Genomic DNA, 71,782 nt, shown 5'->3' on the forward strand with positions numbered 1-71,782 from the left:
GTTGTTAGGATGACAGGCGTGAGCCACTGGCCCCTCACTTCAAATCTGTCCTTTCAATCAGCACTCACCGATGATTTTTATGCATGTGTTCTGAAAAAACCAATCAAGCCCTGGCTTGAGAGCTCCCTGCAGACCTGCTGCAATTTGAAACCGTCTCTGTTCAGCTCTGGTTCAAGTCAGCCTGTTGAAACTGGACAGTTGTTGGTGAGACAGATGGAGTGGGTAGAGCTGGAAGTTCACTTTCCTTCTTCAGAACCAAATTCTCTCGGCTTGTCTGACAAACTTCTAGCTATCAATGCATTTTAATGACCGTGACATTGACCAAGGCCACATCTATCACCCTGGTGCTGCTCCAGGGGATGGAGCCTGTCTGCCCCTTCCCCACCCCCCACCCTCACCCCCCTAAACACCTGGCAGGGGCTGCGGTCCTCCATGGATTGTCACAGGAACCGCAGAAGCCCCCACGGTGGCTCCCTGGGCTTTGAAAGGAAGATACCCTCCCCCATCAGGGGAGGGGAGATCGCTAGTGTCCTGCTCTTCTAGAATGTTCCACACGCGCTGAGATCTCCTCTGTGTGTCTCTCATCTGCATTCAGTGAGCAGGGCCTTGGTAGGGACACAGCCCTACAGAAGCAAGCCCTCTAAGGCCTGGTCACTAAGGCTTAGCACTTAGTAGGATTCGAAAGGATGCATGTAGAAGGAGTAAATCACCACCACAGCGCGCAACATGAGAGGCAGGACCCAGTGCAAAATCATTACATCGCACCCAAGCTCACACGTCATTCGGCATCTCAAGAGAGCCACAGTAGCACAGTCACCTGGGGCAGGGCGGGTGTAGGTTGCTCATCCCTGAAGCCAGCCCTGGTCAGCTTGATGATCTGTGGATCCCAAGGCCCCCTGGGGCTGTTACGTAAGGACAGAAGAAATCATTGCCTCCAAGACAACTGAGTGGCTCAGATCCTGAGGGCTGAGGGCTCCGCACGCAGCCCAGTCCTGGGTCAGCCCTGGCCTCGCTCATACCTCTCACCAACAAATCACGAACCGGGCAGGGGGCTGTGTGCTTCCTGTGGTTAGAATCAGGTTGGGGTGTTGCGTAGGAATAAAGATGGCCGCTTAAAAGGAGCTGGACAAGGCCATGTTTACTTCTGCAGAGGGTGTGCCCCCAGCCCCAAATCTGGCAAACCAGCAGGCCAAGCAGGCAGGCTGCTCCCTTTTTATCCCTAACCCCAGCAGGCCCCGCCCCTCTGCTCTCATTGGCTGAACTCAGTTTCACCATCTGCCAAAGGATACAGCTTAATGAACAGGACCTAAATAAAATTCAAGGAGCTTCTAACAGGATGTCTTAATTACAGAGCTCAGGAAAAGGACAAGGGCCAAGCCTCCTGGCCAAAAGCGGGGATCCTTCAGAGAAACAATTCTCTCAAGACCAACAGAAAGGAAGCAAATGACTTTGCTAGGCAAAACACTTCTCCTCACGCTGTGTCCCGGGTGGCGAGACCCTCTCGGACAAAGGCAGACCTTTGATGTGTCCTCAGGATCCCAAGAGTTCATGGGACTTTCAGCACTTAAGCAACGAATGCTGAATGTCTCCAGGATCAACCAACACATTAACTTCACAGCGCAATCGTGGCTTCTTCTTCAAGTCTATCTTCTGTATCTACTTCCAGGAGAGTACAGGGGTATATTTTACAAGAAACGGAGGGCTGGGGATGAGGCTCAGCAGGAGAGAGTGTGGCCAGCTTGCACTGGGTCCCCAGAACCACATTGAACCCCAACAGCATTTTCAGAAGCTGTGTTTCCTGGTATATCCTGGTAGCGGTGGCAGCAGCAGCAGCAACAGCAAGACCTGGAGTGAGGGACCCCAGCCTCGCCCAGGCCTGATAGCCAGTGGCTAGGGGCCAGTGAGCTTCATCTTCAAGATCCTCTAGATAATTTCTATGTCCCCTGGGTCCTGAGAACAGCCGTGTGCCAAGGATGCCAGATAGAAAGCAGGGCCTAGGACATTCTTGTCCAGATGTGTTTGGATCTTGACACACATGGCTTGCTTGCAGCTGACGCCTTGAAAGTCTGCAAGAACCGAATGACATAGTGGAATTTCACAGAATGTGAATCGTGGCCCTACAGGCCTGGTTCTTGTAGTGGCCATAGGGTTGGCTCAACAGGAAAGGTGTTGGGGATGTGAATGGGAAAAGAAAGATGTGTGCTTCCATTAAGAGAAACTGTGCGTGCATGCCTCTGGGTGCAGGTGTGTTTGCACACACCGGTACCAGGGCTTGAACTCGGGGCCTTCTCAGCTTGAGATGGCAGTCTGCCGCTTGAGCATCCCTTCCAGCCTGGCTGTTAGGTGATTATTCTGAAGTTAGAGTCTCATCGACTTTTCTGCCCAGGCTGCCTTTAAACAGCCATCTTCCTGTCTCAGCCCATTGAGTAGGTAGGATTACAGGCATGAGCCACCAGCACCCAGCAAGTATAACTGTTTTTGTGTGCCTGTACTAGGGCTTGAACTTGGGGCCTTATAATCTCGCCTTGGCTTTTTTGCTCGAGTCTGGTCCTCTACCACTTGAGTTATATATAACTCCACTTCCAGCTTTTTGTTGGGAAACTGGAGATAAGAATCTCATAGATTTGTCTACCTGGTCTGGCTTCAAACCGTGATTCCTCCTCAGATCTCAGCTTCCTAACTAACTGGGATTACAGGTTTAAACTACCAGTGCCTAGTTGGGTTCCATCATTTCCTGGCTGAGTGAGACACACTAAGTGTAACTTTTTTATTTAACAAAAGGGAATTTGTTGTTATTGGGTAAGATGGTAGAAAGTGAGTTAAGGGAACTATAAGATAAAGTGATGTTGCACAAGCTAGTTTACCTTTTAAGCCTTAAAACACGGAGATAACACCAAGGGCTGCCATGAAAAGTTGCCCAGGTTCTGCAATGAGCAAGTGGGGTAAGCGAGAAGCGATTGAGAGCTAAAATCCAGCCAGGTTTTGTTCCCATGAGGAAGGGGTGATGCTATCTAATTGGCCTAGAGGCACCACAAGCCAGCTGATGCTCTGTCTCCTGCCGTAGTGGATGCCAGGGTAATGAATGAACAGCCAGAGAGGGTCATGGGTAGGTTAGACAAGCCCAGCCAATCAAGTCTCTCTCCTGTCCCTACCTCTTTTCCTCCTAGCCAGATGCTTTCCTGGAATCATATAACCTTTAGGACTGCTTGCAAAGCTGACATATTTGGTTCTCCCAGAGGTGACCTGGGCTTCCCACCGAGTATATAGAAAGAAAGGAGGCTTCATTGTGCATTATTTTGTCTTGCAAATCCTGGATCAATCTCTAGCCCCGCCCCGCCCCCACCGGGCCCCAGTGGTCCGTGGGAACAGCTCCCCAGAGAGCATTTCTGCACCAAGAGATAAGATGGCAGACTGCCAGAAGGACCACCGAATCTTCAAACGCCGCCTAATTAAGTTTCAGCCTGCAGTCTACCTCCGTGGGCCAAAGGCTCTGGGAAGATAAGACCCAAGACACCTACAGAGATGGAGGATGGCGCGTTACTCTAGTGATAAAAAATAAATCAAGAGCAGTCCATCCCATTTGCAAATGGAAATCATTCTACCCGGAGCCCCTTCGTCCTTTGCAAAGAGCAGGAAGAGACCCAGTGCAGGGAGGCCCTTGGCCTTTCTGCCCCTCCTGCAGGGGCTCTGATGGGGGCACAGTTGTCACATTCACTGGGATGGGAAGATAAGGTGGGGGTGTCATTAATAGAGGAGAGAGTGTGCTCTCCACGGCAGAAGCTACTGCTCAGCGACTCCCGGCTTCCCACAGAGACGTAGACTCCTTACCTGCACCTCACCGATTCCCAGGACCCAGGCTGTTTTCCTGCCTTAGGATTCTGATTGCTGTGGGGGGAGGGGGGGCTTCCTATTGCCAACATGGGCTGCTTTTCTGGCGAGTTGTACAGGGGGGGTCAGCAACCCTCCTTTTGCCCTTGGGATAAAGGAGTTTCTTAAGGTTCCGTTGTCCTTTTGGAATACGGATACTGGGTCTAATTGGTGCCGTCTTGGCTTCTTGGTAGATGGAGGTGAAATCCTACCTCCACCCCTAGGTGATGGCCTGAGTTTCTAAAAGCAAGGACAGAGACTTGGACAATAGGTTACTGGACCTGCCAGACCTGTACCATGAACTCTGGAGACCCTTTGAACTCTGGAGCTCTGGGTGACCCTGCCCCCGACCATGACCCTGTGTAGGCCCCGCCTCCCCAGAGGTCATTGCACCAAGCCTCCTGTCACCTGACTCCTTGGGTCACCATGGCGTCCCTCTTCAGCGCGCCACTGGAGTGGATCTGGTTTGTTGAGATGGCTCTTCTGCTCTTTCTTGACTCTCCTACCCTCATGACTCCGTTTCCTAACAGAATAAAAAAAAAAGTGCACACAAGGTTGCAAGATTTTGGGGGACATGTGTCCGCTTGCCGTCACTGCCTTTCTAGTGAAGTCTCCCAATTCAGCCTCCCCAAAAGCAGCTGCTCTATATCTCGCCATCAAATTCCTGTGTAACATTTGGGTTTATTTTGATAATTAAAAAAAAAAAATCTTACGCAGGCACCCGTGGCTCACATCTGTAACCCCAGCTACTCAGGAGGCTGCGATCAGAGGATGGTGGTGTGAGGCCAGCCTCGGCAGGAAAGGCTGTGAGATTCTCATCTCTCAATTAACCACCAAAAACAACCCAGAGGAACTATGGCTCAAGTGGCAGAGCGGCAGCCTTGAGCACACAAGCACTCGGACAGCACCCAGGCCCCGAGTTTAAGCCTTAGGACTGGCACCCCCCCCACCCCCCAAAAACAAGATCACCTTTTTAAAAAAAATTTTATTTCTTTTGTACAGAGCGGTTCTCATTTCATAAGACTTTTTTTTTTTTTTTTTTTGCCAGTCCTGGGGCTTGGACTCAGGGCCTGAGCACTGTCCCTGGCTTCTTTTTGCTCAAGGCTAGCACTCTGCCACTTGAGCCACAGCGCCACTTCTGGCCGTTTTCTATATATGTGGTGCTGGGGAATCGAACCCAGGGCTTCATGTATACGAGGCGAGCACTCTTGCCACTAGGCCATATCCCCAGCCCCACCTTTCCAGATTCTCTACTGTGCTGGGTATAAGTCACCCAGCTATCTAGGAACCACAGGGACCCCCATGGGCTGAAAACTGGAGTATATTTTCTGGGGTGGGTGAGATTCCTTCATGACCTCAAGTTAGGATGTATTCTGCACCAAAAAAAACCTCACTTTTAAATAAGAGCCCCAGCATTTATATAATGTATATTTATATAAATGATAAATTATGAATGAATATATATGAATTATACATGTATATTAAATAATATATAAAATCACAGCACTAGCCTCACATTCCTGTCTTATTTGGAGTTGTCTGAAAACAGACTGGCAAACATGGGTGTAGTCACAGCAGGTTAGTGTGCATGGTTGGCTAAGCCTCCCAACGTCAGAGGGTAACCCTCAGTCTCTCGGAGCATTGTTAGGCTGAAATAAGCCTTGAGTGGCTGGGAATATGGCCTAGTGGCAAGAGTGCTTGTCTCGTATACATGAAGCCCCAGCACCACATATATAGAAAATGGCCAGAGGTGGCGCTGTGGCTCAAGTGGCAGAGTGCTAGCCTTGAGCAAAAAGAAGCCAGGGACAGTGCTCAGGCCCTGAGTCCAAGGCCCAGGACTGGCAAAAAATAAAAGCCTTGAGTGGAATTACAGTGAGGTCACCGGGTGAGCCAGAACAGAAGGGAGAAATGTGAAGCCAAATAATCAGAGAGAGAGAGAGAGAGACAGACAGACAGACAGAATCAGAGACACAAATAAAAGACACAGAAACAGACAGAGAGAATAGAGAGAGACAGAGACACAGAGAAATGAAGACACAGAGGCAGAGAGACAGAGACAGAGAAACAGAGAACATAGAGACAGAGAGAGTCAGAGACAGAGACAAACAGAGGGAGCATAGAGACACCGTGACAGAGTCACAGAGAAAGACACGGAGGCAGAGGAAGAAAGAGACACATACACAGACACAGAGAGAGATGCGGGCAGAGCACTCGGGGGAGGGAGAGAGCGCAGGCACAGGACAGACGTGCCGTGATGGCCGGGGAGACTCCGGAGCAGGGACTAGGGCCAGCCTCGGATCCTTTCCCTGGTCCTCACAGAGAACCAACCCTGCCAACCCCTTTCTCCAGCCTGGCGCTGGTGGGTTACGAGCAGGTAAGCTGAGCACAATCTCTGCTCATAGCACATGGCTATGGTGGTCCCCAGAAGCTTGACTGGGGGGCGGGTAGGGAAGGGAAGGCAGCCGAGAAGGCGGGGATCACATGGGGGGGAGGACTCCCTGAGAACCACTGGGGCTTAGTCCCACCGGGGAACCATGGCCCAGGATAGGCTGAGGCTGAAGTGTCCAGCGGGGTGCCGTCTGTGTTTGCTGCGAGCAGTGGGTGGCCCATCCCGGAATGGTGGACGCTGACATCCTCGGTGCTGTGACAGTGGTCGCCACTCGCTCACCATTTAGAAAGCAGCCTTGTTCACAGGCTGGGTGCCCTGGTTCAAGTCCCAAGGTGGCCCTGGAGCTCCTCCAGCAGTCACGATGGCTGTGTTCATTGCCGAAGAACCTAACCCGAGGAGAGGAGAACGGTGGGAAATGGCTTGGTTTTAGACCTCACCCCATCTCCGGGGGTGATCCCCCTAGGTCCCCCCCACTACCACAGGCACCTCAGCCAGGAGGCCTAAAGGAAAGCATTTCTTTAGTGGTTCTAAAGCCGACAGCCCTGGAAGGCCGCATGGGCCCCATCACTCGGGGTGGGCCCCCAGTTTTCCAGCAATCTGGACGTTTGATTCTCCCTCTCTGTGCCTGTGGGAGGGCACCCCCCCCCTCCTGGTGTCCCTCACTTTTCTCTTTGGGTATCTATCCATGAGAGAAGGCGAGATCATAGCGAGAACCAGGGATCTTAAGCCACCACCCTTAGGGACTCAGAGGATGTTCTTAACCCGGGCCTCCAGCTCAAGGCCTCTTCTTCGGGGTGGGGACCAGGGCTCGTGCTTTCTGGACTGTGGGACTAGAGCCCTTGTTCTAACTAAAACGAGGCAAAATGATGCATGTGCATAACCGGGACATCTTCTGAGAGGTGGCAGGGCTCAGAGCTGTTCCCCTTAGCACTGGTATTTCTCAGGAGGAAATTGGCAAAACCAGAAATTACTGTGAGGGTTATTTGATGAATTCTACTAGGGTCCAGGGGCGCCTGGAATCGGGTGATCTTCGCCTAGAAACCAGAAAGCTGTCTAGGCCAGGAAGCCTCCTGCCGGCTGTTGTTCAAGCATCAGGTGGCTACCAAGAGATGCAGCTTCCTTGACCTCATCGCTACTATTTCAAATGCACTTGGGGGAAAAAAAAATGTAAGTGGAGTTTAATGAGCCCCCTCTGGCTCTCCGCTTGGGAAAAAAAAATGTTAAGATGGGATCCATTTCCAGCTTGAAGTGAAATCATAGGCAAAAGAACTTTGCCCAGTTTAACTCTTAATGGCCTCCCTTGGGAAAGCTTTATCGTTTTGTGCCTGCCTCCAATTTGTAAAGTCTCTCATGCAAAAAGGAGCCGCAGCAGGCTCTAGGAGATGTGGGACCGAGGGCGCTGTCGCCAGGTCTTCCCTCCACTCTCCGCCCTTCCCTACCCTTCCCACCACCGTCCCCCAGACCTCATGCTGGAGTCCTGCTGGATCCGAGAAAGAGGCTGTGACTTCAGGATGGGCGCCCACGGGAGCAGCCACGAGACAGGGTCATTGTCACAGCCAGTGCAGAAGCATGGGAACCGTCCAAACACCACATCTCCACATCACACGAACCCCGAGCACTAAGTGCAGCTGAAGCAGGGCAGGCTGCTCGGGCTTGGAAAGCAGAGTGAGGGAAGAGGAAGATCGGCTGCTGTACACCCCAGGTGAAACCCCAGGGTCGTCCATCCTACGGCATCCATCATATTACTAGTCCCTGAAAACGATGTGAGCAAGATTCAGACTTACTAATGAATCCATGCTGGGATGAGGGCTTAGTGTTTTGAGGGAGCGTATGGTCACAAAGGATGGAAACCAATGGAAAGCAATGGCAAGATCATGGCAAGTCTCTGGGCCCGCAGAGCTGCAAGTGGGCTGGATGCATTAGGCCAGGTGTGTTCTGAGAACAGAATTAAAAGAATCGAACTAGTCAATGGTCTGAAGGGAAAGAGAGAGAGAGACAAATTGACTGTTAGTTATAGACAGAGATGAAGGTAGCCACTAAGGGATTGCTCATAAACGCTTATGATAATGGAGGCTGAGAAGTCCTCAAAACCTGCAATTGATAAACCCAAAGACCCAGGAGAAAAGGTGGCAGAATTCTACTCCAAGTTCAAAGGCCTGGGAACCTGATGAACGTATGATGTAGAGTCTAGTCCTGACTCCAAATCCAAACCCAAGGGCAAAAAAAGGCTGATAGCCCATCCTGGAGGCACCACGCCAGGGCAGGAGAAGCTGAAGATTCATACACCCTGCAAAACATGATGAAGAAATAAGGCAGAACTCTGCATTACCACATTTTTCCACCAATATAATAAGGTGCTCAATTGTGCGTAACCGACAGGTACAGATTGGGTGCTGGAGGAAGACATCCGAGCAGGTGGATGGCTGAGGGAAGGTTGACCGGAAGGCAGAATCGATCTGGGTTGAAAGATGGGCAGAAGACACGCCTCAGCAGTAGGCAGATGAGGAGTGGGAGGGAGCAGGGAGTGACTTGACCGGATGAATGAATGCGGCAGAATTCTAGCCACCTTTCTTGGGAAGGCCACCCTGGGTTTGGCTCTCCATTATTCCACTGGGGACATGCACTCTTCGCTTTTATGCCTTGGAGTCCCATTCTCTTAAAGTAAATGCCTGCCTAACGGGGTAAGGGAAGGAATTCCTGCCTGGGTGGATGAGGCAAGCCAGGGAAAGAGCCTGCTGGGTTGTTGGTGCTCGGTATCTGGCCATAGTTACTGATCTTGTTCTCTTCCTTTTTACGCCTCCCTCCTTTATGTTCAATTGCATTAGCTGATGAATAGGAAAGACTTTAGAGCTTGCAAAAATAAATGAGACAGATGCATGTTTTGTCTCTCGTTACAATATTTCCTTTGTTTCAATGGTTTCCTCATTAGCTTTTGTTGTTATTTGTTTTTGTAACGCTGGGGATCAAACTCATGGCCTCTTAGGTGCAAGACAACAGCCTTACTTCTGAACTCAATGCCCTCAGATCTGGTGAGGTTTTTGTTTGTTTTATTTCTGTTTTGTTTTGCTTTTTTTGTGCCAGTACTGAGGCTTGAACTCAGGGCCTAGACAATGTTCCTTAGCTTGTTTTGGTCAAGGCTGGCACTCCATCATTTTAGCCACAGCTCCACTTCTGGCCTTTGGGTGTTTATTTGGAGATAAGAGTTTCGTGCAGGAAGTACCTGATTTATGTAACTGTAACCCCTCTGTATATCTGTATATCACAATTAAAAATTAAATAATTTTTTAAAGTTTCATGCACTTTCCTACCTGGGCTGACTTTAACGCAGTGATCCTCAGATCTCAGCCTCCTGAGTAGCTAGGATGACAGGTGTGAGCCACCGGCGCCTGACTTCAGATCTGTTGTTAGCATGTGCCTCTTGTTGGCCCCTGTCCCTGTGCTGTGCAAAGGTAATCGGTGTCCACCCTGTCTCACTGGCCAGCCTGCCCTGGTACATGTCCATCTCCGAACTTCTGATCTTGGAAGGACTTTCCCCAGAGCCCCTGGCAAGCTCAGGCATCGCTAACACATCTGGTCATGAGAGCTCATTCCATGCTCTCTTTTTTCAAATTTGGCTTTTCTTCGACCCAAGAGAATTCATTTGTCTAAGCATGGTCCAGGCTGAGCAACGAGAACAGTCAAAGAGCCCCCCACCCCGGTCCCAGGAATCAGTCCCAACGGACCTTTAGGGTTTGAACTTCAGGCTGTGCAGAGATCTGGGGGGCAGGGGGGGGGCAGTCAACTGGCCTGGGACTGAGGGATGATGTGGAGTGGCAAGTGGTAGGGCAGGCAGAGTGGCATAGGTGTGTGGGAAGGAATCGGATTTGAGTGAGCATGCTTAGCTGACAGAATAACCTGACAGCCTGGCCCTGGGCCCTCTCCTCGCATGTGCAGTTGCTCCAGCTAAGTTCCAATCAGCCCAAGTTCAGCAGGGGGAGAATGGAGCTTCAGGGGGACTCCCAGGAGTCTCAAGGAAAACCCTTCTTGATGCCTGTCGCCGAAGTCACAGACTTAAAGGCCTCCAGCGGCTAGACAACCAATGGACCAGGAGCGGATGCTTTTCGATTCCTGACCTTTTCTAAATGTGTGCCTCCTTTGGTCTGCTTTTAATTTCCCCCTCTTCAATGGAAACATGAATAGAAAGAAATATTTCTCTATTACGAGAGACTTGTTAAAAAGTGTTCCTCTAAAGCCACAGTATAAAAGTAATCATTGAGAGTGCAAATTTCCAATTACAGCTTAATTAAAAACAATAACGGCAACAACTACCACATGGCACGTACCAAATTTAGTCTTAAGAGTAAAAGTATTCGTCTGAGACATATGGTCTAGCACGGATGTCAAGCGTGTTCAACCATGTGCGTCCTGTACTCAAGGAATCTATCTACCACGAGCCCAGACCAGAGCAAAATAGGGAATGGGGTAAGGAAAGGAGAGAGGGGAGGCAAATGCCATAAAACTTCTATGACCATGCCCAACAAAGACATCCATTTTACAGCACACAATTTCAAGACAGTGTCTTAGTGAGGTGCTAGAATGTTCCATGTGCAATGAGCCCTTGCCTTTTACTGGATAATAGGGTGGAAGAAGACAAGAACTGGGGTATTTAGGGTTAATTTTCTTGCTGTGGAGCAGGGGACTGGGAAAGAGGCGTTAAGTTCCCCCTCACAGAATGAAAGCAGAGGGTGGGGTTTTTTTGTTTTTTTTTTTTTTTTTTGGTGGTTTCTGTTTGCTTGTTTCATTTTGCCTTGTTTCATTGAGTGTAATCCTTTTTTTAGGAAGTCATGGGAATCTAGAGAACACTAAAAAAAAAAACCTCCAATAGTTTTCTTCTAATGATGAAAAATCATCTAACACTTAGTTCATATTTTATATGCCATTTAGTATCTTCACCAACCGTACATCCGCTCCCATTGCCATAAAAATATCAAGTTCCAGTTCTCTGTGGAGGATATCCTCCCTGTTTCTTTCTCTCTTCCATAAGATTCCAACAAACTACAGACACTATTGGATGGTTTTCTGAATTCCCAAACTTTTCTGGAGCCTTCTGCCCTGTATCATTATCAAAGACAGTACATATGTATTCATCTGTCTAGCCCACCCAACAGATGCAGTCTTTCTTCTTTCTTCTAGTTAATGAGGAATCAGCCATTATCTCTTGACTGGATACATAAATGACTCCTACTAGCTGTGCAGCAAATACATAATTGAAGATGGCTCACCGACAAATAAATCACCTGTTCTACTTGGTCTTTTGGTATACAATAGAGTTCCATCTCCTCTGGATTGTGGAGATTCTGGCCATACTTGATCTTAGAAGAAACTAAAGAGGTGTGTATTCATTATCTGTTGCTTTATTGCCACAAAACTGGTTAGGACTGAGAAATGGGCCTCCCAGAAATAGCCATCCAAGAGGAAGAGAGACGCCAGGACAGAGACAAAGTACTCCAAAATGCTGCGTGGGAGGGAACAGCATGGGTATGGAGTGGGGGGTCCAGAGGTGCAGCCCCCCCCCGAGTCCTCGTGGAGGCTGTGTTTCACAAACAAGGGTACTTAGTGCTGTTGCCAGAGACTTCGGGGCCTCCTGCCTTGGAAAATTACCAAATTCTCTTTTTCACCCGGGATTGAGAAGGTTCACTTATTTCTGTGAACATGAACCATTATCTGGAAGAGTCAACAATTCCCTAAGTATATCTGACCTGTTCCATTCTATTCCATGAAAAGCCTCTAATAATAATCGCTCTTGTTTGCTCCAATCTCACAGGGACAGCTTAAGGTCTTTTTTTTTTAAAGTATAAGTATGCTTTAGAAATGAGCTAGTCACACAGATATGACAAGTTGCTCAAACCAATGGCCTTCTGGGTAAGGGACTAGGTGTCTGCAATGGTGGCTTTCTGTGAGCTCTCTTGTACCCAAATGCTGTTGAAGAAAGAGATTCATTTAGAATGAATCACAATAGATTGTTGAACAGATACAATTTCAACAAACACCAGTCCTCCCTGTTGATTGGGTGCCTGGGTGTTGCTTGGGTCCTAGGTCTTGTCTCTCAAGAGTCAAGTTAGAAATGAACATTGCCATAACTACCTTTAGGATCACAAGTGAGTTGAAACCACCTGGTGAGATCCAGGCGTGTGTTTCTGTAAATACAGGCCTTTGTTTCCTGGAGTTCCCCTGGGACCTCATCCGATTTCATGACAACTTCAAGTTTGTTTCAATCTTCCCAACAGCCTCTGGGGGTCTCTCTGACACTGCACCTGGCCGGGTGATTAGTAGGCATACAATCAATATTTATTTGATACGTTAATAAATGAATGAGGAAGCAATCCCCAAATCACATCTGATTCAAACATTAGACTCCGTTTGAGAAGGGTATTAAGTTGGCCAACTCTGAAAATTCCCAACTCAAGGAAGATGGTTGCTATGGCAACCCCACTAACTACACACACACACACACCCTGCCCCCCCTCACCCTTGGTCAAAGTGGGTGGCCTGGCTCTTGCTTCTCTGGCGATTGGACTCTCTGAGGCTTTGGCCCATTTCCTAAGCCTAAATCCAGAGAGAAACAGACACCCCTGGTATATGATCTCCCCCTTTCCCCCCGCCAGCGGGTTCCCCTGTAAACCTCCTCAATTCTGGTTCCCCAGTGACCCCAGGCCTCCTGCTGCCATGGGAATTAGTGTGTGCACGTGCAAGCTTGTGCTCACACAGGCTCGTGTATGAGTGTGCACAGACTGAGGTCTCTTGTACTCCTTGTTCTGCGTGTTATTCTGCCATGAGCCCCAGCTTGTTGGTTCATGTGAAGCAGACCTCGTGAGCAAGGGGCAGAAAGAAAATGTGAGCCAATCACCACACTGTCTCCCTCCTCACATTAACAGGGAGAAGATAAGGTTTAGATTAAGATGACACATCATTTTTTTTTCTTTTTTTGCCAGTCCTGGGCCATGGACTCAGGGCCTGAGCACTGTCCCTGGCTTCTTTTTGCTCAAGGCTAGCACTCTGCCACTTGAGCCACAGCGCCACCTCTGGCCGTTTTCTGTATATGTGGTACTGGGGAATCGAACCCAGGGCTTCATATATACAAGGCAAGCACTCTACCACTAGGCCATATTCCCAGCCCCATGTCATTTTGATCTCTTATACCAATCCCAGTCAATTGGTATTGGCTGCCGAGACAGCTGTGTCATGAAAGGCACAGAGGCTGGGTTCTAGCTCAGCGGGAAAGCATGCCACCATCGATTCGTAATGTCTGCTGTGGGCACGCATGGAAGGATGACCTGAGAAAGTCACCGGCCACACTAAACGACAGCAGGAGATGGTGGCCCAGCACCCTTTCAGCAGCAGAAGGACCAGGGATCCGGCTTCCAAGGACAGACAGGGGCGTTTGTCTACTGCAACACGAGCACACGCCTGAGTAGCACAGCACAGAACAGTAGAGCACATAGAACATAGCACAGCATAGAACAAGGTAGTATTTGTACTGGTAGGGAGGACAGGAAGGAAACAATGGCTTCCATTTCTGTATATCCTTCCTTTCTCCTTCCTTCCTTTTTCCTTACTTCCTTTCTCCTTCCTTCCTCCTTTCCTTCCTCTTTCCTTCCTTCCTCCTTTCCTTCCTTCCTTCTTCTTTCCTCCCTCCCTCCCACCCTCCCTCTTCCTTCTTCTCCCATGCATTCAGATGACCCCACAGAAACCAGAGTCACATGATTAATGAACACTCACCGAGTACGTACGGCCTTGAACACAGGAATAGCACATCCATTTTCTGTCTTTAAATTCAGGACTTTGTGCTCACCTGACTTGCTTCTTCAGGCTGGCGTTCTATCACTTGAGCCATGCCTCCCGCCCTGCTTTGTGCTGTTTATTTTAGAGATGAAATCTCACCAACTTTACTGAGGGAGCTGGTCCCAAACCTCCATCCTCCAAATCTCAGCTCTCCGCCACCCCCCCCCCCCGCCACCACTCCAAGTAGCTACAGTTCTAGGCATGAGCCACAGGTATCTGTTGCAAGTTAGGTTGTTGTTGGTTTTTTTCCTTGCCCATGGCCTCCAATCATTTGGTAGGAGTAGTTCTCAAAGTCCTGAATTTCTTAGTCTTGAAGGTTCTTAGCTGCTTGGCCCTGAGGCCCGTGAACTGGTAATGGGCGTCCTTGCGTTTGTGGAGTGGAAAGCAAGAGGAGCCTCCGCACTGGGAGACGCCATCTGACCAGGAGCTCAGGATACTTAGTCCTTCCTCTCTCGCTTTCCTACCCAAACCCCAGGATGGATGTTTGGGCCTTCCTGGCTCATGAGAGCACTGACACAGGAGCATCTTGATCTGTAAACAAGGGTTTGGGCATTGCTCTGGGGGCTGCACCCTGGCCTGCAGGTAGCCAATCAACTCTTACTCACTGAGGCCTGGAATGTTCCTCTCCCACCATCTCCTCCCTAATGTCCTTCCACACCCTGCCCAAGACACCTCCTTATCCCACAAGCCAAGACGTGGGAATAAGGTGCTAAGTTCCTTCCTCACCAAAATCCGCTCTGCAGAATACCCGACACAGGGCCATGGAAGGAGAACAGACACACACAGGGTGTGCTTGGATTGCTTGGGGCCTGTAGTGTTCTTCCTTCATTTATTCATTTGTTTATTGGATTATGGAATGTTTACAAGTGCATAATGTTGTAGAGCTGACTCCATCTTGATTGGGGAGACATGGTAGGAAATGGTGGGGGGAATAGAGCGGACTCTATCTTGATTATTAGGTCAGCCTGACCCCAAAATTCTGCTTCTGTAAAGGGCTTGCTTAACTTGTTTGTTGCTTGCTCTACCCACCCCCGCATCAACCCCCTACATCTGTGCTACGCTTTTACGCTTATAAACCCCAATTTGAGGACTGCTCCTAGGCACGGTGGCGGCTCTCGAGTCTGCGCTGTGTCCCTGGCGGGTCAGCCCGCTTTTCACAGTCGCAGTTTCAGCTCCCGAGTCTGCGCTGCGTCCCTGGCCGGTCAGTTCGCCTTCTGCTTCCCCAATAAATCCATCTGTTTGCTTGAGACTGTCTCTGAGTGGTGGACTCTTGGAGGGACGGGGACTCCCTCTCTCGAACCCTATAACATTTCTAACCCCATAACACATAATTAACGATCTTGAGAATGGGACCCATGTTCAACCATAAAATTGATGTTTTTCATAACTACTCTACACCAACAGGTGATTTTTATACAGCTTCATAATTTAATAATTTTGTGCATGAAACAGAGTTTCATGGAGTGGGATTTTCTTTCTACTCGTGGCCTTTCAGCTCTCAGGGAGCTCAGGACTTGGGAGCATTACAGACCTGGGATTGGGGAGTGGAGCTCAGTCACCTCTATCTCCTTTTCTCTACGGCATCTTCCTGGTGCACCAGGAACATTTTCCACTCACCCGATCTTGAGGAGGCACACAACATCCTTGCCTTTGGCCAGTGTGTGGTTGAGAATTTTCCAGAGACCATGCAGTGAGTCAAGGGCAGACCACGGGCCCAATGCCAGGACGGAACGCCGTGGTCTTCTTGTGATGATGGCGCTCAGGCAGCTCTGGGGCCTGGCAGAAGTGGCCGCTGCCATCTGTAAGGAAAGCCTGCGACCTCACTGCATCTGGAATCCAGCAAGAGAGTCTGCTGTCCCTTCTCCACGAGGAACGGAACATCACCACACATGACCCTACACCACTTCAGACAGCGAGGGGTGCTGAACAGCTGGGTAAAGTCGAGATACAAATGGGACTCGCCCTGATAGCTATCAGCCAGGGGTGCCCCCAAACCTCGGAAATACTGAGCTTTGGGTACCACTGTGCTCCCATGGTTCTGCCAAACACCAAGTGCCTCTTCTCTGTAAAGAGATAGACAGACAGACAGACAGACAGTCAGAGAAAGGAGGAGGGAGAAGGGGGGAAGAGAGAGAAGGAGGAGAGAGGGATGGAGAGGGAGAGAGAAGGAGGAAGAGGAGTGAAGAGGAAGGGAGGAGGGGGGAGGGGAGGGGAGGAAAGAGACTACAGCTACCATCAGTTCCCAAGGGACTGAGATGTGGTCCCCAGAATTCCTATCTGGAAGTAGCCCAGAGTTGTACACCCTACAACCCCCATACACATACATTGTATACACCACACCCACGTGTGCACACACATATACCATACACACACCATATACCACATCCACACACACGCACACACACTGAACTCTGTTTGCTCTTACTTCTGTGAAGGTGCTGATGGTTTGGGGCTCTGCCGAGTGCAGGTCCCACCCCCCGAGAGACACACCTGTATTCTGGCCTAGTTAGGTGATGTACAAGAATTCGTGCTGCTGCTTCAAGAGAAGGGAGATGAGCTCATGTCAACCAGATCGCACGTGTCAAGTCTGGAGAGACAGGCAAACTAAGCTGATTATTGGCTATGTCACCCCAATAAGTTCTGGTGGACAGGGTAGGGGGCACTTGAATTATGTGCCTCTCCATAAAAATGGGGCACAAATCCAATAACGGTGGATTAAGTTAAATTAAAATGATCAAAGTCCCACTGCCCTCCACGGAGCTCTGGCAGAGATTTCTCTCCAGCCCTGACTGGTGGTGACCCAGGCCTTCCCAGAGGTGTGTGAGCAGCAGCCCTGCTGGTTCTGGAAAATTCCTTCTGAGAGTCTGAGGAGGCCCTTGGGTGGTCTTGGTTTATATCAGTTGAATCTAAGAAATCCCAGGAGGATCACCAGTCTGAGAGGTCTTTGAGGGGACTCCAGGTGGCTTTGAGACATCAGCACAGGGCGGGACCTCAACACAGCCTGGTTCCTCCCTGCGCTGCCAGTCACCTGTGATGGACAGAGCTGAGTTCACAAACCAGAAGCTGTGAAGAAAGCACCGCCCACCCGTGCGGGGCACTTGGCTTATGGAAGCGTGCCGAAACAAATAAGGGTTTTACATGAACAACCCAACTGCTCTGAAAAAGTCTGGCAGTACGAGACATGGGTCCCCAGGGCAACGAAGTGGGCTTCCTCTCCAGACATGACAGATACGCTCTGATCTGCATAAATCCCAAATCATCCCCCTCCCCTCCCAGAGCAGTCATCTGTTCTCATTACCTGCCTGGGTGGCCCTGGCTGGCACGTGAGTCCTGGTAGAAAAGAAGTTTCCAGCACTTCCTTCTGTCCCGTCCAGATGAGCAAAGACGCCTGGCCTCCTTGGTTTTGTGTTTCGTTATTTAGCAAACTGTGCGCCGAACCCATGGCTTAAAATGCCGCCGCTGCTGTGTAAAAGCTTGTGGCCAGTGCGTCAAGCTATCAACCAGGCGTGAATGGCCGTATCTCTGTCTTCCGTGGCATCCGAAGAGGGCGTCAGAAGAGATGGTGGTGGACTGCTGAAGTGCCAGGAAAGGAGTTAACATGGCGGGCCCCAGGCAACTCCAGTCCAGTCTGGCACTTGGTGGGGATGGCTGGAGGGCTGGGCTCTGCTGGATTCTCACCCAGACCATCGGCACTGGCCTGGAAGGCACGAGGAGAACCGGTATGGTGGCTTCGGGTCCCCAGAACAAGCATTCCAGGATGCCAAGCTGAAGCCACGGGCTCTTGAGACCTCGTCTCAGAGAACTCAAGTGTTATTTCTGTCATTTTACTAGTCAAGTCACTAGGGCCAGCCTAGTCCTGGAGAAAGCAATGAGACTCAACAGAAGGAATGAGAAAGAATCTGTTTCGTCTGTAAGCGAACTGAAGTCTGTAATTCAAATTATCTCCTAAACTAGGAGATAAGAGATTAGTTCAAATAAGGAGTATCTAGTAGACTATAATAATAAAAATGATATCTCTGTCCCCCGGTTGGAAAGTCAGCTGTCTGAAGATGACCTTGTTGACATGCAGTGGCACATGGGATTCTTGGTATTCCAAAAAACTGAACATCAAGCTTTTATGAGAAATAAACAAATAAGGAATTACTGATTCCCACCAATAAAAGTAACTGTGCAGGCAAATATAAAAGACAGCATAAATGGAATTTTTGTACTTATTTTTTATCACCTATCTAATTTAAAAGACAACCACATAAAGCAATAATGATAAAACTATCAATGCCTTACGATATGTAAATATGTAATTTGTATTACAGTAATTGTACAGAGAAGGGAATGGTATTTTATTTGAAGCAGTGTTTCTGTTTACTATTAAGATTAAGCTAACATTTGTTTGACTTATATTGTCTTACATTAAGATGCTAATTGCAATCCCCATGACAACCACTAAGAAAATACCTTAAAATATGTTATTAGAGAAATAACAAGGGTAGAAAGATGGCAAACAGAAAACGTCCATTTAACATAAAAAGAATCAGAAACCAAGAAACAGAGACTATAAAAAACAGAAGAAATACTGATAATAAATCACAAAATGGCAGGTGTAAATCCTACTTTATTTACAGTAATTATGCTTATAACATTACATTAAATATAAATGTATTAAACACTCTAATCAAACAGCAGAGAGATGAACAGTGTGAGAGTTTTTTTTAATGACTTAACTGTGCACAGTCTATAAGTGAAACATTTTAGATTCATAGATGCAAACAGCTTAAAAAGTAGAAAAAGAAAGTCTTGGTTCGTGCACACAAAAAGCTGAAAGTTAGTTTTTATATGAACTTCAACTGGATCCGGGAGTTCAAAACCATCTCCCTCACCTACACTCTCTTCAGTGTTGGTTGCACACTCGCATGGTTCTGCCTCTCCTTGTGGCTCCTGGAAGCTTTAGGCTGAACAACTCTAATGGAAAACAAGCTGCTTTTCTCTACTGTACAAGCAAAGCTTCCTGAGTTGAGTCTCATTGGGCTCATGTTCACATTTGAGTCCGTTTCTATGTCCAGATAAAAGTCACATGTTCTGATACAGATTCTGAGGCAGTTTAGTTGATATTCCCCAGGCCTGACAGTGGGTAGGGAATTCTACAGTGAAGACTAGGGAATTGATAACCAGAGGCAAAAAAAAAAAAACAAGTGCCCATTACAGATGCATTGGTCAACTTCTATTGGAGAGATGTTTTCTGTGTGTATGTGGGGGTGGGGGAGCCAATTGCCGTTTGAAGCCAGTCCAGGCAGGAAAGTTTGTGAGATTCTTATCATCACTATCCACCAGAGGGGGGAAAAAAGCAAAACTAAATGAACTATGAAGAATTTGTATTTCTATTTAAGTTTGTGCCTTAATTATCTAAGACTTTTTGCAGTAATGTGTGTGTGTGTGTGTGTGTGTGTGTGTGTGTGTGTGTGTGTTTTAACACCCAGGATGCATAGAACATTCGTGAGTTGAGTTCTGGGAAATGGGGAGAGGGAAGATGCGATCTCCCATCCTGGAACATTGACCTGCCCAGTCTTCCTTCAGCGGTGAAACCCTATGAACCAGGAATGATGCTAAGCTTCTTGAAGTTGGAGAGACCGAGGCACAGGGGGATCAACTGCCCCTATTGCAAGCAGTAGCATCTGAATTCAAGAGTCCTTTGTTATGGCGCATGGCCCACGTGCTAGCTTGCAGTGTGCTATAGCCATGTGTCTGCCTAGTGTCCGTGCTTAAGTCAGAAGCCATGGCCCTGCCCAGCATGAAATTAGACTTCACTGCAAGTCGGGGCTAGTCCAGAAGATTGAAGAGTGAACTTGCCAAGTCCAGAGGCAGATGTCCTTAGCTTTAGCTTTACTGGAAAATGGTTTGTGCCTCAGAGTCCAGCTGTTAGTAGTTGGGACAATTTACAGGCCCCTCTGTGGCTGCTCAGGCCTCCCCAAGGGGCAGCACCGGGAGCAATTGGTGCTCTTATGGTGATGGCTCACGATGTTGCCTTTATTTGCCTTTGGAGTCCAGCTCGTGACACACCAAAATTCCAGGTGTTTGCTTCCATGGCTGACTTTCCCCTTGGTGATTGCTTGTCTTTGGCAGAAGATGATAACTAATGAAGAAAAGATAGTTCCCTTTTATCCAGATCTTTAGTTGAAACAAACAAACAAACAAACAGTTCCTCTCATTGTTGAAGGAAAAGGCAGCAAATTCTGGTAAAGTGTTCTGCTGAAAGCAATTACACAGACACCACCATAAGAAGTGGGGTGTTGCTACAAGCTGATATGAGATGTGTGTCAGGCAAAACAAAAAGTCTACTAACATCCCTCCAATGAGATTAGACACTATTTTGTCTATCAAAATTATGTAGCCAGCAGTCCAAAGACACAGCCCTTTGCTGAAAGTAAAGTGGGGCATTTTTAACTTATCAGGAATGGAAAGCAACACACACACACACACACACACACACACACACACACACACACACACACACACACACACACACTGGTCCTCCTCCACAGAGTGCAAAGTAAACATTAGCAACTTGGTTTTGTAGAAGTTACGAAACCTCTACCATTCCTTTCCATTCCCACCCATTCTTTTTTTTTTTTTTGTATCAAATGAAAGGTTATTTTGCTAGCAGAAAACCGTTATTGTTGCTGAATTTGCTAAGAAAATTGGGCAATTTATCAGTGAAGATGGCAACAGCAACTCTGCAGGTTGTTGGAGGCGTTATTTGCCATTCTCTGAGGCATTAACAAGCTGGGGGAAAAAATTCCACGTTCCAGAGTAGCAATAATGAATGGTGCTGTCGGGGGGCAGGAAGAGAGATGGCGGCTATGTCTCTGGTGCCACTCCTGGCAGAGAGCAGGCATTTGTAGAAAAGAGCTTATGGTGTTGGATTCTCATTAGAATTAATGGTAGGTGTGTGCTGATGCACACACGCACAGAGAGACAGAGACAGAGAGAGAGAGAGAGAGAGAGAGAGAGAGAGAGAGAGAGAGATTGAGATTCTGAACCTTATTCTTCAAATCTCTCCAGAAGATTTGGAACAGTCAGGATTAAGTGACTATTTTCTCTGTTCTTGCTGGGTTCACTCTTTCTTGTTGGCATTCCTTGTTGGTTTTTTTTTTTGGGGGGGGAGGACTTTGAATAATGCCTGTTTTGTAAGGACACCAAAAAAATAGTGCCACAATTGGGGACAACACGGATAATGGTGTGGCAATGATGGAGTAAATGCTATTTGAAAGGAATATAAGCAAGTCAAGGTGGCTATAGTGTCAAATGGCCAACCTGTTATTTATTGAGTATTTTATAGGAACAAGTTCTTTTTAAGCCCAAACGCTTATATAATTCATAAACAGAAGACCTGAGAAGTGTCTGGCCAGGTACAATGACTAGAATAAGAATGCATGCTGCATCAAGTCCGATAGTCCAGCTTGAAAGTCCTGCTTTTGAACCACAGGAAATGTAGATACAGGCAAAACGGGGTGTCAGCTAGATGGATGAGACTCCGGGCAGTCTTCTCATGCTCCAAACACATCGTCGGTGTTGGGAGGGACAGTGAGAATTGTATTGGCCAAATCTGAGAGAGAGAGAGAGAGAGAGAAGCAGTGAGAGATAGAAAGAGATGTAGAGACACCAGGAAAGACAAAGAGACAGAGACCCAAGGAGAGACAGAAAGTCAGAGAGATGGAGGCACAGAGGGACAGAGGGAAAGAATATAGGTACAAAAGGACAGAGAGGAGAGAGTGACTAACAGTGATAGAGACAAAGAGAGACAGAGAGACAGAGAAAGACAGAGAGATCGAGACACAGAGAGACAGAGAAAGAAACATTCCAGCCTCAGGGGGTTCTTGCAAAAGGCCCTCGGTTGGGAGCAAGCTTGGTAGGGATGGAAGAACAGAAGGAAGGGCACCAGGGCTGGAGAGGAATAGACGAAGGAGAGCCTGGAAGAAAATGGGAAGGAACCAGATCCTACAGGACATAAACCAAGAATCCGGAACCCCCTGTTGGGTCCTCTTATACCTTGCTTCTTCTCAGGCTAGCTTCCAGGAGTCAAGTTTTCTTCAGGAGCTTTCAAGCAAGCCGAATATGTCATAGATCTGCATCGATGTAGTAACGGTTACAGTCTATAGGAAATCAGTGTCAGCAATTATTGCTATATCAAGCAAGGTAATTACCAAGGCCATTTGGGGAAGCTCTCGGCTATATACAATTCATCCCCTATTGTTTGCCTTCGGCTGGTCATTGCGCAATGTCACCGAGCAACTGGATGGAAAGGAGGGGAAAAAAGCATATTTAATCCAATAAAGGTCGCCCTCCTGTCTCTCCCGCTCCGTGACATGCCATTTACCGAACCATCCATTCATGTCCCCAAGAACAAAAGAGGTGCTCCGCCAAGCAAAGGAATGATAAAGTTCAGTTGGAAATTAGGGAAGAAATTGCAAAACTATGCGCGGCCAAGGGCTCCATCGCGCACAGAAATCAATAGCTGTCAGCCCGGAGGGAAAGGGGGAATGAGGAAGCCAGTAAATAATGCTGAGAAGGGACTTGGGACGAACGCAGTCCACCCAGGAGTGGGCTTTGCGCCAGGCCCGTGTTTTCACGTGGGGCTAATGGTGACACAGCCACGGTGGCCACACCTGTGAAAGGTCATTTGACTCCTTTGCACGTTGGAAGAGTCAAGCCCCGGCCTGGTGGCTTCCAAGGAAAGAACTGGGCGGGGGGGGGGGGGTAATATTCAAGCCCAAACCATCACCAAGGTGGGCGCCTGCGGGTCACGCCTGTCATCCCAGCTACGCTGGAGGCTGAGATTTGAGGATCGCAGTTTGAAGCCAGACAGGGCAGGAAAGTCCATGAGACTCTTATCGCCAATGAACCAACAGTGGCGCTGTGGCTTTGAGTGTTTGCTTTGAGCAATCAAGTTCAAGGGAAGTGCCTGCTCCCTGAGTTCAAGCCCCAGGACCCGCACAAATTTAAAAAAAAAAAAAAAGAAAAAAAGAAAAAAGCATCAACTTCCCTGTGGTTTTTTTTCCTCCTCTGATCGAGTTTATCAAATTACAAAAGGCTGAGCGCTGCCTGGAGGAATCTGTTGAGGCCTTACTTTCTCAGACTGTCTGAAAAGATGAAGATAAGAAAATGCACAGAATTATTTAGTTTTAAAAAAGATGTCCGTTGGGCTTTCTTTTCCCTTCTCTTATCATCGCCATTGAAATGAGTTCCTTCCAGCTTACATTCAGGAAAGTTTAATTATCTACACATCCTCACAAGAGCCCTCCCCATATTAAAAAAAAAAAAAGAAGCCATCAAAGGGAATTCAGGATTATGGCTAAAAGGAATTGAAATGCTGAATAGTTTATAGCATTTCTCACACTGCACCATCGTTCCTTCTTATTAAATAAAGCAGTCGAACATTTGATATACATCTTTTTGTTTCACCATTTCGTTTTTTGCTTTTTGTGCCAGTACTGGGACTTGAACTCAGCGCCTGAGCGCTGTCCCTTAGCTCTTTCACTCAAGGTCTAGTACTTCTACCATTTGGGCCACAGCTCCACTGCCAGTGTTTTGGTGGTTAATTGGAAATAATCTCTCAGAATTTCCTGCCCAGGTTGGCTTTGAACTGTGATCCTCAGATCTCAGCCTCCTGAGTAGTGGAGATTATAGGTGTGAGCCACCAGCACCCTTCTTTCAGTGGGTTTTAGTGCAGACTTGAAAATGGTGTGCTAGTAAGTGGTAGGGAGAGAGATGATGAGACAGTTTGAAATTTACAAACTGGTAATGTGAAGTTCTAGAGGCGAATGTGAGTTCTGTGTTGTAGGCCTTGGTGATAAACCAAATTTGTGACTTCTGTCCCTGTGTCATTGTGTTGACATGAAAACCACAGCCCACTTCTCCTCTGAAGGTTAGCTTCTCCTTTGAGGTTTCTCTGCTAAGAAGGTCATCAGCTATAGGGTCCAAAGTGGGGTTAATCTTGGTCTAGAGCCCTGTCTTTTAGTAATTATACCCTACTTCCTCATACACACACCTGTTCAACCATTCATCTGTCCATTCATCCACCCATCCATTTATCCATCCAACTATCAATCCATCTATCCATCTATTCCTCTGTCCATTCATCTACCCATCCATTTATCCATCCAAACATCCATCCATCCATCCATCCATCTATCTATCCATTCATCTACCCATCCATTTATCCATCCAACTATCCATCCATTCATCTATTCCTCTATCCAGTCATCTACCCATCCATTTATCCATCCAAACATCAATCCATCCATCCATCCATCTATCCATTCATCTGTCCATCTATCCATCCACCCACCTATCCATTCATCAATCCATATATGAATCCAACTGTCCATCCATCTATCCATTCACCTACCCATCCACTTATCCAGCCAGCCTTCAGTCCATCCATCTCTCCATCCACTCCTCTCCAAAGCATCTGCATTCACCGTCCATCTGTCATGCAGCACCTTCTGACTCTTCCCACCTCATGGCTATTCAGATTTCTCACCTCATGACTGTGCTCATGCTCTTTCCTTACCTGGAATTCCTTTCCTTTTCCTGTTCCTTTTTTGGGATCAATTAATTGAGCCTTCCAGATTGCTTTCCTGGCAATGCCAGGCAGAACTAGACACTGGCTCAGATTTCCCAATTGTACCTGTTTCAAATATTGCAATGATTGTCAGATCAGTCAGTGTGCTTGTTTATCTCAGTTTCCCAAATGTCCAGGGAGACCAGGACAGGGGAGGAGCTGCTTAATGGGGGTGGCTCATTGGGTCGGTGTATCAATTCTTAGGGCTCTATCTCAGGCACATTCAACAGAAAGCTAGAACGGACTGTGCCTTTAAGGGGAGGCGGAGCCCATGTTTCAGAATGCATCACCATTCACTGTCTCCCTCCAGCCTGATCCAGTGTGTTCAAGAGTTCCAGGACACTAAGCCACTCTTCTGAGTGGCTGTCACAAAGGTGACGGGCTGGCAGGAAACTCGATTCAGCAAACATTGGTAGAACGGCTAAAAGCGCTGAGTCTTTGCTTTCAATGTGGATGAGAGGATGAGATCGAAACATCACTTGTGCCCCTGGCGTCCCTAAAGCCTGTGCTCTGAGTCACGAGAGGACGGGAATGAGGAGGAGCCTTCCCTGCCATGGAGCTGGGCGGCCAGGGCACCCTCCCCAGACCCGCAGCTGGCCACGTCCAGATCAAGGGCAGCTGTCACTCACCTGGTGTCATCTGCCATGCTGGTGTAGCCACAGCCACCAACGCTGGGCTCACCAAGCCCCTGGAGTGTGTCTGCACCCATTCACTGAGCTCCATTGCTTCCTCCATTCCCTTACATCCTGGGGACAGAGATGGAATCGAAATGCACGTGGCAATGGCGTTCTGGGAAAAAGTAATAGCATGCCACATACAGTTTTCCCAGATATGCAAGATCTAGAAGTGGTTTTCATTGGTGGAATGTTCTAGAATGTGTGTGTGTGCATGTGCGTGTGTGTACACACACAGATTCAGTCGCTTTCTTTTTTAAATTTTTTTATTTTTATTATAAAGGTGATGTACAGAGGGTTTACAGTTATGTGTCAGGTAATGAGCACATCTCTTTTTGAGCGATGTCCACCTTTCCCTCTCTCTCTCCCCAAGCTGTATAATTCACTTTCAGCATAACATCAGTGAGTACCACTGTTGCATTTATTCATCCCTTATCCCTCCATCTCCATGCCCCCCTTACCCTTCCAAAGACAGATAAACAAACAAGATAAAAAGAAATAAAAAATAACAGCAGGGGGGGCGGGAAACCTCTTGTTTCCATTTCCTGAAGTTCATTCCAGAACAGTGATGGAATGCTTCACCAATGTGGGTGTCATCTTTGTGCAGGGGCCATGCTAACATTCTCAGCGTCCTCCCAGTTTTAGCACATAGGCTGTAGAAGCGAGCGCTTAGCTGCCTTTCTCTCAGTGGCTCTCACCAGTGATTCTAGCTATTCAGGAGACTGAGACCTAAAGGGCAAAGTTCTAAGCCAGCTCAAGCAGACAAATCTGAGACTCTTTACCTCCAATTAACCACCAAAAAGCTGGAGATGGAGGTGTGGTTCAAGTGGTAGAGCCCCATGCCTTGAGTGAAAACGCTAAGGAACTATGCCTAGGTCCTGCCTTCAAGCCCTACTAGTAGCACCAGAAAAGAAAAGAAAGAGGAAAAAGCCCTCAATAAGGTTGGCTCTTACTCCTAGTGGCTTTATTATTGTTTAAGATTATTAGAAAGTACCTCAGAGCTGTGCCAGTTTTCTAGAAAGTTCTATGAAACATGAGACTGGAGATACCTCACTAAGAGGAGGCAGTTGCTAAGCTCCTTAGCCTAGTCCTCCGAGGTCAATACAATAAAGATGTATTTTTACGCAAATCCTCAGGTGAGAAGGAGAAAGAGAAACAAGTCAAGTCTTGCATAGGGGGTTCACAGTGTGGGGTACTTCTTGAAATTAACAATCTACTGACCATTTACTGGGGTTCCTCATTGCTTAGTGGATATATATGATCTCCAAGCCAACTTGGAAAGTCAAGATGTGGACACATGGGACAAGGAGAGGAACACCGGGAGCACCAAGCCAGGGGTGCTCTCAGGTGAGTCAGGAGAGACGATGCTGGAGGGCATGTGTAGGGAATGTTCTGGAACTCTCATGCCACGGAAGGGTTCTGGCAGGCCCAGTGGTACAAGTCAAGCGCCAGGCCCCTCCCAGTCCAGAGTGATGGGGCCAAGCCTGGCTTCCCCAGAGCCACACGGGCATGGCCGAAGACCCTGCAGGAGAGACGCTGTGATGGACAGCTCAGGGAGGCTGCTGAGTGCTTCCTGAGACCACACAGGAGGAAAGCCACCCCCTGAACAAAGCTAGCTGGGAGCCCAGGGTGGAGTGTGGAGGGGAGGGAGGCAGGGAGCCAGGGCCCTGAAGACACTCAGAACTCCAGCAGACTGCGAGGCCCTGTGCAGAGAGGCCGGAGCTCCATAAGAGCGTGGCGCTCGGGGGCCCCGCGTTGCCTGCCTCAGGAGCACCCCTCCTGCCCAGGTTCATAGCTTCGCCTACATTCTGTTTGCTCCCCTGGAAAACGGACATCCAATAACATAAGGTGGTAGATCAAGCCTTACATGCAGCCCCCAAAGGGCGTATTCCTGGGAAGCACGTGGGAAGTGTTAGGTAGTAGCGTTATTCTTAGGGGAAGTTGGTGAGAGAGGGTTGGACAAGGCTGTGATGGAGTTCATAGAGTTGCTGTTGTTTCCGGCGGGACGGATTCAGGCGAATGATCTGCCACAGACAGCTGTGGCAGGAACTTCCCTGGCCGACTGTCGGGTCAGAATAGAAGAGTCCAAGCTGGGCACCGATGGCTCATGTCTGTATTCCCAACTACTCGGGAGGCTGAGATCTGAGAATTGTGGTTCAAAGCCACCCCGGGCAAGAAAGTCCATGAGACTCGTATCTCCAATGAACCACCAGAAAACCGGAAGTGACGCTATGGCTCAAAGCGCTAGCCTTGAGCAAGAAAGACCTCGGAGATAGCACCCAGGCCCCGAGTTCAAGCCCCAGGATTGACCAAAAAGATAAATGAATAAAAGAAGAGTCTACATAGGACATGAAGGGTTAATCTCATTCTATTTCTTTCCTATCTCAGAGTTCCCTAAGGTTTAAACAGATTTTTTTCCTCCCAATAATATAACTCCCAGCCATTTTCCAGCAAAAGAAAATCACATGAGAATACAAAGATTAAATGAAATATTTAAATATCAAACGAAGACCACAGACTCTCCGCCTGTTTACCCCAGAGCTGTCTCTTAACCTGTGCTTCGGAGATGATCAAAAACATCCATGGGGCTGTCCACCCCAGAGGTCAGGGGCAATCACCAGTTGATTGGTTAATCAAAGGGCAGCTCACTTGCCAAAGACGTTCTGTGGTGTGCTTCGTAATTATCTGGAATGTTAACTCGTGGCAGATGCTTGGTTGGCAGGTGTTTTCTCCTTTCCGTAGGCTGTGGCTTTGCTCTGCTGACTGCTTCCTTCCTTCTGCAGAAGCATTTTAATTTGGTAAACTCCCACTTGTCTGTTTGCACTTTGGTGCCCAGATCTGCATCATGGAACTCCTCAGCTGAGTTTCCTTCTGGCAGTTTTATGGCTTTTGAGTTTAGTTGGCACATGGGTCCAATGCCATCCTTCTGTATGGCTGTCTTTGTTGGAAACTGATTGATGGCCGACAATGTGTGGGTTACATTTTGGCCTTCCTATTCTCTTTTGTTGGCTTTATGCGTCTGTTTTTATGCCAGTGCCGTGCTGCTTTGACTAGCGTAGCTTTGCAGTATCGTTGGAAATCAGGTAATATGGCAGCTCCAGCTTTGTTCTTCTGACTCAAGACTCCCTTTGTTGGGCAAGAGGATACATTCAAGGCTCTGTTGTTGCCAAATAGTGTCTGCAGTTAATAATAGCATGATGTATTACATACCTGATGGTTGTCCCCAGTGCAGACTCAAAGGGTTCCAACCACAAAACTTGAGTGTTAAAGGTAATGCATGTTCATTAATTCCATCTAGACATTCCATTGTGTTTATTTCAAAGCTGTCCTGCGTGTCATAACTACACAGAACTTTTTCATGAATTAGAAAAAGATATTCCAAGCTCACATTTCTTCTTCCTTGAAACAAATGTAAAGCTATTGGAACTCACACCTTGGATGGATTATACAGTCCTGCTAACTCTGTGTCTCACCTAGCCTCACACCCTGCAAGCGTGTGTGTGCGTGTGTGTGTGTGTGTGTGTGTGTGCCCATGGCTCTGTGGGGCAGCTCCCTGCTTCTGCTGAGGCCAAGGCTCGGCTCTACAGACTTGGGTCTTGGGTCCCTCCCATCCCGACCCTCATCTGGGACAAGCAGACAACCCTGCTCCCTCCTCCCCCTGGGGGGGCTCATGCTCCAGCACAACAACCCAGGCATGCTTCCAGCGAGAAGGCCAGAGGGTGGAGCCTTGGAAAAGCACTGCCAGGCTTCTACCCACCTCTCCATCACTATCAGACCCTTGCTCAAAGCACATGGCAGGACATGCCCAAGATACCAGACCAGGGACAGAATCCCCCACCCCACAGACCGTGAGGAAGGGGCGTGATCTTCCATCACAGGAAGAAGTGGTGGAAGTATGCACCCTTCTGTCAATCAACCAATCACAGGCTCCAAGGACTGCAGGGGAGGAGAGGAAAAATGGATGAGAGAAAGGAATATCAAGATCACACATAACATGGGGGAACATTTAGGCCCCAGGCCCAAAGTCCAGGAGTCCCAAGTTAGATCCAGCCACTTGCCCCTCAGACATGGTGAAGGGCAGAGCGAGGAGATTCAGTCCATGGCAGCCATGGGACACAGCGCTTCAGGACATCCTCAGCCATCTCCAGGGTGCAGACATTGGCTGTGTGTGAAACAGGGAGAATGGAGGACGGAGGAGGAGGAGGAGGAAGATCTGCAGAGTTACAGTGGCCCCTGGTCCCAGGGGAGGCTGGGGAAACCCTGAGCCCAGCCTGTGTCTCTGGAGCGATTCTGGACAAGTTTTCACTTTATTACTGGAACCAAAGAAGAGTGAAGAGGTCTCCTGAGTTGGGAGCTGTTTCCTTTAAGATGACAAGAAGGCGTGGCCGTGGGAGGGGCAGCAGGCCCACCAGGCTAGAGGCTCCTCACTGGGTTCGGTCATTCTTAGGGATGGCAAAGAGATGGCCACGGAGAATAGCTCAGGCCCAAGGACTCAAACACCAAGCTGAGGGAGTTTGGGTGCATTCAGATGACCCAGCAAAAGCATCTTCTGAGTTGCCTCTTCCATGTGGAGCGTGGTGAGTGGTGAGCCCCATTCACAGACCTATTTGCATTCAAGGAAAGAAAAAGACTCATCTTCCATTCTTCACGGCGGCCATCTCTAAGTCCCTTTCAACACTTCTGGTCATGTCTACTCTGAATGAATTCAGATATGTCTTACAAGATAGCCTTTCTGGTTTTCTTAAAGCCTTTAATAGTCCAGGGAATAGAGACTCAAGTGAAACTAAATGAAAATAAACCAAAAGAAAAAAAGAAAGAAAAAGCTTATAGAAATTAAGGTTTCTCCCACTTCCAGATAGGCTTGACTCCCCTTTGTTGATGACAGTTCTCAGGCTTTCTGTTTACTGTTCCCCATGAAGTGGTCTCGAGTAGAACGATCTGACACACACTTCGTGTCCCCATCTCTAGATCCCAAGAAACCAGCCGTATTTGAAATTCCATAATGAGAACTGAGATGTTGCCGTTAGTAGCTCTCCGTGCTGTGTGTTTTTCTCACACGGCAGCCATCTCAGAAATAGTCTGCTTTCTCCTCCGTGTTGTTTTATAAGAGGAGCTGCCACTTTAATAGCCAGGACACTTGAGATCTATAAAAGATAATAGGCATTGAAGATGGTTGACTGAGATAGACCCAGCAGAGAGACGTTTTGATCATCAATTGTTTTATTACTATTACTAGGTAATAAATATTGGCTTCAGGCCACCACCACGTTCTGTTTGTGAAGGAGAATTGGGTTATGTGTCCTTGGTGATGACCTTTATGGAACTGTATGGCTAGATTCCAACACCCTGACCACTGGCAAGTACTAGGCATGACAGGCCTGCTCTGACCTAGAGCCTAAAATGCCTTGGTAGCTCCTTATAAATTATGGGCTCCATCCTTTTATGGGAAGCAGTTATTCACAGTTAAGTGTGGTTGGGGCTGTAGCCAAGTGAAACAGCAGAATCCGTCTGCTATGTGTATATTCTAGAAGAAAATATTTATTATTATTTTATTATTATTATTTTGTTTGATGGGGCTAAACATGGTCCAGATGAGCTTCCGTAAGTCTGTGATAATGGTTGCTATGGGAACTTCTCTCCCACGCTTTAGGATGCTGGAGGGAACTTCATAGGGTTATGATTCTTCTCCTACACCTGTCCTCTCCTTCCTTCCTTCCTGTCTTCTTTGACTTGGTTCTTAGGGAGACCATCGTGAAGGAGAAGGAAAACCAATGCTGAAATTTTCCTACAATGACAAAGAGGCTCTCATTTTTGAAGTCATGGCCAGGATGGGAACATTTGATGACTTTCTTCTAATGTGAAGCCCATTCACATGCATCGGTAGCCACGGGAGGCACACAGAAGAGACCGTTGTGCTGTGTCTATCTCCTTCACCCGGCCAGCTTCACACTCTCCAGTAGTCACATGTGAACAGAGGCGGGGACGCACTCCTCCTCTTCACCCTTGGGCTCCCTCCGCCCTTAGGCAGAGAGGTTGAAGGGACACCCCCGGGGAGACCTCTGTGGCCGCCCAGGAAAGGGAGATCAGCGTGACCAGGGCGGAGGTGGTGGCCCAGTAGATGCACAGCGGTTGTTGGGGGAAGTAGCTGTGACGTAGGTGTGGGTTGTAGGCCATGGAGAAAGATGGTCCTTTCTGACTCGCTAGTGACTGAGGTCTTACCCGGAAAGAGCCGCTGTTTTTGTTAACCACGTAGATTCTGCTCGTTTCTTAACGTTTCTTCCAGGTAACTTGGTTGGCTAATGAAAATGGTGTGTTTCTTCCCCTTGACCTCTGCTAGTTGGTTATTCACAGGAGAGATAAACCTGCTCCTTTTCCTCTTGTTTGTGCTTCCTCCACCCACTTCACCAAATGCTGATTGACGGAGGCATTTACAGGTTTCTGTCTTAAGATCCCCGGGAGTCCATAGATTCCTCCTCATCGTAAGGTGACTACTTCGGTAGTGGCTTTCTAAACATGATGGCGGCGGCTGGCTCGTGCTGGATTTGATCTATCACGTTAGCTAAGGGGACTTAATGTCTTTCACTTCTGAAGTTTTCTCCCTTAAATCTTTAATCAGGAGCGGGTGTTGAGCATTATCTAAGACATTGTCCGTGTTCTATTTATAAATTCTGGGTGGCTATATCTTTTATCTACATGAACATTCCTCTTTGTTCTAGCTAATAATGCTCCCTCCAATGCTGCTTTGTAAGATCCTGCCACCCCTGCATTTTTAAAACACAAAATCTTCTTGCTTGTTACTTGTTAAGCTTCTTTTCCCACCTCTTTTATTTTGGGGTTTGGGGTTTGTTTGGGGTTTTTTTTTTTATGTTGTTGGCTTTTTTTTAAAAGCATCTTGAGAAGTTCAGCTTCTAATAAACAGTACTGGAGGACCCACCCTGACTCTCCCTGAGAGACAGAGATGACCAAGATAGAAGGTTCTGGAAGGAGTACATTGCCACCAGCCATGAGTAGATCTGGGTGCAGAAGTAGCTCTTAGGAAAGACTGGCCTATCTGTGTAATCCAGGGGTCACAGAGTACCGTGCTGATCGCACACGAGCTAACTCCAAAACAGCCCACTGGCCAGGCCCCAGTGGCTCATGCCTGGAAGCCTAGCTTCTCAGGAGGCTGAGATCTGAAGATCATGTTTGGAGGCCAGCTGGGGCAGGAAAGTCCCTGAGACTCTTATGTCCGATGAGCAGAAATGGAGGTGTGGTTCCTTGAGTGAAAAATAAGGGACAGCCCCCAGGCCCTGAATTTAAGCCCCAGAACTGGCCAACAAGCTACCGTCAATGGAGCCTCAGGGAGAACTGCGGTGCTTCTAAGCCCCCATGGGATCTGAGGCCTCCTCATTCATCCATCTGCCATTGAGTAAGGTTCCCCAGGACCTGCATGTCAGCCTCCACCGGAGATACTGGGAAGTCAGCAGGAAGAAGGCGTTGTTAAATCCGGGCCACCATGAAGGTAGTGTGCTAGAAAAGGACAGAGACCATTACATGCAATGATGCGGAGCTCTGTCCTGGGCCCTCGACCCTCTCTCACTATGCATGCACACAGACACCCCCCCCCCCCCCCGCCGCCTTGCTTTGTCAGCTCTGACCTCTACCTTCTTCCTCCCCAGGGCCTTTGCCCTGGCTATTCCCGCAGCCTGGACCCTCTTCTGGGTCCATGTAGCATTTATCTTCTCGACTGGGGTCTCACAGCAAGAACAGGGGAAACACACAAGCAGGGCCCAGCAAAAAGTGGCTGATGAGCAGCATCGGATGGCAAAAGGAGGGAGGGAGGCCGCACACAGTGGGCAATGATGGTTCTACAGGATAACCTGGGCAAGGAGGACGCCCTCTGCTGGTGGGAGGACCCAAAGGCAGGGAGAGGGGAGAGAGCCCGGAGCTCCTCTGGGGTTCTCTCTCGCTCTCAGCGCTGCCCAGGCCCCAGGAGAGGAGCACTGTGAGCCAGGGGCAGCCGGAGGCACCTTCCTCCCCTCCCTCCCCACCTGGTTTCAGAGTCACACAGGTGATTTTTTTTTTTGTCTTATTCGTGGTAATTTACATTTTACTCATAATGGTACCATTCCCTGGAATGTGCCAGAAGGATGAGGCCACGTTTCTGTCTGCTCCAGGGGGCCCTCGCCGACTGTGTCTATGTCTCCTGCCTTCCATTCTCCTCTCTGCGTTCTTGCAGACTCTCTCTCTCCCTCCCTCCCTCCCTCTCCCCCTCCCTCGCTCTGTGATCTGGGAGAGGCTCGCAGGGTCACATCGAGGCCTTCGAGCTGGTTTTCTGCAGCACTGACTCTGCTCCTCTGCACAACAGCGGGATTTTCATTTCCAGTCCTGCAACACTGGTTTGTTCTGGAAACTTCCTTGCCTCCCCAGACCCATCTCCAAGGCAGGTATGCCTCCTGCTGTTCTCCCTTGGCCTCTGTCTCCTGAGAACTTTCTACTCCTTTCTCCTCGGGCTGTCTTCCTGCACCACCGTCTTCATTTTTAAATCATCTTCGGTAACATCTTGTTTCCTCTGACCATTAACCACGCACCATTCATTCATTCATTCATTCACTCAGTTGTTCAGCAGTGTAGTTTATGACCCGCCTACCTGGTGCTCAGCATGGTGCTAGCTCTCCAGCAACCCCCAGTTCTCGTAAATAAATGGTAAAGTGGGGGAAGCGAGGCCGTTATTCAGCTATTCGAGACGAGTATCACGCCTGGACATGAGTTGTGACATGACAGTGCAGAGTCGAGGCGCCTCCGATGGAGGAGCTCAGGGAGGGGAGCGGAAGGGGACAGGGAGGGGAGGCCTCCTCCCCGGCCACGGGCCTGGCCTTCTCACAGCCGGTGGTGTTGAGTTCGGTTTTCCCCCTCAGCCCCCCTCCATGAGCCATGACTGAAGCGGGTGACTTGCGTAGTGACAGGTGGAGTACCACAGTCCCTTAGCCCTTGTCACTGTCCGCTTGAGCCTTCTAGGAATTCCCCTCTTAGTCCCCAGAGAGGTTGCAGGCTGCTGGGCCCACCGTGGGGTCCCATCTGCAGTGTGGAGGGGTGAGGATGCTCCCCCTAACGTCTTAGAGGGGGTCCTTTCACTGTCCCAGCTGCTCGCCCTCTGATATCCTCCACCAAACTCCCCCAAGCCTCCAGCTGGCCTTTCCACAGGAAGAACGCCAGCGGGGAATACGTCTCAGGTTGAGATCGCCGCCCAGAACAAGTCCAAGTGCATTGTGGGAGCACACAAAGGCTCAGTGCGAATCCATTGCTGTCTGGTCCTGGGTAGAGGTGATCTGGATGGTGTGGGGTTGTGGGGAAAGTAGGGGAACTTCCCTACCGCATGCCCACCAAGACGAGGTGCCCAGAGAAAGAGAGAAAGAGAGAGAGAGAGAGAGAGAGAGAGAGAGAGAGAGAGAGAGAGAGAGAGCTCACCAAGTCATCCAGCAGGCTCGCAGGGCAGAATACAGCAAGGTTGCAAGGAGTTCAGATAAATATTTAAACTTGTTAAGAATTACGAGTCTCCTGGAATGGAAGGCATCATTAATTCCTGGGCAGTCAGGCTAACAATGAGCTGGCAGAGGGATGGCCCCCCTTGAATTATACTTTTAATGGAGTTCCCAGGTTAAAGTAGATTTCATTTAAGGTCAATCAATAGGCTATTTTATCCAGGCCTGGTGATTAAAAGAAAACCATAAAGGAGTCCTGTGACAGTAATCACTGGGGCCCAGTCAGACCTTCCTTTAGACCTAGAAAGCCCAGGACAAGTCCTATAGCCATAGACCGAGGCAGGCATTATGGGTTCTATTTTCCATCACCCCAAGTTGACGTGGAGTCCCTGCTCCTCTTTAAGTACATGGCTCAGTCTGCATCCCCAAGCAACAGAAAGAAATTGAGGCTTCTTTCTTTCCTGGCACACAGAGCATATTGGAATAACTTAAATGAACAGTGTCATTTATTTCCTGAATCCCTCATGTTAGGTCACAGTCAGAATTTTCCTTTTACAGAAGTGATCCTATTAGACTCTTCTTCTGAGTCTCCTGGTGTCTCTCCTCTCCTCTCCTCTCCTCTCCTCTCCTCTCCTCTCCTCTCCTCTCCTCTCTCTCTCCCTCCCTCTCTCTCTGTCTCTCGGTCTCTTTGTCTCTCTGTCTCTGTCTGTCTCTGTGTCTGTCTGTCTGTCATCTGTCTCTGTCTCTGTCTCTCTCTCCTTCTCTTTCTCTCTCCAGCTCTCCTTTTCTATTAGAAGTAGCCTCAGGAAATCAAGAGGAAATGAGATACTCAGGGCATGTGTCTCAGCGATCCACCATTGACTTGGTTAGGAAATTAGGGGTGGAAGGAGGATTCTGGAGAAATGAAATTGCCTTTGGACTTGGAGATTAATTCAACTGCCTGTGAAATGCATCCAGGAATGATAGCATTGAAGGTAAATGGACTTCTTTTTCTTCATCATTCATCACCAGGGCTTGGTAGAACCAACCTGGGCTGTGTGTCCTCAGAGTGAAATATTGTATCATTTCTCATACATATATGTATATATTTATATTTATATATGTATATATATATTTGTCTTAGTAGTCTGAGACTTTTTCTACAAGACATGTTTTGCCTCAGCCAGCATTTTGAGTTTATTAGAATTTTTTTCCAAGGCCTACTATTTAATTTTTTACACTCTGCCTTTTCACTGAGTCAAGAGAATGAGGAAGAAAGATCTTTGTTGCCATGTGGTTATTTTTAATAAATTGGACTTGAAAAAGGGCTGCTAGCTGCCAGTTCACACAAAAACTTTGCTATCGTTTCCATATATTTTTTTAAATGTTTAAATCCTTGCTGTGGATCTAATAAGGAAGGGGGTTGTGGAAAGCCCTACATCTCTCCTCCTTGTACGAAGAAACCAAATAAGAACAGGAGAAGCTTGCAACAATACAGACATTGCACAAAAGAAAGTGTGGATTCTGAGGAAGAATAAATCCTAAACTGTTGCGGGGAGGGGAACAGCCCTGGATATAAGCATATTTTGCAGAGTGGGAATCATGAACTACTGGACTACTGCTAGGGAGCTGGAGATTGGATACAATGTTTGACATTTTTATTTTCCTAAAGGCTAGAGAAAAACAAGGTGTTCCTACTAGAGATGAGCAAAACTTCTTGAAACCCTTTAATTACAACCACTCTTGAAAAGTTCGGTGATGATTCCGAGGCATTCATTACAATGACAGACAAGGGACTGCGACAAAGAAAATGGCAGGGGCTATGAAGGAATCTGGTAGTGACTCTATCCATCGCACCAAAGCATCTCTTCAGAGTTGACACTGGGCGTCAAAGTGTGTGTGTGTGTGTGTGTGTGTGTGTGTGTGTGTGTCCACATGCAAGGCATCTGCATGCACGCCCTTCAATGTGTAGAATCTGTATTTGGTAGGTCGTGCAAGAGAGCTGGAATTCGAACCCAGAAACCAGGGTGGGGAGGGACAGGATTCCCAGAGTTCCCGGCTTTCCTTGTAGGCATTCATCTTAGACCTTGACAGCTGAAACCCATCTTTCCCTTCCTTCTTGCCTAGAGGATAGTTCTATGTACATGAATGAACCATTGTATTTTATTTTCCAGCTCTGCCAAGATTCAATCTAGTGGTATTGAATGTCCACGTAAACAACTCTAGACTATTACAGAACCTGCACAAAGGAGGTCCAGGAACCTGTAGGCTTTATTCTCTTTCCAACTCCCACAACAATAAAACTCCAACTCTCACCTTTTCACATTCCAACTCCAGCAGAGAGAAACTGAGTCTCAATTACAAGCAACAGAATAATGGGAACTTTTGCTACATTTATGGTTTCGGCAGGTCTTTTATGTGTTTTGCTTAATTCTGTTAATAAAGGGAAAAAAATCTTTTTAAAAATTCAGTCATAAGAGCCTCAAGAGGTTTGAATCGTGGCAAACTGTAATGAATCATTTTAAGAGGGAAAAAAAAAAAAACAAAACATTGCACCAGAGTAAATCAGAGTCATTTCACTCCTTTCGAACTTGAGTTTCTATTACTTTCAGGAGGTATTCGACCTCGAGAGGAATAGACCCACCAGGAAAGTCATTTATTTGAGTTTAAAGTTGTCCAGAAGAATGAGTACAGAATTTAAAGCGGGGTGAAAGAATGGGGAATGGAACACTTCTCAAGGAAGCCCGCCCATTCCCTCAGCTGAAGACAGATCCATTGGACAACCTGACTTCCCAGAGGAACGGAGGATCTGGAACAATGATAAGCTTAGGCCTTGGGTTCCAACACACAAACCCCACTCTTTTTTTTTTTTTTTTTTGGCCAGTCCTGGGCCTTGGACTCAGGGCCTGAGCACTGTCCCTGGCTTCTTCCCACTCAAGGCTAGCACTCTGCCACTTGAGCCACAGCGCCCCTTCTGGCCGTTTTCTGTATATGTGGTGCTGGGGAATCGAACCTAGGGCCTCGTGTATCCGAGGCAGGCACTCTTGCCACTAGCCTATATCCCCAGCCCACAAACCCCACTCTTGAGTACCCACCCCCACCCCCGCCCCCGGAAGCTGCCAGCTGGCCGAGCCAATGTGTCACACAAGTGATGGTCCACTCTTGGAAAGAAAAGGCAGAGAGTGACCACAAGGTGCATGAGAAACATCACGAGCCCAGTCCTTGTGCTTGAAACCCAAACGTCGTCTCTCGGCCCTCATTTCTGCTGACAGTGTGTTCTGTCACCCTTGTCCGTGCTTTTACAGGCCGATCCTAAGTGTGTGACTCGGTTCAAGGGTTTGGTCTTGGAGACATTCTCTGGCTTGCTTCCTCGGCTGGCCTGTCCTTCCGTTTTCTTCCCTCTTCCCCTGAGCACCTTGAGCCCGTCCTGGCTGTGATCAGAGCTGATCTCTCTTCGACCTTGAGCCCCAGTCCATGATCTGTTTCCTCCTGTGAGCTTAGCACCCTCCACCCATTCTCCACTCGTAGCCCACCTGCTCTGGACCCAGATAAAGCCTAATGCAGACTCCTTGTTCTAGCTTTCTGGATGGGTTAGGCTCCTGACCACTTGGATTTTATGCTGGACAGGACAGCGCCCTCTAGCTTCTGTGGGTGAGTCACTCACTGGTACAAAACAGTGGCGGGTAGAAAAAGAAAGGGGACATAGGGCATTTCTTCCCCTGGTTTCTTCCTTCTGGGCCATGGGTTAACCAAGGCTCTCTATCTGGGACCCCAGCTCTCTAACTGGCAATCACTTTCCTGACCATCACAGAACCTCTCCCTCTTCTCCTCTTCTGCCTCTGGAGATGTCAACACCTCCCCCTGGTTTCTGACCTGAGGTTCTTTTGTCACCCTGCCTTGGTTTCCCCACCCCCCACCTTTGCAGAGCCAAGTCCCCAGCAAACCACACAACTCTGGAAGTATTTGGATTTTTACAAACTAAGCACATACCAAATTGGACATGAGGTGGTTGGAATTCCCCACCGCAGCTCTGGCACTGAGTTCTGACAGTCCTAGGAGCCCTCCTTCCCGGCTTCTCCCAAACATGAAAGGCAGATTCCCGGCAGAGGCCTCCCTGGAGGCCCCTCCACAGCCCCCACCGCGCCATTGTTCCTGCTATCCGGCTGAGGAGCTCCTGGTATCCACCACCCAGGCCCAGGGAAGGAGCAGCTGTCCCCGGGGGCTCTGCCTTGGGATCGATTCTGTTGCTAGAGGCTATCGATCCCCTGACAATTGCTGTCTTGCTTCTCTTCCCACGAGGCACTGTCTGTAGGCTCAGGGATGGCACACGGTGGAGGTGTTTCTCAGGAACAATGGTGCACTGTCCCTTCATTGATTGTTCCCCAGTCCAGTTGGGTTAGACTTGGTGCCCAGTTCACAACCCTCTAAAGCCTTTAGAGGGAGTCTTTAATGAGGGAGGAGAGATAGAGACAAAAAGGAGTTAGGTTATTTTAGATGAAGATGCACAGCATCCCACCAGTGACGCTGGTATTCCTTTCTGAAGGCTGGGAATGATTCATGCAACAAATCTGACCACTTCTCTGGCCTGAGCCCCATATGACTGTGTCTTGGGTCGTGCTCATGCCAGCCCATCCTGAAGTTCCTGCAGAGGAGAGTGTGGTACCTGGGTACTCTAGGCCTGCACTGCCCTGGCCAACGTGCTTCCTATGCACAAAGGGGGCCCACCAAACTGTTCAACCACACAGAAGCACTGTGGATTGAGTCCTCTTCAATGTAAAAGAAAATGTGAATAGAATATATAATGGATCCAGTTGCATTTTAACTCTATGTGGTCACCCAAGATAATGTTTTCACGAAAGAATAAAGGCCACAGTAGCTCAAAGCACTGGGGGCCCACAAATTGTGGTGCCACCTTGCTTTGCAGAATGTCATCCCTGAGAAGACAAGTTCCAGAGTCACAAAGGTCCACGGAGAGTTACACAACAATCAAGGCACAAGAGCTGGCCTGCAGGGAATGAAGCTACTCCCAAGGTTATGAAGACACTTGTCCAAAGCTTACAAAATTAGAAAAACAAGGACTAGAAGAGTGACATGGGGAATAAATCACCTGACAAGTGCAAGGACCTATCTGAGTTCAAACCTCCATATTAAAAAAAAAAGCAAGCAGTGGAAAGGAAATAATAAAGCACAGAAACAAATACATATAACAAAAAGGAATAGAAAACATCAGACAGCCATGTGAAAAGACCAGCAAAATTGATCATCATTTAGCCAGAGTGACAAGGGTAAAAACAAAACAAAACCACTCAAGTGGCTTAAGTCAGGAATGAAATAGGCATGAGTATGCACTTTACAAAAACAAAATGGATTATAAATAAAACAGATTATAGGAGAGTACTACAAGCAACTATACATCAACAAATAATTCAACCTAGATAAAATGAAAAAGTGCCAATCAGGCACCACTGGCTCCTGCCTGTCACCCTAGCAAACACTGAGGCTGAGATCTAAGGATTGCAATTCCAAGCCAGCTGAGGCAGAAAAGTTTTTGAGACTCAAAAAAGCAGAAGTGGATGAATAGCTCGAGTGATAGAGTATTGCCCTTTCTTCATTAGCATATGAGGAAACGAAAGCCAAGCCAAGGACTACGTATCCTGACTGGGTGGTATTTATCCCAAGAATGCAAGGATGGCTTGACATACCAAAATCAACCACAGGTCCTAGGAACTACTGCTCTTCTTCTCTATCTTTGGAGATGTTAACATCTCCCCCTTGCTTTCTGACCTGAGACTCTTTTGTGTCCCTGCATTGGTCTCCTACCCCCACCTGTGCAGAGCCAAGTCCCCAGCGAAACACAGAACTCTGGATGTATTTGGATTTGACAAAACTAAGCACAGACCAAATTGCATATGAGGTGGGTGGAATTCCCCACTGCAGCTCTGGCACTGAGTTCAGACAGTCCTAGGAGCCCTCCTTCCCGGCTTCTCCCAAACATGAAAGGCAGATTCCAGCAGAGGCCTCACTGGAGGCCCCTCCACAGCCCCAACCATGCCACTGCTCCTCCTATCTGGCTGGAGAGCTCCTTGTATCCACCAACCAGGCCCAGAGTGGGAGCAACTGCCCCAGGGGTCTCCTACAGCTCAGGAAGAACTCAAGATGCCCTTCCCTCCCTCTCTCTGTCAGAGTGTCTTCCTGCTTTGCTGTCCTGCTGTCCCTATAGCCTAACACGTTCAAGTCCCTTCTGTTTCCAAGAGTAGTCTTACTGATGGGAATCTCTGGTCTGCCTTGATCCAGAGGCCGTATCTGGACCAATTAAGCATGGCCAGGAGACCACATCTATGGTTCCTCCCCTTGTGGCAAGCCAGTGGAAGGAGGAAAGGGCTTCACACTTGCTAGGCAGGTGCTCTACCACTTGAGCCACACCTCTACCTTACCATCTCCTAAAATGCTAAATTTTCCGTTCTGTATATATGAGCATGCAATAAGCACAATACAGCCCAAAGTCATGGGAGGCACACACAGTGAATTACAGGGCCAAGAAGGGCAGGTCACAATGGTGACCCAGCCTGTCCTCTCACGTGTCTGTCATTAAGAGGTCACTCTTGTTGCTTGGGAAGCTCTTCCTTCCATACCCAAGGAGGTGTGAGTCCATACAGACATAGTAATACCAGCTCTTCTATGACACCTTGATCCACTCCCCCAGGCATACGTAATCCTGTCCATTCCGCATCCACAGCAATGATGTCCATGGCCTCATTGGTAGGATGGTGGTATTATGACTCTGTATCATTCATCTTGATGAGTTGTTTTTTCTATTGTGCCAGTACTGGTGCTTGAACTTAACACCCTGTGCTCTTGCCTGGCTTTCTGCTCAAGGCTAGCAGTCTACCCCGTAAGCCGTGACTCTACTTCTGGATTTTTGCTAGTTAATTGGGGATATGAGTCCCATGGGTTTCTCTGCCAGACCTCAGCCTCCTGAGTAGCTGGGATTACAGGCGTGCGCCACTGACTCCAGGCACAGGGTGAGTTTTGACACATTTGTCCCTCCCTCAGGCCTGTGAAATCAGAGCAGATCAAGGACAGTGTAAAACAGCAGCTCTTCGGGAATGACAGATTCTAGACTCCTCCTCCCCTCCAGTTCAGAGTGCAGTCACTCACTTGCCATGTGACTTTGGAAAAATGACTTCCTGTGCCTTAGCGTTTTCAAAGGCAAAAATGAGCATGGTGTACCCCTGTACTGCACGAGCGAGGAGACCCCCAGATTGCACAGTATCCATTGGTGGAAAAAATGTAGTCTTTGTTATCATCCCTCCCTGTCAAGCATAGATTGTGTCAAGGAGGTTGGAAGAATGTAATGTATGTTAAATAGACAAAGTAAGAAATAAAAGTGCGCATGTGGATGGACACAAATGTTGGTAATCGTGACTACAGCAAAAGGAACCAGAGCAATCCGCAAAGATTCATTGGCTTCTTGGTAGACGGGAGAGAGGCCGCAGCCTGGACCGAGTGCAGGGGTGGAGATGGGAGGGGACGCGCCACTGAGAGCATCACGGGAAGGTCACTGGCCTTGCCACCGGGTGGCAGCTGCAGGAACCAGAGACCCAGGACCTCTCTTTCGGAATGTAGATTTTCATTCCACTTCACTGCTGTATCCTCTAGCTAATGGAACGGACTGGCATTTAAATATGAACATTGCGTTTAAATTCCCCCCCGGGAAGCAATCGATAAAGCCCTGGTTTATTTGCAGAGCACGACTCTGATTGTAGACTGGCTCCTGGCTTTGCGCTCTGCATCACTCCCTTCCCATGATGCTGAGTAAGATCCTTTGGAACGTGGGGCCCATGCGGAGGCTAAAGAAAGTTTCCATGGAGGCTGGGCGGGGTCCTCGTCCATCCTGGTGCAATGGCTTCCAAATGCTGCTGTGGGGAAGTCAAATCTGATAGAAACAGAGACTGCAGAGAGGTAAACATAAACATGGATTTCCATGGAAACAGAAGTTGCCTAGTGAGGTGGCTAGAAGGCCCCAGGGCATGTATTTCAGCAACCAAATGCTAAATATATAGTCAGAGCAGCCACGGGGGATGGCACCCATAACACGTGACTCTTCTTGAGAGCAGAGCACACATAAGAATTGGACTAAAATGTCACTCCCTTACATAGCCAGTATGAAAGAGAGTTGTGTTTTCTATCCCAAATTGAAACCATATTTCTTTCCTTAATTGAATGCCTCAGGGCAATGAATCAAACTTTGACAGAATTCAGTCAACAATTAACTCTGTGGCCACATCCTGGCCATGTCCAATAAAAGCTTTGAAGGCCTAATGAAAGTTTGAAGCCCCAGCACTCAGAGCTAAATGGTCCCAAGATTCCCTTCAAATGGACCCAAGACGGTGCACCCCGCAGGGCTGCCCACCTCCCTGTCACCTTCCTGCCCCCCATCATTTCAGGACTTCTTCCAGGAGGGCTCAAGATGGTCATGCAATGCCAGTAGATAATCATAGGTTCCACATGGAACTTCAGATGCCCCCAAGACAGACAAGATCCAATTACTGGTGTGGGAGCAATGATGCAGAAGCTTCCTGGATTTTTATTGGGCTCATGGATTCTCTAGGGCAGGAGCTCAGGCAGGTGTGATGGAAGAGCAGTTGAGCTTGGCTTCGTGGTGTATCTGGGGCTGTCTCCACCAGGAAGCTTGCACCATTGGTGAGTGACTTGGTGGCTGAGGGTTGCAGGTGTCTGGCTGTGCCACGTGATTGGTAGGTAGGGTACAGGAGGGCGGTGCCACTTTATAAGAGCTGAGCTGCCTGAAGGCAAACTCAGCCAGCCCCAACCATTTCACCATGCCCAGAAGACTGCAATGGCCAGAGCCCACCCTATTTCCACATTCCCACCCTGTTTTTTTAATTAATAATAACTGATAACAACAATTGCAGAAGCTTCCACTTATGGGACAGTATCCCAGTCCAATTTACAAATGCTTACCGTGGGTCATCTTGTGATCTGCTTACAGCAAAGTTCTAATACTGTTACCCTTACCTTTAAAGATACAGAAATCAAGGCTCCGAGGCCAAAGCCACCCAGTAGAGCTGAGGTTTAAACCCAAAGCCACCTCTCTTGAACTCTGTGCTTTCATTCCCTGAGCTCTTGCCACATGAGCCAGCCACAGTACACTGCACATAGTACACTGTGTGTCCAGTGAGTACACAAGTGCACAGTGCATGTCCAGTACACATGTACACATGTCCAGGTGAGGTAGTAGATAAGAGAGGCGGGAAAGAATGGTGAATCAAAGATGCCACCATCACAAATTTGGATGATTCTGAAGGATGCTATATGGATAAGTGGAGGATGGATGGATGGATGGATGGATGGATAGATAGATAAATGGATGAATAAATGATGTATGGATGATAGATGGATGGGTGAATGGATGATATATGGCTGGATGGATGGATGGATGGATGGACAATGGATGGGTCAATGGATGATGTGTGTATAGATGGATGAATGGGTGGAGTATGGATGGCTGGGTGGATGATGGATGGATGATATATGTATAGATGGATGATGGATGGATGGATAAATGATGGATGGATGAATGGATGGAATAGATGATAGATGGATGGGTGAATGGATGACATATGGCTGGCTGGATGGATGGATGGATGGTGGATGGGTCAATGGATGACATGTGTATAGATGGATGAATGGTTGGAGTATGGATGGCTGGGTGGATGATGTATGTATTATGGATGATATGTGTAGGCATGGATGATGCAGTATGGATGGATGGATGGATATGTGTATTATGCATGTATCATGTATGTGTGTATGTAAAAGATCTAAAATATGGACCATGAGAGTCACACATTTTACCTGGATGTGTTGAACTTCAGGTGATTCCTGAAAGCACCAGTGAGAGCCAGGCCATCTGTTCATATTACTACTGCTGCGTAACAAATCAGTCCTGTGCCGAGTGGTTTTAAAGGACCTCCTTTTAGGATATTCCCAGATGCTGTGGGTCAGGAAATAAGACAAAGCAGAGCAGAAGCAGGTTGCCTCTGCGTTGTAACTTCTGGGAACTGAGCACAGGAAGAATCACATCTGAAGGAGATGCTTAGCCACATGACTTGATGACTTGGAGGTGGGGGGTGACTTCTGGAAGTGCACCATGCTGTCTAGCTGGCAGCTGCTGGCTGGGAATTAGAACCTCAGCGACAAGAGACTGTGGTCATTACTTGAAGCAACCACAGAGGAGTCTCCGGGAGGGTTGGGCTTCCTCAGAGCATGGCAGCTTCGGGGTGACTGGATTTACAGAGCCATCAGAACTCCAGAAGCAGCGAGAAACTTCTCTGACTCAGCCCCAGATGGCACTGGACAACAGCTGCACCACTTCCGTGTACTCGCCCAGGTGTGGGCGAGTTCCTAGAGCCATCCCTGGCTTTCAGAGAGCCAATGAGCACGTCAACCCATGCCTTCACATCACCCAAGTTAAAAATACAGTAATGAGTCACAGATGTCCCTGGAGGTTCTAACAAAACAACTGCACACCGTAAAAAGAAAATCCTGCCCTAGATGGGCACTAATTGATCTTACAATGGCCATCTAATACACTGCCTGGCTTGGAGAGGATCTCTCTCCACACGCCAGCAGTCCCATAGGACCCCAGAACATTCTCATCACAGGACCCAAGGGTGCCGGCATTCACATCTGGCATGGATACCGAACACTTGAAGCCCTGTGCAACAGTAAGTACATCTGTTCTCCGTGGGTTGAGAAGAATCTGGACCCTAATAGTCACCATGGCAACGGCAACCTCTGGCACGTGCATCCAGCCTGGGGGATATTTAAAGAGGAACACCTGATCAGATAGGAATGGGTCCCATCCCGAGGGGGAAGGAGGGGCAAGCGGGAGACTAGAAGGAACTTGTGGGCTCGGTGGGGGCCTGACCTGGCCGCTAAGCAAGCTGACATCGCAGAGCTGGAGAAACAAGCCAGGGTTCATTGAAACCAGTGGGGATTTGGTGTGGGCATGACAGGCAACGGGTTACCACTGGCAGGTGAGGGAGGAAGGCAGGGAGGTGACGAGAGAGCAGAAGAGTTAAACCGCCTCAGACACACAGTGAGCCACGGAAGTGTCCCAGAGAACCTTCGCCACAGGGGAGCTCAAGGACTACCCAGCAAAGACCCACCGCACACCCGGCCCTGGAATGTGCTCCGCCACTCTGTGTTCCTCTGGCACGGCCGGGGCATGACAGTCCTTGACATACAGATAAGGAAATAGAAGCTCAAAGAGGCAGTGAGGGCAACGTCAAGGCTCTGACTGTGTGCCTTCCCAGTTCAAGGTCTGTGCGTCAACCCACGTCCATCCATGATGGGTAAGGTTGGGAGATAGCTCACCAAGTGGGTGGCACTGCTTTGGGCTTTACACACCTCTAAGACCTCTTTGGAGGAAAAAAAAAAAACAGGTTCTATCTGAATGACATTGAAGAAAGTAGGTAAGGGGACTTAGGGCCGTGGGGAATGGACCAGATTTTATTCTAGAAGCAAATGGACAAACCTAAGTTCATTCACTTCTTCACAAGGTATTCCCTGATCATCCCTCATGCCCCAGAACCTGCAGACACAATGGTAACATGCCAGGCAAAGCATCACACTCTCCTGGAAGAGGCAGGGGAAAAGCCAACAAGCAGACGGAAGAGGATGCAGACTAGAGTCAGGAAGAAAGGAAGACAGAGCTGACATGATGAAGAGCTTGGAGGGATGGAGAAAGGGGCTTTGGGGCTCTGGTAATAAGGAAAGGCCTGTATGATCTGAGCAGAGAGGTCTGGTGAGTGAAAAGGAATGAGTCACTCAAAGGGTTAAGAAGACACATCAGACCCAGAGAGTCATGAGCACAAAGGCTGGGTAGCCGGGAAAGGCTTGGAAGATGGGAGGCCAATGAAAAGAAGGACTAAGGTGAGGAAAAGCCAATGGAGGGCCTTGGAGGACAGACTTCCAGGTCAAACAGAGCCTGTCCAGTTAGACTGAAGATAGGACCGACAACAATTGTGATTTTCATACAAGCATCTCCCAAATATGCACAGGACATGTTTATACTTTAGAATCATGTGCATGCTTTATACTTTATAAAAGTGTAACTTTATAAAAGTATGCATCAATATATCCTGTGTGTGTGTCTGTCTGTCTGTCTGGCCTGGTACTGAGGCTTGAACTCAGGGCCTGTGCCCTGTCACTTAGCTTCTTTGCTGGACTGGTGCTCTGTCACTTGAGTTACAGCTCCACTTGTAGCTTCTGGGTGGTCAACTGGAGTCTCGCGGACTTTGCTACCGGGCTGATTCTGAACTGCCATCCTCCGCTCTCCGCCTCCTGAGTAGCTAGGATTATAGGCATGAGCCACTTCACCAGGCTTGCTAACCCTGACAGCCCAGTGGAGTGAGCCCTGGGGATGAAGCTGAAGCGCCGTAGAAATTCATCCAAGGACTTCAGGCAGGCAGGGATATGGACTGATGTAGGTTTTTAGAAGATTAATGGTGGCTGCTGCGGTGAAAGTGGGTTGCGGCAGGTGAAAGAAGAAGCCAGGAGCGTTAGTGAAGACACGGCAGCAAGGGTGGTGAACCGGAGTGGGATTGAGAGAGGACCGGCATTGCAGGGGCCCCCCGCGGGGTCTGGGATGAATGAGGAGGAAGCGGGGTGAACCGAGGCATCCCGCAGGACTGAGCTAGAGGATCAGACTTCCGTCTGCTTTCTAAAGAAACCTTCCCAATGTGGAGGTTGACGGAAGCAAACTGCGAGGGTTTGGGGTGACAGCCGCCGTCTTCCGTGGTCTCCTCCGGGTCCCGTCTCGGTGCCTGAAGCCCTTGAACTTGACCGTTCACATTATCAGTTGAACACCACGTGCCTCTGTGCTCTAGTTGTGGGTGGGGTGGAGGGACAATCCTGGTCTCCATACTACAAGCGATAGTCATCCCCACATAACTCTGGGAGAAGCCAAAAAGAGCCCCCACCTCTGGGGCTCTGGATTTCTTTCCATTTGTCAAGCCAATTTGTGAAAGATGAGGTTGCTTTAAATCTGAGCTTTGATGACCTTTACCCGGGAGAGGCACAGCAGTTCATTAAGTTCTTAGGAGCTTAACCGAGAGAGACACAGATTGCAGCCAGGAACGTAAGAGCTGGAGCCGCCTTTCCCTGCCAGCCCCGATGACTTTGGGGAGCAGAAAACGGAGGAGAAGAGAGTGGAGGGGAAAGAATTTAGGGAACCAGTGCTAAATATGGCACAAGAGAACAAAGGAGGCCTTGTGTTCCATTAGCCTGGGTGTCGCTTTTAAGACACTGTCCCTACTGTACATGCTCACAAAGGCTAAAGAAATCATTACGACACATTTATCATTCAGTGGGCAGAATTATTTTGGCAAGAAATCTATGCCCCCCCCCCCGCCATCCCGAATACATTAGACTCACAACATACCCTGAAGAATAGAGATGTTCAGAGCTGGTAGGAATGAAGGCAACCGTGCCAGGCTGAGAGAATGAATGATTAGGGCCTTCTATGTGTATCAAATATAGTAAATAATCCACAACGTGGGGTCTTGCGAAGGCAGGGAATGGAAGCCAATAGCTCCGACAGCCGCAGAGTAAAAGCCAGACAGACAGAGGGAGGTTGATTTCACTCTGGGTTCCCGAAGAAGAATTCGTAATGTTCTGGGTGAAAAAAAAGAAAAAAAAAAAAAAGCTCTGCCTTTGGCATAAATAAATGCATTAAGTCTAAACATTAGAATTCTACAGACTGAAGCAAAGCTCCTTATCCTGTAGGCATAACTCGGGCAGCTGGCAGAGGCTGCCGAAGGATTTGTTCAGGGGGTAGGAAGGGAGGTCAGGATGGAATTCTTCCTGGGGAAAAAGAAATCAAAATGTGGAGGACACTGCCGTTTGCTTCCCACTCGTGCTAATGCAGGTGGACATGGGATGTCCATTTCAAGGCTAGGCAATCTTTCCCCCAAGCATCCTCTGGCTGCCGGAACGAGTTCTGAGCCACCAGAAGCGCGCACGTTCAGGAGCAAGGGAGGCCCTCGGCCCTCAGGTCTCAGCTGCATGCTCCTTGGGGGATGGGGCGCCCCTGTCTAGTGGATACTTCAGGGTTGGGGGCAGGGGGGGATCTCTCAAGCCCAGCCCTTTTGGACTATGGATCTGGGTCGTCACTCTGAAGTGTTGGGACCGCCCCCCCCCACCGTGCCTTGCCAGACATCTAGCAGCATCTCTGGGTCCCCCCTATAGGATGTCCCTCATTTGGTGACTAATTGGAGAACAGAGCCTCGTGGCCTTTCTTGCCGGCCCTGGCTACAAACAGTGATCCTCGGATCTCAGCCTCCTGAGTTAGCTAGGCACCCGGGGATGAGCCCCCAGCACCAGGCTGTCTCGTTCTTTTTATCATTTTGTTCTTGCCAGTCCTGGGGCTTGAACTCAGGTCCTGAGCACTGTCCTTACTTTTTGCTCAAGGCTAGCACTCTACCACTTGAGCCACAGCGCCCCTTTCGGCTCTTTCTATATATGTGGTGCTGAGGAATCGAACCCAGGGCTTCATGTATCCGAGGCGAGCGCTCTACCACTAGGCCATATTCCCAGCCCGGCGGTCTCATTCTTATTCTCGGCAGAACCTGCACAGAGACGCGCGTTTATTCCACGCTGACCGTCCACATCCTGCTCCCCAGGCACACCTTTCCCCCAGCAGCCAGAGGGACTGTCTTCTGCGCCCAGAAACCGTGCACCCCTCTCTTGGAACGCAGCCTCTTGCCAAGTTGTCTTCCTCACTAGCCAGAGGAACAGAACGAGCTGTGACGATCACACATGGCCAAGTTCCCTTACAAAAGATCTCTGCCTTCTGCCGGTCCCCCGAGCGTTGCAAAAGCCACTTCCCTGGGACATGCACGCTCCCTTGGCCCTGTTCCTTAGGGACACATTCCATTTCTTGTACCTTTCGGGGGAAAGATCTGTGTGCAGCCGCTTCTCCTCTGCGCACTGCGCATGTCACCGACTCAAGCCGCTGGGGAAGCCAGCCGCCCCCCCCGTCCCCGCCCTCTATTTCCATCTTTTGAGATGTTTCTCTGGTTCCCACAATCCAAAACAGCATCAAGGAGAAATGTCTCCTCCTCATTTAAACTCCAGTTGCCTATTTAAGCCTGGGCCCAAACTTACCCTCACCAGGGTGCTCTCTCTCTCTCTCTCTCTCTCTCTCTCTCACGCACGCGCGCACACACACACACACACACACACACACACACACACACACACACACACACGGCAAAAGTGAATGAGATCAGAGAGCCCAAGTCTATTTACTAAGCCTTCTGTGAACCAAAGGGACCACTTGATTCTCAACACCGGATGTATTTTATGCGACTTTATTATCTAGGTATTGAAAACACCTACTTGTAAGCACTTGAAAATAGGAACCTTATTTCAATGTTACATCCTAAAAATGATGCCGTTAGGCGGGTAATTACATAATAAATTTGTTAGGGGACCCTCAAGTCATAAAAATGGTGGTAACGCTTTGCTGTTTAATAGCTAGATTGTAAATGAGGGGGTTTTTTCGGCATTAGTGTAGCAGGTTGCAATTAAGAGATCATTCCTAGAGGTTGCCTTTAATTTATATATTTTTTTAAAAGTTTCTGAGGTTCAGTATCATTCATTTCCTTATTTGAAGATGCTCTGGGTTTGTCCATTTGAAGTCAGGGGCATCTCGAGAATTAGAGAGGTACACATGTGTTCGAATCCTGTCTAGGGTATCTGAGCAGCCAGCTACTAGTGGTATTAGGGGAGCACATACGTGTAACTTAGCAATCAACTGCTTAATCATGATAGAGTTTTGACAAGTGGCTTCATCTTCCAGAATCTCCTTCCAGAACTGAATTGATAAAATGTAGCTGCTAAGGTCAGTTGCCAGGGGCTCACGCCTATAATCCTAAGCTACCCAAGAGACTGAGATATGAGAATCATGGTTCAAAGCCAGCTCAGGAAAGAAACCAAAGAAAGCCTGTGAGATGCTTATCTCCAATTAACCAGCAAAAAGACAGAAGTAGAGCTGTGGCTCAAGTGGGCCGAGCATATAGCCCGGAACAGAAAAGGCCAAGTAAAAGCTCAAGGTGCTGAGTTCCAAACCCCAGTACTATCTCTCACACACACACACACACACACACACACACACACACACACACACACACACACACAGAGCTAACGCAGGAATCAGAGTGATCCTGAGAAGCGTGCTTGCTCACGGTGTGAGCTGAAGCTTTTCCAGTTCTGTATTCATAGCAAATTGGGCGCCAACTACAAGAAACACCTTAAAGGCTGGAGCGACTTGGACAGAGAAGAACATTTGTTTATCTTCCGGCTCGCATATGGTGGATGTGAAATTCTAATCTCTCTTTAAAGGCCGGTTCCTTGGAACTGGATCCCAGGCGTCGGCAGCTGCCAAGGAGAACGTGGCCCGGTTATTAGTTCCCGAGCGTGGTTAAGTTCATGGATGGCTCTGGACTTTGTCGCTGTCAGGATGCAGGAGAGGAATACAGACAGATTTAGCCGGGAGCATGTGCTCAGCCATGCGGGGGACAGGAAGGACAGAGAGGGCAGGAAGCGAGGTGAAGGTTGCCAAGAGCTTCCTGGGTGTTCCCAACCCAGGGATGGGGTTCTGTGTCCCAAAGCTGTCGGGAGGGGGACGGGGAGTGGGGGGGGGGGGGGAGGCGGAAGCTTCGTGTCACTGTCACAAACACCTGAAGGCATCAACTTATCAAGAATAAAGGGCTGCCTTGGCTTACCAGTTGGCAGGTATCCAGTTCGTGATTGGTGGGTGCCGGTGCTTTGGGCCTGTGGTGAGGCGGGACATCCTGGAGGAAGTGGAGCCAAATCCCTCCACTGGAAGGCGGGTTCCTAAAGGAGGAAGAGTGGCCGGACACCGTCGGCGGCTTGTGCCTGTCATCCTAGTTACTTAGGAGGCTGAGATTTGAGGATTGTGGTTCAAGGCCAGCCTAGGCAGGAAAGTCCAGGAGACTCTTATCTCTAATGAACCAGCAAAAATCCAGAAGAAGCCACGTGCAGGTGGCTCACACCTGGAACCGTAGCTACTCAGGAGGCCGAGATCTGAGGACCACAGTTCAAAGCCAGCTGGGGCAGAAAAGTCAGCGGGACTCTTATTCTCCAATGAGCCACCAGAAAGCCAGAAGTAGTACTGTGGCTCAAAGTGGTACTAGGTTTGAGCAGAAAGAGCTCAGGGACGGTGCCCAAGCCCTGAGTTCGAGACCCATGACAGACAAAAAATAAATAAAACCACACGGAAGGAAGGGCTTAGGGGTCTCACAGTGTAATTCAAGGGCAAGCCCCCATGTCCCTCCCACAAGATGCCCCCCTCTTACAGGGGACATTTAACATCCAAACAATAGCACCCCACATCCTAGACCGGCCTATGAGGAGCCTCAGGTCCTCCACAAAGCTGGCAGGGCCTTTCACTTCTTAGTCTGTCAAATGGAAAAGCAAATACTATGTTGTCATCAGAGAGCCGGCGCTGTATAGCTCTTTGTGGCATTATGAAGGGGAGGGGAGAAGTTGGAAAGCCTTAGTTCCGTATCCTTATTAGAGTCCCAAGCCATGGCTTTGCCCAGGAAGAGACGATCTGCTCTCGGCTCTTGACCTACCTACTCTTTCTGCCCGGCCAGTGAAGGCCTCGCTCTGCGGTTGAGCACTCAGCCCCACCGCCCGTGGGAGTTGGAGACCAGTGGGGAATTTACAAACTAGGTAAATGATACAAAAACCGAGGTGACCACGACCACACATGTAAGACACCACGGGACCCTGCACCTCTCCGAGCCCCCGGGGACAGCCCTGTACCCCGTGCTGAGTTGGCCTGGCTTTCTCTCCTGCCACGATCACCAGAGTGGTGGGGTCCAGGCACCCGCCGCTGCTCTGTGTTGCCATGGTTACCTCCAGATGCATCCTGGAATCTCCCCAGTATGCCTGTGTGGAAAGGTTAAAAGGAATGGAAGCCTTAAAAGCAGGTGACGCCCCACAAGCCCCCCCCAACCCTGATTCTCTTGCAGTACCCCACAGGTGGCTTTGTTTGGCCACCTGCTTAACCACTTTTAACCAAAAATGAAAGACTGAGCCAAGCCAAGGAGCAGAATGGTCCCAGTGCCCAACGCGGGCTCTGTTCCATTGGGCTCCGTGCCCTGAGATGCAGCGGTTCACCGAAGGGACCTGCACACCCGGAGCTGAGAAACACAGGGAGAAGGGGGGTCGGGGGCGGGGAACAACCTTTGTCTACCCTCCCCTTTTGCCAGTCAGCCAGCAGGCAGAGTCCAGATGGGCTGCCCGTCCTGTGCCCACCATATGCAGGGCCACGCAGCCCAGTTGTGAAGGCAAAAATGCACCGGCCCCACCGATGGGCTTTTCCTCCAAACATAGCGAAGCAGCACGCAAATCAAGAGCAGGCCGCAGGGCCAGGGGGGCCCAGGACTCCCCCAGGGCACTGGTCCACACCGGGTGCCATGATGGCACCAAGAGTCCCTTTCCCTCCACTGCCCCAAGTGCAGTTCAACAGGAATGCCACCACGGTGGCCTCTGTGTCCCCGGCCACCCAGGAGTGTCATGGGAACGGCTGGTCCATCAGAACTCCACGTGAACACTGCCGGGGTGGGGGAGACGATGAAGGAAGAGGAGGAAGAAGAAGAAGAGAAAAAGAAAGAGGGAGGGAGGGAGGGAGGGAGGGAGAGAAGGAGGGCAGCCGTTTCCCCTCACGGCGCTGAGCGATCTTTCGTGGCGCCTCCTGCCGGCAGCCACGGCTGCGGTCAGCGTCACGAGCAGCCCACGGAGGAGGCCCGTGGAGCAGCTGGCCTGGAGCAGGGAGCTGAGCATCACCAGCATCCGGCAGAGCCACGTTGAGCCCTCCCTTAGTCTCTCCCGTGTCTTTGGGGACCGGGGTACGCATAGTTACTCGGGATCCGACTTAAATCCCCCCTCCGTTGGGGGATCCAGTGAATGCGTGGAGATGTGAGTTCCCAGAACTGATCTTTTTGGCCAAGGTGGGCGAACCACTGCATCTGGAAGCGGACACGAGCGTGCTGGCGGGAGCCATTCCTGTTTGGAGGCCTCCGTGAACGGGCACGAGAGAGCACTTCCGCCCGTGCGAGCCCGTGTCCAGGCCCCGCGGCCCCCCCCAGGCCGCAGCTGGAGCTCCATCGACGCCATGCCTGCGCTTCCCCTCCTGCCCGGCCTCAACCCCGTGAAGCCAGCTGGGATCAGCAGCCTTGCTCCCCCAGGACGCCTGGACCGCCCTGCTCTGACTCCCCCAGGGAGACCCCGCAACACCCAAACAGGCGCTATACCTCGTGCTCAGAGGAGCCAACGCACCAAGGCCCACCCGCATCTGATGCCCCTTGCTGGCCAGGAAGGAGAACTTTATCACATCGCCTAGGTATGGGGGAGAATGGAGGGGTACACCCAGCTCCCGCCGCCTTCGCATGCACCTTATACACTCACCTGCGACCTTGATCGCGGCAGTTCTGGGGGGGGGGGGGTCCGGCCCACACATCTAAACTTCTGACACTGGCCCATAGAAAGATTCTTGGGGTGGTGTCAAAGCCCAGTGGTGGAGAGGCAAATGGGTCATGGGGCGGGGTGTCCAGCTTTGAGTACCAGCAATGGAATAGAATGATAAGACCGGTCTGAACACAGTAGATAAGGCATCCGCGAGGGCCAGGGTACTTAATATGCATGGGACAACTCGTAGGCTTTGTTTTCCAGACGTAGAAGGACGGGATGAAGCGCAGGCCACAGACTTTAAGAGTAGAAGCAATGCGAAATCGATTTTCTTCGAAAAAGCCTTGATAATCGACGACCGACTCCGTGTCATCGGGGAGTAGCAGTTCTCAGAGCACCCCCATCTCCCCCCCCCCCGAAGGGTCCTTCCCTGGGAGGGACCGCTCCCCCCCCCGGCCCCCGCCCTGCGGTGATTTCCCAGAGTCCCCAGCGTGCGTGCGTGAGCCACTAGAGCATGCTGGTTGTCATGGCGACATTGCCATCCCAGTCTGCTGGTCCCCCCCTCCAGGTGTGGTGCTGCTCCTGGCGCCCCTGGCGGGAGGGCAGGGTGACCCCTGGTCACCCCCTCTGGGGTCCGGCTCTCGGAACGCTTCCTGGGCGTCAGAGCCCAGCACGCTGACCTTCTTCCCTCCGTCTGCACGTTCCTTCTCTGCCCACACCTATCCTCACCCGTGGCTCTAAACGCTGGGATAGGGCCAAACAGGGAAAAGGTCTGCGGGTCACTTCCAGGCTTCCCTCTTGCCCTGAGCCTCCCAGCTAGGGAGCTCGGGGTGTCTCCTTGGGAAACCGAACGGGGTGATGGCCCTGGGGAACCATGTGCTCTTTCTTGATCTGTAACCCAGCCGCCTTCCTGCATCCTGGGGCTTCCCTGGCTTTGCCCGGCCCGCGGCCCCGTCCCTGGCGGACACCGTTGCTTCCCGTCTCTCAGGCGACAGTGGGGATCGGTGTGGACTAGCAGATCACGCACACATACTGGTGGCCGTGGGCATCGCCCTGGGCATGCTCCTCAGAGTGCGGGAGGAGGTGGGGATGGGGAAGGGGCCCAGGGTGACTTTCCAGAGGTGGCAAGGCCCGTGTGGTCTGGGTTGGTATGGGCGGCCTGTGGACTGTTCTGTGTTCATTGGTGGAGGTAGACAGCCAGGCCAGGGCTCTGATCAGCCAGTGACCAGCTTCCTACACTTAGATAAAGAGTGCTTCAGGAAGCTGAGCACCGGTGGCACCCACCTCTAATCCTAGCTACTCAGGAGGCTGAGATTTAAGGACTGTGGCTCAAAGCCTGCCTGAAGCAGGAAAGTCCACGAGACTCCCATCTTCAATTAACGAGCAAAAAGAAAGCCAGAAGTAGAACTGTGGCTCAAGTGGTAGAGCACCAGCCTCGAACAAGAAAAGCTCAGGGGCAGCACCCAAGTCCCTGAGTTCCAAGCCCCAGAATGGGCACTAAAGCAATAAAAATTAAAAATAAGGGGCTGGGGATATGGCCTAGTGGTAGAGTGCTCGCCTCGTATACATGAAGCCCTGGGTTCAATTCCCCAGCACCACATATATAGAAAACGGCCAGAGTGGCGCTGTGGCTCAAGTGGCAGAGTGCTAACCTTGAGCAAAAAGAAGCCAGGGACAGTGCTCAGGCCCTGAGACCAACGCCCAGGACTGGCAAAAAATAAATAAATAAATTAATTAATTAATTAAAAATAAAAGATTGTCCCTTTGACTCTCTCCTTCAAGATCTTCACGGTCTTAGAGACTAGTTACTCTCAAAGAGACAAGATGTGTAAATGCCATTTTATGGTAATGAGGGCCCTTGCTCATTACCTGGCTACAAAAATCTGACTGAATTTAAGCCCAGAGCATGTCAGCCTGACTCGACAGCACTTGGAATTGTTCGACTCTATAAAACCCCGCAAACTTTACATGTATTAAAGTTTAATAGCAGCAGCCCAGGCGTGAGAAAGCAAAAGAAATGTGAACAGTACCTGAGGGGTGTTTTATTCACGGTGATTCTCATATGTATGATAAATAGTCCGTGGACTTGAGTTTGTGAGGAGATCAGGTTCTTAAGAAACCCAGCAAGGAGAGCCCATCAGGAAAACGGAAGCCAGCCACCATAAAAGAGAGAGCTAAAATATTCATACCGTTCTTGGAGCCCCAGCAGGGTCTGAAGAGAGGCAGTGATTTCCAACTCGGCCCGACGCGCCTGCCACAAATGTGCTCTTCCAAACCTCATGCTGACCCAGGTGCAGAGGGGCACAGCCCAGTCTCGGGGTGGCAACTGGCCCAGAGGGGCCCGGGGTCCCAGAAGGGGACACGTGTGTGTCCAAGTTGTGTCATGGATGTGTACTGACACGTGAATGCACATGTGAGTTACATTAAACCCCCCCCCCCTTTGATTATTCAGAACAGAGATATGTGAACTTTTCCCGTAAGGGTCCAGAAAGTCAATACTGTAAGCCGAGGAGTCATAAGGTTTTCGTTGTAATTTCTCCACTAACCATTGCAAAGGGAAAGCAGCCACCGATGGCCTGCAAACAAATAAATGATTTATGAGCTGGGCACCCAGTGGTTCACACCTGTCATCCTAGCTACTCAGGAGGCTGAGATCTGAGGATCGTGGTTCAAAGCCAGCTCGGGCAGGAAGGTCTGTGAGACTCTTATCTCCAATATACCACCAGAAAACTGGAAGTGGAGCTGTGGCTCAAGTTGGCAGAGTGCATGTCTTGTGCACAAAAGCTCAGGGACAGCAACCGGGCCCTGGGTTCAATCAGCAGGACAGACAGAAAGAGGAAAAGAGGGAGGCACAGTGAAATCTGAGTATGACATAACCATCATAGGTCACCAAATAGCGTGCTGTTCCTCAGATACTGTGTTTGAGCTGAGGACCTAGCACTCGCTCGGATGGTGCTCTTCGACTTGAGCTATGCAAGCCTCTAGCCTGACTTTTCGCTAGTTATTGTGGAGGTGGACTCGTAGCATGCTCCACTAGCTTCAAACCATGATCCTTCCACCTTGGACTCCTGAGTAGCTGGGATTATAGGCATGATCCACAGCACCCAACAAAAGTCTTTTGACTGTTTTGTTGTTGTTGTTGTGGTGGTGGTGGTGGTTGTTGTTCAAGCATTTACAAATTCAAGTACAAGTGTCCACTTTCCCCTCCTGCCCCTGGAGCCCCTACACACACACACACACACACACACACACACACACACACACACACACACACACACACACGTCTAGGTAATTTAGCTAAAGAATCATAGTCTGCCCACCTGTGTTTTAGGGTGCTATTTTTAAACAAGCCGTTGCTGATACTTTAGGTTGGCAGGTTGATCTACCAAGGTCCTTTCAAGGCAGGAAGAACCCAAAACACAGACTAGATGGTAGTAGGCATTTCCTAAACATTTATTTACGAGAGGCCCTGTGCTGAGGAAGCCCTCTTTGTCTTCCTGCCGTCGGTGGGCGCGGTTCCCCCGGGGAGACGAGTTGGGAGAGTCTCATCGAGGCGCCCACCGCGGCTCGGAAGCCACAGTGCTGGGGCCCTGATGTTGACATGTACAGCAAACACGCACGGCCTGCTGGGAAGCTGGGAGGAGGGCCGGCACGGAGTGAGGTCCCAGCCTATCTCGGCAGCGTCATCGTTGTCATGACTACGAATCGCCCCCCTGTTCGCTCATCTCAGTGACCCCTCACACTGCCTTCCCATCCTCTTGTCTGACGTTTTTCCACCCCAAAAGCATCATCACTCAGCAGTCAGGATGACAACTTTCCTGAGTAGGGGCCCTTGTTGTGTAATCTAAGACAAACCACTCATTCCCCAGTTGCTCCATATACGGGAAGACGGAGTCATGGACAGTCCCCATGAGCCAGAGCCGGGGAAGATGGACTCGAACCCCCTCGGTGCCCTTTTCTACTAAGTGAGTGACTATTAGGAACCAAGACCTGACATGGAATCCTGGGTTCAGACTATGCGCCCAGCACAGGAAATGCTCAAAGTGCAACGCAACCTCACCTGTATACTCAGCGTTATCGAGTTTCATGCCAGCTACAAGGTTCCCTAAGAAGAAAGACAGAGACGGGCGAAGCCTGAGCGACCCCAGGCCCTTTGCTCATCCTTGCTGTTCACGCGAGGCAGGGGCATGCTGAGGCCTGCTGCAGATGCTCTGTGTCCTCAGTGGTACCGCGATGACCCAGGGAGCCACGCGGAGCGTGGACGGGGGCTGGGGGAGGGAGCCACGCGCTCTGTGGCCAGGAGAACTCAGGCCTGGCACACTGTGGAGGGAAGTGCCTCCCACACTGGAGGGTCACCATCCCCACGCCCGAGGGGCGGGGCGGGGCGGGCTCTGTGCTGCCCACCTGTATCCCAAGACAAAGAGGACAACGAAAAACAGAACACTGACCCAAAGCAGACCAAGTCGGTTCTAACCCGGGGGAGGCGGCGAGGCGGGGGCGGGGGGGGGGGGAGGGAGGACCCAGCTGCTCCTCGCAGGTAGCTTAGGGGGGCATGATATATAAATAAAGCTATATGGCGGAGGGGTGGGGGGACGGCTGCACAACTGAATTGCAAAGGACAAACTTCCCGTCTCCTGCAGAGCCCTCCACTCAGTTCCCCGCAGCGGGGAGTACAATTTGTGGCTGTTGGAAGCTTCTTTAGAATATTCCAGAAATCTTTTTCCACAGCTATGCTTCGCTCTGGCTCTTGAACATCACCCCTCTATGCCAGTCAGCCGCCCGCCCGATCCCCAAAGCCAGACAATGATGGCCCAGGGACCCAGAGGCTGCCCGGCCCATCGGGAGACCCGAGGGTCTCCTCTAGGGTCTCCTCTAGGAAGTGCTTCCACAGGTGGAGGGCTGAGGGGCGAGAAGGCGGGGGGCGGGGGTTGGAAGCGGGGGGGGGGCGCGGGGAGCAGCCGGGTCTGGGCCCCATACGCCGGCTCTCCCACAATGCTGAGTTTCCCTCTCTACCCACACGTCTGAGTCGGCCTCGGGCATGCAGTCCTTCCCCAGATCATCGTCGCCAGCATTCGGACGACCTGATATTTGCAGCTGAACACAGGGGGAGCTTGGAAAATGAAACAACTATGAACAGAAGCCATTTTCCCCAGGTCTTCTTCCCAGGTGTTTTAGGCAATGATTTGTTGTTTAAAAGCTACATTCCCCCAGGCCTTCAGTGGTCCCTAGAATCTCCCCAGTGGGGGAAGGGAGGGAGGGAGGGAGGGAGGAAGGAAGGAAGGAAGGAAGGAAGGAAGGAAGGAGCTGGACTTGAAGGAACGCATCACCCCCAGCTGTGATTCCATCTGAAGAGCAGCAGAACTCTTGTCTTCGCATGGCTTTCCTTCAAACTCCACATTCCCTGGCTCTAAAGAGTTTCCGACCCACTGGTTCCATGGAAGTGATGTAGGGAAGGCTGGCGGTGGGCTGCTTGTGGACATGGTGGCTCCCACCTTGCTCCCAAGGCCCCGCCTATCTTGCTCTTCCAGGCCACGTGCTAGTGAACTTCCTGGGTCAGAGGTCAGCTTCCCCAAACAGCATCCCAGCTTCCTCTCCCGTAAGAACCCAGGGCCAGGTCCTCAAGCCCACTGAAGTGCCAAAGCCCCCACCTGCCCTCCCTCCCGGGGCTTCAGTGCTGGAGGAAAGAAAACTCCAGGGACGTTCCAGACGCCGATAGGTGACATGCTGGCATTAAGCCTAAATGAACTGCTCTTGTGGTTGAAAAATGTACTTTAACAAACAAAACTTATTTCTCTCCTTTCTTGAAAGAGAGAGAGAGAGAGAGAGAGAGAGAGAGAGAGAGAGAGAGAGAGGAGTTATAAGTGCGGCCAGGCACTGGAGAGCATCCCTTTCCTCTTTTTTCGTGGTTGCTGTTAATACTTCATAGGAACCTTAATAATACAAAAAAAAAATGGCCCAGAGCACTTCACACTGAGTTATGAAGTCGTTCACATTTCTGAACACAAAACTGCAGGACAAGTGATTATAAGACCAGCCAGACTGGGGGACCTGCGCCTCCCAATGGCAGACCCACCCACCCGGCCCGGGGTGAGGGCCAGGAGACCCCCCTCCCCCTCCCCCATGCAGCCAGTGGGGCCTTCGCTCAGCCAACTGACTTGGCATATTGGATATTGGTTAAGAATCTGCAGGAATCAGCGCCTTCCTTTCCAGACCCCCAGCTCTGAAATCTGCCTTCAAGGCTCCCCATATTTATGCTCTAGCCCACACCACAATGGCTGCCCCTTCCACCGTCCATCAGCCCACTCAGAAAGCCACCTGGGGCCACCCTCTGTGAATTCTCTAGGGAGAGGCGCCCACCCTCCCTGTCCTCCACTCCCCAGAGCTCCAGGGCCCGCCTGCCCTTCCCACCCAGGTGTCACCCAGGTGTCACCCACGTGACAGACAGCTCTGAAAAGCTTGGATCGAGGAGGAGCGGAGGGCAGGGAGGATCTGCCTCCACGATCCTCTAATTCCCTTATAGATCTGACCTCACATGAGAACCGGCCAAACACAGGAAAGGGGACCAGGGGTTCAAACTAGCAACCAAGCACCCTGACCTCTGGCGGGCTCCATCCCATCTGCTTCCTCCCTCCCTCCCTCCCTGAGCATGCTCAGTGTCATCAGGCCCCTCCCACCAGGGGCTGCGGGGGGGGGGGGGGGGGGAGGCAACGTAAGTTCAGGTGCACAAGGCCCTTGAACATCATCGAAGCCCAGCTCAATGCAGGCCCAGCGGCAGCTTCGACTGTAATCCTAGCTACTAGTGAGGCTGAGGAGAAGAGGATTGCGATTTGAGACCCACCTGAGCAGAAAGTGTGGGAGATAACCTCGCACCCCCTAAGCCCTGTCATCCAGGGCTCCATGGGAGGTTGAGATGAGGAAGACGGTGGTACTGGGCCTTCCCTGGGCCGGAATGTCCTCCAGCCTCCATCACCGTGGGGGGAGGCTGGACACACTGCGACCTATGACCCCAGCAAGGACGGGAACACTGAGGTAGAATTGCAGCTTGGGAGAATGCTTAGGTAGGAAGCAAGACTGGATCTCAAAAAAAATAACCAGCAAAAATATAGGGCGGGGGGTGGGGGCTCAAGGGGTAGAGCACCAGCCTGGCAAGTGTGAAGTCCTGGTACCTTAACACAACAACTGGAAGCCCTGCGGTCCTGTCCAATCCTAGCCTTCCACTTCCGGCCCCCGGGACTCCCCTGCCCCCGGCCCCCTGCCCTCTTCCCAGGAGGAATGACCAGGGCCCCAATGTGGCCCAGATCCTTCCGCTCCACACCTCGGGTCTCCAGGAGGATTGGGAGGTTCACAAAGGGTAGGAAACACCTCCACCTTCTCCTGAGATGCGACGTGACAAAAATAGAATGGGTGGCAAGTCGTTGCCCAGTGAAATGACCCACAGCTCTCTGGACCAGCGCGAGCACCCTCTCCTACTTCAGTGCACCAGAGCTCCTGGACTGCTGGCCCAGGCTGGAGGGGCGTCCGCGGCACGGCTCACCCGGGTTCTCATCCTCACCCCGACTTCCAGCCAATAATCACTTAGCATCCCACACGGAGTCGTGACGTCTTCTCTTCCCATTTTCAGCCATTCGGGATGGAGTCGAGGCTGTCCACGCCACAGAATCCTCTTCTTTTCGTTTGCTTATACTTTGGGGAATGAGCAATGATCCCTGTTCATCCAGCCCAGAAGCCATCGGCTTCCTGCCCCCTTTGGACACTTGTGATGTGGGCCTGTGACTGGGCATGGTGGTTGGCTTGCTGTCACCATAATAGATTCAGGTGGCAATCCACTTACGAAGAGAAACGGGTCCTTATGGGTTATCTTCCAGTGCATTATCCTTCGGCCCTGTTGCTTTGGGGACTGTGTCTAGGCCTTCCACCATGGTGGGAACACGTGGGAGAGGAAGTCTACTCTACCCAGGGCCAGGAATGAATGAGAAGAGCAAGATCTGGGTCCCGCCATGCCGTCTGAGTCTCCATGACTTCATGACCTCCCGCCCCCTCCTCCTCCTGGCTTGGGGACCATGTCTTTTCTTTAACACATTTGTGGGACCTTTGGGGGGCATCGGGACCGTCTGAGATCTCCAACTCTACTGCGGGAGAAATGGCTTCTGGATTTTATTGCGTCTTCGATCTTAACCATTTGAATTGAATGCACAGTCATCTGGGGCTCGCAGCCGCCCTCCTGAACACCACCAAGCCCCCGGTGGGGAACACGCCCTGCGGGGAGTCTGGGTCCCACTGGGAGGCCTGCCATTCACTTCCTGTAAGCCAGTGTCGACACTGAGTCCTGAGACTCAGCTCCTAGGGACCCTGTGGCAAGGGTAGTGCTCTGTGGAATGAGGATACCTTGGGGGGAGGAGGGGGGCTGTTAAGCGCTATTCTTCCTCATTCTCCATCCTCTTGCTTCTCAAATTCATGTTTCTACCCTTTTCTCTGCTAATCCAAGGCTTCACTCAGGGAACAACACAGGCAGGGACCAGCCAGTGCTCTGTTAATCTGGCTCAGGCTATGCCCTCGCATTCAAAGCTTTTGTTTCTAAAGCGTTGCCCCTAGCCCCGGACCCAATGCACAGCCAGCTAACAGGACTATAAGGGTCGATGCTTCCGCCCCAAGAATCTATTGAAATCGAGCTCTTTCAAGATTGCCCATGTCGCCCGCCTGTCATCCTGACGACACAGGAGGCTGAGATCTGAGCATCATGGTGTAAAGCCAGCCTGGGCAGGAAAGTCCAATTAATCACCAAAAACCTAAAAGTGGAACTGTGGCTCAAGTGGTAGAGCACTGGCCTTGAGCAGAAAAAGCCAAAAAATAGCAGCCAGATGCTGAGTTCAAGGCCCAGAACACACACACACTCTCTCTCTCTCTCTCTCTCTCTCACACACACACACACACACACACACACTATTTCTTTTTTGGTGGTGGTGGCGGTCATGAGGCTTGAACTCTGGGCCTGGGTGCTGTCCCTAAGTCTCTTTGCACTCAAGGCTAGCGCTCTACCACTTGAGCCACAACATTACTTCTGGTTTTTGAGTGGCTAATTGGAGATGCGTCTCATGGGCACTTTCTTGCCCAGGCTGGCTTTAAACCATGGTCCTCAGATCTCAGCCTCCTGAGCAGCTAGGATTACAGGCGTGAGCCACCAGCACCTAGCTACAAAGACTGTTTCTAAGAGTTCTTGCAATTTCTATCAACAGTATAAAGTCAAGGTTAAGTGTTTGTCTTATGCACCAATTTCCCCCAAGGACAAGTAGAATAGCAACACATTAAACATATTTTTCAAATAGCAAAGACAGAAGACAACCCCAGTATAATGTGTGGACAGACAATGGAAATAAATGCAGCCTATTTCTGCAGTGGTGATTTGTGGATATATAGTAATGCAGCTCTTCCCTGAATTCTATTTCTGTTCAAAAACAAAACCAAGAACCCATTGAGGTTGTTAGCCCGATAGCCTCCCCTCTCATAGCTTAGCATGCTCTTTCCCTAGGCAACACGAGGCGCATTTATTAAATAACTAGCCCGTACCTTCCTTTACCTTGAGATTGCACTGCTCTGGAGTAGCTATAGCCATAGAAGGCAGTGCCTCGGAGGTTATAAAGGTCACCCAACACAATAGCTGGCACTTCTTCTCCCTTCTCTCTTGTGAGAGAAGGGGTCTTGCCTGTCCCTTTGCTGGCAATCAGTCTTTCCTTTGTTCTTTGTACCTGGATGTCTGCCTGGTTTTCTGGCAAAATCTAATTTACCCTAACAGAGATAAAGGCCCATTCAGCCCCAAGTAGGGGAGGTAAATCTTGAACTTGCATTTTATAGAGAGACCATTGTAAGGAACCTGGGGCAGGGCACCAATCCAGAATTTACTGGTTGTTGTTTTTTTAAAGACAGGTAACCTTGAGTCAATCACTGGGCTGCCCAGCTCCCTCTGGAGCTGGAGAATAAAGGGGGACGGCTCCCCGTAGGTGTGGGACCGGCCGTTCATCTGGAGCAAGCACCTCACCTGTGTGAGTGTTCCGATCTTGCATCCACTCCCTGAGTTATGAGTTCTAATCTTTCTTGATCCTCAATTTCCACCTCCATAAGGAAAACACATTTGTCTCCCTTCCCCCCGGGCAGAAGGTGAAATAAACGCGGATCGCTGGGAGCAATTGAAATGTCTGCTTCTTTGTCCAAAATTCAGACAGACGTTGAGGCTGTTGCTCCTCCTACATTCATTGTAGACGTTTTCTCCAAAACACGGGGCTTGGTAGAACAGTCAGGACTTTGTGAATCTCTTGGGGGAGGAGGGGTAGTGGCTCTTAAGACCTAGAGGCTCTTTTTGCTTGCAGTTCACCAGTGCTCACTGTAAGAACCAGGTTATGCCAGGCATGGTAGCTCATGCCTGTAATCCCAGCCATTCAAGAGGCAGAAATCAGATCACCACTCAAGGCCAGCATGAGCCACAAGTTTATCAGGCCTCATGTCAGCCAGTATAAAAACAATGGGCCCACTAGTGCATGCCTGTCATCTCAGCTACACGGGAAGCATACGTAGGAGGTTTGTGGTCCAGGAATAAGTGTGCAACTGTTAGAAAAGGAGCGACAGCCCTTGAAGGGCTGGAGATGTGGGCTCAAGTGGTAGAACACCTGCCTAGCAAACACAAGGCTGTGAGTTCAAAGCTCAATAGGGCTGGAAAGAAAAAAAAAAAAAAACGGTAACAAAAGGAACCCAGTGCTTATTCTTTTCTGTACTTCTTATTTTCAGGACCCAGAAGCGGCGCTGTGGCTCAAATGGTAGAGCGCTAGCCTTGAGCAAAAAAGCTCAGGGACAGCGCCGAGGCCCTGAGTTCAAGCCCCGGGACAGGCCAAAAAACATTAAAAGCTCCCGGTGGGCACTGGTGGCTCTCCCCTGTCATCCTAGCTACTCAGGAAGGAGACTGAGATCTAAGGATCAGGGTTCAAAGCCAGCCCAGGTAGGAAAGCCTGTGAGACTCATCTCCAACGAACTAGCAAGGACGATGAGACTGATTGCCGTTTTCATCTTAATGCAAGAAAGGGTCCTGGAGACCAAGGGCATGCTGGGATGTCTCACACGTTAGCAGTAATAAAACTGAAAGTTACATGTATCCTAGCTGCAAATACATCAAATAACAAATCTGGTTAGGAGATGACCAATCAAATCAAAGAACTACCCAGGCATTGTGAATAAGACAGTTAATTGTAGGCTTTTACCCATCCTCATATGCTTTGTTGCCTATTAAGATAATGAATCGAGCCTCTAAGATTAGGACATTTAATCAGATGGAGCTAGCAAAATGATCATTATTTTTATGACTCCGTGAAATGCATTTTTTGTTTTGCACCAACCAGTTTTGAAACAGGCTTTTCAAAGTTTCAAAAAAGAGAGTTCATAACCTTTCATGGCACCTCAATTGAAATCAGAAGTCTCAAGAAAAATCTCATTAGGAAGAGAATAATTTTGGAAAATTAGCACTTGAGTCATCCTTTGGTTTAAAAACTGACTTAAATAGAAGGGATTTTTTTTGTGGGTGTTTTTGTTGCTGTTGTTGTTTTGAGTCAAGGGTTAGGGTGAATTTTTTTTCTTTTTTGCCAGTTGTGGGCCTTGAACTCAGGGCCTGAGCACTGTCCCTGGCTTCTTTTTGCACAAGGCTAGCACTCCGCCACTTGAGCCACAGCACCACTTCTGGCTTTTTCCATATATGTGGTGCTGAGGAATCGAACCCAGGGCTTCATGTATACGAGGCAAGCACTCTACCACTAGGCCAGATTCCCAGCCCCATGATTTTTTTTTTACTTCTGGATTTTCTCAGTGATCTCATCCAAGGATTAGACCAAAAACAAATAACTACTTTGAGCTTTAGGGGAGAGAGATTAGGGTGTTTGGTTGTTGTTGTTGTTGTTCTTTTTGGTCCTAAAGAAACTTCTCAAAAACATGCAAAGGGAATAACATAGGTCCCTTTAGTGCCAAGCGACCAAAAGGCTGGGAAGTAGGATCAGCACGTCTAACTCCTCGGCGGGGGGTTGGTGGTTCACGCCTGCCACCCAAGCTGCTCAGGAGGCTGAGGTCCAGAGGAGCAAGATTCAGAGCCAACCCAGGCGGAAAAGTCAGCCAAGACCCCACCTATAAAATAACCAGCAAAAAGCCAGGCTGGAAACATGGCTCGAGTCATAGGGAAGCTGATGCTCCGAGTTCAAGTCATGGGGGAGGTAAATATCCAAAGCATAGAGATGTGCAAAGGAAACAGGTGTCTCGTGAAATTCAGCACGCTACCCCGTCTTCCTCGAGTGTCCAGGCTCCCCCAGGGCCTCTCTGCCACCCCTGTGAGCACCCCTTGTACCCCCACTCAGCACTGAGCACACAGCCGTGAGTACCCAGCCTCAGGGGCCCATTTCAGGGATGTGCAGGGGTAGCGTCTTCATTGTCTCAGAGCTCTGAGGTCTAGCTCGGGGTCGTGACAGGATTGAGACCAATCACTGATACGAGAAACATTCTACCCCCACCACCCCCTCCCCCAAAATTACTCCAGGGCCAACTCCTTTGTTGTTGTCCACAACGCTTCCTCAGTAAGAGCAGGATAAATACAGGGCCTATTTTACAAGGTTGTGGTAAGAACTGAAGGCAGGCGTCCATACGGAGTGTTGAATGCGTTCTCTGCCTGCCGTAAGCAGACAATAATAAGCATGCGTCCGTCAGTTTGAGTCCGCATAGGCTGCAGTAACAAAAGGGACAAGCTCTCCATCGCTTTTAGGAAGCCAAGTTGGACTGTTCACATACAGATCATCCGGGGCCTCTTTCTCTTGGAGCCAGTCAAGAAAACAGGATGGCGGTGTTGCTTGGGCCATGTGGCCAGAAGGAAGGAAGGAGAAAGCGAGCAGTCATTCTGGCTCTTAACGTTTCCCCCCGGAAGTGATGCATGCGACTCTCTTACTCAGATGGACTCTCTCTGTCCTGTGGGTGCCATAGCTATGATTCGTCCAACCACAGATCAAAACATGTTTTCAGAGACAAGAAAAATGCGTCAGCAGCCCTGAACCTGAACAGGCATTATTCTTTGCCATCCCTCCTTACGGTGGAAACGGAACCGTTATTCGCATAGCGCTCCTTCCCTTGTAGGAAGCATTGCACACGTGACCTTTGAGGGACACAGGAAGAGGGCAGGGGGGGCTGCTGAGACCTGATCCGATCTAGGTTCTCCATGCTACCCCAGACCCGTAGAGACCCTCTTCCTCTGCCTCTTGGAGACCATGAGCCGGCTGGCCACCTTCCCCAGCCCGGCACGGTGCTTTCCAATGGAGAGATTCCTTTATAATGCACAGTCCGTGGTTGGCCATTTCTTAGCCCGCTTCATGCTACCCTCCGGTCTGTGTTGCCTGACAGAGGAAGAGAAAAGCTTCTAGGGAGAAAATGGAAGCAAATGTCTCAGGCTTATTTTCTCTCAAAGCATAGGAAATAACAACCTAGGACTTCAAGAAAAATAACCTCCAAGGCCTCAGTTGTGTCAAGTAGTTTAATGGGAGGTCTTTCTTTTTTTTTCTTTTCCTCCCCATCTTTTATGGAGGGGGAGGAGAGGTGATGGAAGGAGAGAAGAGCCCCTCCTGGTTCTAAGCGGTCTCCTAAATGTTTCCCCGTGATTTACGTAGCAAATAACGAAAACACACAAGGGGCCCGGTCACTTCGCGTTTGATCTTTCCTACAGTGAGGACAGAAAGGAAAGACTGGAAAGCTTTCAGAAGCCACTAAACTGCTTTCTATTGATTTTATACTAAGATACTTTATCACTCTTGTTGCTTTAAAAAGAAATGCAATTTGTGTCAGGGGCTAAGCAGACTTTCCTAGAAAAATCAGGCCACCTGCTCCTACGTAAATAGACACAAGGAAGTTTATCAGATCCAGCAAATAAACCTGAGGGAAATTGGGGGGTGGGGGGAGGTCTTGAGGTTCGAACTTGGACTGGGTGCTGTCCCCGAGCTCCTTTTTTTTGCTCTAACATTTGAGCCAGGGTCACGTCCGACTTTTTCTGAGTAGTTTATTGTAGATAAGAGTCTCCTGGACTTTCCTGCCCAGGCTAGCTTCAAACCATGATCCTCAGATCTCAGCCTCCTGAGCAGCTAGCATGACAGGCGTGAGCCGCCAGCACCTGGGAACTTGTTTGTTGTTGATTGTTGTTTTGCTTTGGGGGGGGGGGGCAATGGTGGCTTTTTTATTCTTCTTTCCTGCTGGGACATAGCAGTCTGCAAAGCATTTAAAGCATTATAAGTGAGGGGCGGGGGGGGGTGTCTGCCTTCCAGGGAGGAAACTTTCTTGAGTCTGGAATTCATGTTTGTAAAGGATTTTTTTGTCCTCCTCCCGTGCACCTGGAGACAGTCACCTCAGAGACGTGAACGTGCACGGATGAACAGTGTGTGTGTGTGTGTGTGTGTGAAACCGATCTACACACAGGCAGATGCAACCCTGTCACACACGTCAGACCCCAGTGTCTCACCCCTCAGTGTGAACAGGCCTAGGCTCGTGTCAGGAGAGCGAGTAATAGAACTCCTTCCCAGGGCAAGCTACCTTTGGCCTACTTCCTGCCTATATTTGGAAAAAACGTTTTAAGAAATTCAATAAATAGAAACCCTAACCTACAAAAGTAGGAAATCACAGCAAGATCTTTCATTTTGCCCAGCAGTTCTCTCGAAGGAAAGACCTGGATTCTAATCCCAATTCTATCATTCACCACTGAGGGGCTGTGAAAGGCTCACCACCAAGCCTGCCCCTCTCATGGAAAAGCCGTCTGGGAATCGGGGAGGAGAGTCTGAACAATTTCCCTCATTTACTTTTCCCTTTTTTTTTTTTAGTTTTCAGGTCGTAAATATTTTTATTTTAAAATAATTCATATTTACAAAAAAAAACTATAAATCGTGCAAAGAACAGTCCATAATACTGAAGATGGAAAATCAGCAGAGCATTAGAAGCTCCTCTTCTACTCTCACCAGCTCAACCCACAGTGCCCCTTTCTGTATACCACCCACAGGACCATTCTACATGGTCACCTCTGTGTATTTCTTGGTCATTTGAGTCCCATGTGTTAAAATGCCTGAACAATATAGAGTTCTATTTTGCATGTTTTGAATATGTAAATAGAGACATACTAGATGTTTCCTCTGGGACTTACTTTTACTTTTTTAATTAATTCATTCATTCATTTTTGCCGTTGTTAGTTGTGGGGCTTGAACTCAGGGCCTGGACACTGTCCCTGAGCTCTTTTGCTCAAGGCTAGCCCTCTATCACTGTGACTCATACCACAACTTCTGGTTTCCTGGTGGTTCGTTGGAGATAAGAGTCTCAGACGTTTTCCTTCCTGGTCTGGCTTTGACCATCATCCTCAGATCTCAGCCTCCTGAGTAGATGAGATTACCGTCGAGAGCCACCAGCACCCAGCTGCAGACTTACTTTTGAGCTCCACATTCCACCCTAGAACCTACCCTTGTTTGGCATGCTCGCCGTGTACTTAATGATGACATAGTGTAGTGGTGGTGATCACTAGTTCCAGGGCTTGAGCTCAAGCCCCCTCTCCACTCTTTTCAGTTTGCTTGCTCGTGAGTAGCACTCTACCACTGGACCCATGCCTCCGGTCAGACTTTGTAATTGATTAATTAAAGATCAGAGGCTCACGGACTCTTCAAACCATAGTCCTTCTGACCTGAGTCTCCTGAGTAGCTAGGACTACGGCATGAGAATAGATTCTTCCATTCGATGACTATGGCAAGTTCTCTCTCTCTCGTTGATGGAAGCAAGGATGTTTCTGACTTCAAACTGTTAGAGGACCCTTCTGAGAGCATGGCTGCTTTCTGTCTTCCTGCGTTTCCCCAGGGCACGGCTCAGGGATGGGTTTCCTCTACACGGACTCGTGTTGAATTCTGTTCCATCCATGAATACGATCAACCTCTCCACTGAGAAGTCCTGGGAAAGTAGGTGTTTGTATGTTTGTTGATTCTTCCTATGACTGGTGTGCATCCATTTGCCTTAATTTCCTCCTAGACACTCCAGTGCCTGTACTGCCATCAGCAATTATGGCAGGCCTATAGGAAGGCAATTAGATGCTGTATCCACATCTAGAAACAAGCGTACATGCTGATTTCCCTTATTAGTTCTAATAATTTTTCGGTACAGCCTTTGAGGTTTTCTTTGTAGATAATCATATCATCAGAGCACCTGAGTTTCTGTCTTTCGAACACTGCATAACAGAAAATGGACTAAGATGCCAACTTCGGGAAGTGGCTTTGGTTCTATTTTCTTCTGTCAGTCCGGTTCAAGGCCTGGCTCTCTCCTTTGTCCAGGAGAAAAACAAACCTCTTGGTGCTGAGATTGCCGGTGTCCTGAGACACCACAGTCTCCACCCCCACTTGCCATCATGGTTTCCTGTACACACGTGTGTGTGTGTGTGTGTGTGTGTGTGTGCAAGCCCCATTCCTAGAGCTTGATCTCTGGACCTCCCAGCCTTTCTTGGCTTCTTCACTCAAAGCGGGTGCTCTGCCACTTGAGCCGCAGCTCCACTTCAGCCTCTTTTGCTAGTTTGCCGGTGATAAGAATCTCTTTGGCTGCCTTGAAGCCCGGTCCTCAGATCTCAGCCTCCCGGGCAGCCAGGATGACAGGCGTGAGCCGCCGATGCCCAGCTCCTACTCTATTTACGCCTTTGGAAATGGCTCTTCGTATTTCACAAGCGCAGCGAAGCATCTGAGAAAGATGGCGGTCGTATCTCATGAGAGATTTCCGTTTTGCTTGATCGTGGAGGAGTCTTGGGGTTGTAAATACAAGGCACGTCAGCGGCTCGTGTAGTTCCTGCTTCTGTTTAGGGAGTTCCAAGGCTATGCACACCTTCAGGGAGCACATCCGGAGCACACACAGAGCCAGTGCCGCACCCCATCTGACCGCAGTCCTGGCGGCCATCGGGCAGTGCCTTAGAGAAACCATGCAGTGACTTCATTACACAAGGTGGAAGCTGGGGGGGCGGGGGAAGCAATGTGTCCGAGCTGAGCATTTTCCGTGGCCTCAGGTCGCCGGTGGGTAAGCCAGGACCAGCATAATGCAGAATGGAGTGAGGTGCACTCTAGCCAGCCGTGCTCAGGACGTTGAACCAAGGCTGCGGGCCCCGGTGGCTACCAGGCAAAGGAGGGTCAGCAGAGGCGAATCTCCAGGGCACGAGCCTGCAAAGCAGATCCATTCCTGCGTGTGTGCGTGCACGCGTGGGGTGGGGGGAGGGGGCTCAGGCTCAGGGCCTGGGCACTGTTCCCTTAGCTTTTTCCACTCAAGGCTGGTGCTCTTACCACCTGAGTCACAGCTCCACTTGCAGCATTTTGGTGTTTTCTTGGAGATCAGAGTCTCATGGACTTTCCTGCCCTGGCTAGCTCCAAACCATGATCCTCAGAGCTCA

General features: G+C 49.7%; 1 non-coding gene across 1 annotated transcript; it reads right to left on the bottom strand.

The window, feature by feature from the left end:
- Positions 1-25,931: 25,931 nt before the first annotated feature.
- On the bottom strand, positions 25,932-26,038 carry LOC125355771. The gene has a single exon (XR_007211706.1). It is a non-coding gene; the product is annotated as a U6 spliceosomal RNA (small nuclear RNA).
- Between the last annotated feature and the right edge of the window lie 45,744 nt (positions 26,039-71,782).

The sequence above is a fragment of the Perognathus longimembris genome, chromosome 7 (assembly GCF_023159225.1).
Source record: "Perognathus longimembris pacificus isolate PPM17 chromosome 7, ASM2315922v1, whole genome shotgun sequence".
NCBI classification, from domain to species: Eukaryota; Metazoa; Chordata; class Mammalia; order Rodentia; family Heteromyidae; genus Perognathus; species Perognathus longimembris.